Here is a 54,175-nt window from a genome sequence, read left to right on the forward strand (position 1 = left end):
ATATATTGATACATTTACTTTTAACGCTCCATCTACTGTATATATTAGCGACTTTTTGCACACTCGTTGCCACTGTACGAACTCTAATTTTTACTTTTTAAGTAATCTTTTGAAACGTATTTTGTCGCAACGTGACGATCGTTTTTATTTTTTACCACCAGCGAGTTTGAATAGTGATTTGTCGATAAGCTATTGGTATCGTTAAAACACTTATATTAGGGACACCTAGAATACGTATATTAAACAGATTTTTCACAAACAAGGTCGTATATCCTGTACCCAAAGATATATCAAAGGTAACGAAATCAGTCAGTACTTACTATTTACAGATTTATTTATTAGTTTGCTTCCTTTACTAGTATTACAACTGGAAAAATGTTTCGCATAAAATTGCAGCGGTACATACATATAAGCATCAGAATTGTTCCGTGTAGGTCACAGTTATCAGAAAATTCTCGCCGCTTTTGCAAAAACATGCATACATTATAATATCATACATTCAGTACCCAGAAAAGTAGTGTCTAAGATTTCACAAGTGCTGTGTACGCATGCGTTACTGTCGTCATTATATGATTTCTACGATTTACTGCAGTAGTCTCAGTAATCAGTAGGACTTGATGCTTGACTTGATTACTACACCGCTGATACGATCCTATTTTATGCTGAAATAAAGAACGTAAAAACGGCCAAAATGAAAATACGTTCACCATATCCGGATAGACAGACACGTAAATTTTCGGCATTTGTTTCGCGACGCGCGCTAAGATAAGCGAAATCCATTGCTTCAAGGTTTAAAAATCGGAGCGTATGTATTGGTGCTACATACCGATCCATGCGGCTTTATCGGCATCTAAAACACAGCACACACGACACAGGAGAACAAGGTCAAAAACGTCCTAAATCGTCTCCTATGTACTCCGTTTAACTCACGGCCTGGGCTGCAATAACTATGAGCATATGCAAATTTGCTGGAAGACAATAGCTAAAAACAAGCACAACAACGCAGAAGGGAGAAGAATAACGGCTGCAATTGGTTTTGAAAAGTGCTTCAGGACTAAGAAAAAAGCTGCGTCGAGATTATCCTAAGCCCGGTTTTGAATTTGTAAAACTATCTACGTAAAAGCAAGTTATGTTCATAGCGCTGTTCACTTCTTCATTTATCACAGTGTTCGTATTCGTTCAGACGGTTGGCCTTCAGCACGGAGGTAAAACCTGAAATACATTTTTGTAGGCTAAATTATTAGCTATAATTGACCCACGCGATTTTTTTAAGTAAACTTAACGCACTTTTTAATATATTGCACTTCGTTCTTAAAGAACGTCTGTAAAACCATTCCCACCGGATGGCTATATGCTAATCTATGCCCGTGTATGTTCATTCAACGATCTGTCGCAAAGGATATGGTCGATACACTGAAACAAGAACCTCAAGAGTTGCGATCGTACTCTCCGCTTACTGGCTGCTTTCTCTTATCCTTATTTAGCTACACAAGTTACGGAGCTACATTGCAGAAGCTAAACGAAAAACACTTGCAAATTCCCCTCATCTTACAGCATTCGGTGGTTCAGATCCATAAACACACGGCAGGCTTGCGACAAAGCAAAGAACCAAGGATAATAATCATCCGAAGTGCAACTACCTCATCATAGTGAAGGTCAATAGCTTCTTATCACGAGTAAACATACGGAAAGGAACAGCTTCAGGATCCAGTCGTTGTCGGCGTCATCATCCTACTCTATATTAACCTGCAGAAGGTTGGTTTGTTGATCATACAACAGATATCAACAGGGAAGGAGGACTTTGGGCGAGGGGTCTTTCGATTCGGAATTTTCGTGTTACAGCATCGTAATTGAAATGAGCTGACTGAGTGAGCGAATCTTCCGTTGATTAATAATGCCTCGCAAGCGAGAAACGTTTAGCGACAAGGGCTATTTTTAAGTAAGTTAGAGAAATTTCATGCAACCAACTGTACGAAGGACAAAATATCAAACAGGTCTAAGCAGTAAGCACGCGCCTCATTTTTAATGTTTCACTTATTCTAAAAACTAACTAGAGTAAACATTTGTTTATGGAACGTGAATCAACGTTTATAAGTCGCCTCAGGCATTGTAATCTATTTATCAATATATTTATCTTACGATCAACATAAGTGTCTAATCCACTGCGTATGTACGCCTATCTGTCTGGCTGGCTGAAGTAGATGAGTATGCGTAGAGGGGTCCTTTTACACGATTTTTTCTGAAGCCATAGAACTTTATCCTAAAATAAGTCGCGCATTGAAATGTTGATTGAGTATTCATTTTCGGATCGCGTAGTTAGTTTTTTTTTAATTGAGAGCATTAAGTTAATTGAATTCACGCCGGCCAATGAATTTCTTAAACGAATTAAAGATTAAATTCTCTGGATCTCCCTTGGCTATTTTTGTTTTAGAATAGAATCACTTTAAGGCTAAAGAGTCGCTACATTGGCTCTGCAGGGCAGGTGGCCATTTACAAACTGGTCCTGTTGCCATTGATCATCGACAACATCAGCAGTCGCATCGTTGCTATTTAAGGTGGACAAATCAATTATTCGATTAGAAATACCAAAGCAGTGAAATGTTTTTGCACATTTCATTACTGAAATCCAAGAAAATAACTTGAACATTTCGCGTTTTTTTCCACCAATAGATGAGTATGGGCCTTAGGTAAATGCATTCGCGTCCATTCTGAAATCACTGGTAGACACGGACGAACTAGTACAGGAAATATGCAAAATGTTAAGGTGCTTTCATAAATACCTTTAACTAATTAGGTAAGTTAAAATTAACTTACGGAATACACTCTTGTGGAATGCTACAGAAAATGACTATGCGAATTGTGAACATGATTTGTTTTGAGCTAATGTAAATGTTTAATGCACTCGAGTTACGGGTATTGTCCGCGCTCCGACTGTTAAAAGAGTGAAGAAAAAAGTGATTTATGCGACATTGCACTTCCTTTGCTCCCCTTTCAGTTCTGCTAATATATATATATATGAAGAGCAATTCAATTTTTCTAAAAATTTCATCCACCTAGCATTGTCTGTGATTGCCATTTCACTGTCATTATGGTCACATCGAAGGGAGTAGATGTTTAGACACGGTAGACTGCCGTAGGTTCATAATGGAAAACTTCGTGCAAAATTCCCTAAATAATTTCGCTTATTTACTCACTATCAGCGTAATACACATGTAACCTATGTAAATCAACCTGAAATTTAGATCGTCGTTGTTCCATTTAAACGCGAGTTTGGTGCACGCAGTTATTTAGACGGAGGACAGCTAATGTGCTTTATAGCAGCGAAACCGAGCGTTCTGGAGTCAATAATTTATAGAAGAAATTTAGAACTTTTCAATTATGTTTTGCGTGTCACAGTTTCGAGCAGTGCCAGTAGCTTAAATCTCTGAACGTGACATAACAGACAGAATACAGGTTAACCTAGGTAGCTTGAACCCCTGCCTGACAGGAATTCAAGCTTCCTAGGTTAGCACGTTTGAACGCAACTAGTGCGGTGTTTTGTCAGAGGAGGTATAGCAATGTAAATTAGTGAAAGCTTTTATAATGTTAAAATTACTTTAAAAAATGTTTAAAATTAATGCAATTTTTGGTAACCTATGTGTACGATGTACTTCAGTGTAGTAGGTGACTTTACGAAATGACTATACTGCCTAGGCTAACACTACGCAATTTTTTGAATAAGATAGCCGTTTATTTCTAATAAGTAACAGGTTCAATTTAGTTTATTAGAGAGCGTTAGCCTTTCTTAGTTGCACCACATCCACGATCAGGCTTCCGCCTCTAAATTTGAGGAAATGTACGCCCACATTTATTGTGCCATTGCATACGTGCATTAGTTCAATTTTTCTAGAAAAAAAACCCAAACAATCATCTGTTACAGACAAAAAATGTCACACATCCAGCACACTCCACACTATTGAACTATTTACCTAACTAAATGAAGTTTTCTAGCTTCCCGTATACTACCCAATTTCACCCCACCACCAAAATTACCTACTGGTCCAATAATAAATACCCAAACCCAAACCCAAATGCTTACCCTGTAGCGGCAACTTTGATCGTTATTGCTAAAAGCCATACTCGTATTCGAATCTCTTTCTCATCTAACCTCCGCCCCGTCCCCAGTCTTCACAGCGGTTAGTAAGTCAGTTAACTCAGCTAGTTTTTTCTAGTGCGGGGTCAATGGATAGACGAAACGCTTCCATACAACGAGCTGCTCATTCGCTCAAGCAACTGTTACAGAGAGCTCGTCCCGGATACTCGCGCAACTGCTAGCGCCGCTTGTTAGCCGCTCCAGCAATCTTTGTTTCGCGATAGCAAATCGAGCGATGGCCGACAGTTGTCTTATAACCGTGACGGCACGGAAATGAATACCAGTACGGCGCAGTTAATCTCAGCCTGGCTAACAGGTAACAGCAAGTCGCACGACTGAGGATCACTCACTCGTAAGCCAGTCGCAAAAAACAGACAAACAGACCGCCAGAGTTAAGAAAGAGGGTAAGTGAATCAGCGACAAACAAGGAGAAGGAAGCAAGCCAACATCGTCGCTCGTGATGGCTATTGCAGCCGTCTGACGGACGAAGGCAAACGGTACGCTCAAGATCGCTGCAGCAAGCGAGAATAGCGCAATAGTAACGTCTGTGGCTATCAAACGTTGCCACGGTCGTTACCACTATGGCCGTCAATGGCAACAGCGCTGAGACTCCACTACGTTGAACACTGGTGAAATCTTAGCTAATTTGTATTGACCGACTGATTTGTTACTGGAATCAGTGGTCAACGGACCCACAACCAAGCTGCTACTCGGACTGGGAAAACATTTTAGCTTTTGGTGTTGATATAATCTTGAAGCGCTTAAACCCCGCCCCGCTTCCCCCTATCGGGGTATGAGGACTTTTGATGGCTGTTAACATGTTACTGCTTGGTAGTGCAATGATTAGTGGTCAGGTGTAGTGGACGAAATGGGCGGTAAAAAGACAGAAGTAGTGCTTTGTTTAGAACTATGTTCGAGGCGATACAGCAATTGAGTAGTGATCAAAGATACTATCGATTGCTTCAGGAAAATCAAGAGTGTGTTGATTAGGTCATCTAACTTTGTCTCTCACTTTTGTAAACTGAACGATACTGACCATACTACTTTAGTCGAAGAACAATAAATCTTGGTGGGAGTGCCTTTCGTAACTATTCGTGTCTTCAGTAATACTTACTTGAAAAGAGACAATCCACGAAAAAGGAAGGATGTCGGCGAGCTCGTCTGGAAACGTTCGTTTGCCACGACGGCTTCCACTTTTGATAGTAGATACTGTTCTTTTTCCAGGAACATCAATTCGAGTGCCTGTCAGCTCATCGAAAAGGTATAACCGCATATATACATCAGATTATTATTCTGAAGTTTCTATTACAACAGGTTGATCTATAATCCTCTGCTCAAAAATCAGCCTAACAACTAATCTATATGGCTCTTAATTTGACTTGCATAAAAACATGGAAACGATGCCACGTGTTCAAATTTGCATTACTAGAATTTTGCTCGAAAGCGATTGCTGGCGACACTGGTCGAAAAGCTTCTAAAACCTTTCTTAATATATGTATATGGTTTGTATTAGACAAAATAAGGTGGCTGAAACAAGTAACGCATAACATTACATTTATTATTATGGGTATATAACAATCAGTCTGAAGCTGAGAATTAAACCACTTGCAACTTAAATTGCAGATATATGATTATATTCAATATAAACCTGAATGTGATAGCAATACCTAGAGTGTATGCTGTTTATCCTGTTTATTTTATACCTACTTAGACATTCTTATTGGAAATAGGTATTCAGTTGCTGACTTCGAGCTTCAGTCGTCGGTACATTTTGTCATTTTTAGAGGACTATTGGGTTTTGCGTAAACCAATGCTCACAAAATGGTCTCTTTGTATAAATAGTACTTGATGATTCGTCCTGGAAACGTTACGAAAACGTCCACATTGTTTATGGATTGTTGTCTTTTGACTTGATTTTGATTTTCCTGCACACCAGAAGTTTTTGGATTTGTGAACGAGCCAACATTTACAGTGTCAGGGGTCGTGTAATCTTGATACATTTATGAAAGAAACACAATTTTAGAAATAATTTGAGGTTTCACGAAATCTGTTAAAGATTACCCAGTGATATTCAATACTATCTATCAAAGTTCCTCCTCACAAAATTAATTAGAAAAAGAAATAATTGGAAAGATCTGCATGTGTCTTATTGAGAATGGAAAGGTTATATTGACGATTGCGAAGTACTTAAGATCATACAAGCTTTTCATAATATGTGAACGTATGTATGAACCGCTAGGCTGTTAATGATTATGTTATAGGTTATATTTAACGAAAGTATTACACAATCAAGCGGGCCGACATCTAAACAAAACAAATAGAAACGCTGGTTGTTAGTCCAAATATGCTTATTAATATAATATTATAACTTCCAGTATTCGTTACAGTGCATGCTCTCGGTCTTTTTTTTTTATTCAAGAACGATAATTAATTCCCTATTCTAACGAGGAATGAAAAAGCGGTCATTCACTAGAGGCTATATTAAGTTTCTATCATATCTATATACTACTCTATAGTTACATTATTATTTACAAGTTCTTTTGTCATAGTTTTTATTAGAATTCAAACGTTGTCAAAACATTAGCTTATTGAATAAACTAAAAATTAATACAAATACAATACAGTGTCTTTGCTGAGACTATTAGTAGAATGCAAGATGTAAAGAAATGTTTCGATGCTTTGATGCCTATTTGGTGTATAGGTACGTAAACTGGCACAAAAATTGAAATGAACAATGATATTCGTGCTTAAAATTATTATACTGCGTATCTCTGTATACAGGCGTAAATTAAATCTAATGGGACATTGACCATTTTTATGTGATGCTTTTTCGAGAAGACCCACATAACCAACGTGCCCAGTGCTACAAAAAGACACATACACACATACGTAAACTTCAAATGAATATGCTTGTTTACCGCCAAAGCTGGTTTTTGGTCGTCGCTGACGGCCTCCATATGCATACTTCTGTCACTGGCTCTTTAACCGCTGTTCATGAGCGTCTCGTTTTCATCCTTCCACCCATTGGACCCTGCGCCACTTCGTCGATCTTTTTTTTGAACGTGTTGTAGCTCCTTGCTGAAGGATGTCATCGATTCGCCTAGAAGGTTCTTGACAACATTGCTACGTCACGTCACTGCGATGTGCATAGCGTACTAGTAACTCTTTGGGCTAAAAAATTGAAAAATAATAAATAAAAATGTATGTGTGTATGCAGTGAGAAAAAGAGCGTTTGAATTGGCTGTGGTCTTTCTGGCTATTCTAACAAATTTTGTTAAGCATATGTTACAGCGATTTACCTTTTCCACCGATTGATGATCCTTTCGGTTATTCTGACTTTTCTTTGCATCTGTTCTGGCCAATAGTTTTCTTATTATCGATCTGCAATAGACGTGTCGAGTTCGAACAAGTAAATACGCAACATTGCGCTGTGAGTTTTTTTGCACACGTCTATATAAGGGCAACTTCAATGGCGAGTTTATTCTGTTAAGCGTGTTGGGTAAATGTTTGAGGGAAAAATCCATATGTGTAATTGTAATTAATTTCTGGCATCATTTTCGAAGCAACAATTAATGAGGACCCAACTAGGATTTTCTTATGTAAATTAAATTCAATACGAAAAGAACAATATAGAAAATAAAAGAGTTGATAAATATACTTCGGATCTGTGCTTATAATAGCCGGAGTGTGCTCGGTGTCTTAGCCTTTGAGCGGGGGCATCCAGTCAGAGCTCACCGTAACTAATATTATTGCATCTTTACTGTATTTTCCGATCCGCAGTATTTCAATGATAAAAAACCACTTGCTAAATCAACACACTATCGGCGGAGCCTTCGTCGGCGTCGTCCCTAGGGAACACCCTAAACGAGAGGTAGGGTATGAAATTACAGAGATTATTATGTGTTGCGTGTATTTTCTCTTACTAGACTCAACAACAAGTGCTTATTTATGTGAATAAAAAGTCATAATAAATTCCTATTATTAGGGTTCTGCAGAATTTAGCACATGTTTTCTCTAATCGCCTTTCTACCACGCACATTAAACATTTGGTTTTCGTAGAAAAGTAACGCAACGTCTATACTAACAACTGTATAGTCGACAAGATAAATAATAACAAAGAGCTTTAGTTTTTTTTACGAGGACTCTTGAATGTCATCAGAGGACATACCTTTCGTTACCTCGTTTACCGTTAACTAAGCTCTCACCAGTGATACGTTCCGGTTTTTGTCTGATTATAGTCTGGGCAATCAGGAGTTCTTCATCATGTGGGCACTGCCGGAATGGTCATCCAAGTAACTGGCAGCAGTTGGCCGAGGTCGACGTATACGTTACTAATCAACGGAGTTTGCAGGTTTAGGTGAGCTGTATACATACAGCAAAAAGCAATGAACAATTTCCACGCTCGAAAAAACGCAAACAGCCAAGCCACAGACATTAACACGAAGTACAGTATGAGAAGCTGGTATATGAACAATGTGATAAAGAAATACTACTCGCAGCACCTTCCCGATACGAATAGCAATGCCTTGCATTAGGATCCCCGACTTGCCTCAACCATTAGGGGATTTTGTGATTTCGCTTAGAAATTGTGCGGAGATCCTACGGAGAAACCAATTCGCATCAGATCTATTGGCATTAGTTCCGCATGCTTCTCTTTGATATTAACACATTTTCAACTAAAAATTAATTTCCTAAACTAACTTGATTATGAATTCTAAAGTGAGATAACTTGCCTCCGTTGCAATATTTATATACTACTCCCTGTAGTGAATTGGTTGTCCATCAGCCCGCTCGTTGACTGCTTTGTGTTATGATATGCCCGTATAGATTTCGTGTAGATTTCTCATCGGGCCTGAGATATAATAAATAAACAGTCGTTTGTGACTCCCGTAACGTTACATTATGTATTTGATTAGTTTGGACGAGATTGTTCATGAATCGCCCTATTTGATTGGGTCGGTGACTCAACTTGATCGCTTGCCAGGAGACGTGTACTCCGTCACGTCACTAAACCTCGAAGACCCCCAGGATTTCGAGCTCTCCGAACTTCTTAGACAGATTCGATCAATGGCTGGCACACTTGTCGAACGGCTTGACCTCAGCCCAGGATCTGCACAGAGGTATAAGGTAAGTGTTTAAGTATAATGACGAAATTTCCCGGAAACGTAGTACAAACAACATTATGAAGGAACTTTTCTGTTTTTTTTTCCATATAATTAACTTTTAAAGTTACTATGACACTAAAAGCGGAATAAATAGCTGACCCATTTGATTATTTTACATATTTTGACTATATTTGTTGTTCACCTTCGCGTTAATTTTTCAGCGTCTCTTAAATGCCCTACCATCGTACGCCCTGCCAGACATCAGTACTTCAATCGTGGCTGCAAGCCATGAAGAACGTCTTGCAGTGCTTGATGCGGTTGTCCTTTCTGAGCGAATTAAAAAGGCTTTGCCTTTGTTACGCCGACAAATTCACGCCCTTGAGGACAAAGGCGGAGGCAAAACGAATGGTAAATATAAGGATGGACTCCTTGTTGTTGGATTCGGCAAGGACATGGGTCGTGTAAACGGGCTTGAAATGCAAGATGATGACGACATGGACGATGTAGACGACATGGCAACACTTGAGAAGAAACTTCGCGCCGTCGAGCTGCCCGAACATGCGCGAAAGGCCGCGGTAAAGGAACTAGCCCGCCTCAAAAAGATGCCACCACATATGCCCGAGCATGCAATGACTCGCAACTATCTTGAGCTGCTTGCCGATCTTCCATGGAATCTGCGAAGCAGCGAACAAATCGATCTTCAGAAGAGCAAGGCCGATCTTGACAACGATCACTATGGTATGGAGAAGTTGAAGAAGCGCGTTCTCGAGTATCTCGCAGTGAGGAAGCTCAATAGCCGGATCAAAGGACCTATCTTATGTTTTGTTGGACCGCCAGGAGTTGGTAAGACTAGCGTCGGGAGATCTATAGCTAAAAGTCTTGGCCGAGAATTCTACCGTATATCGCTTGGAGGAGTGTCTGATCAAGCTGATATTCGAGGACATCGAAGGACGTACATCGGATCTATGCCCGGACGAATCATGCAGGGTTTGAAAACCGTCGGCGTAAAGAACCCTGTGTTTCTGCTTGATGAAATTGACAAGATGGTGAGTTTTTTGCCTGTATGGTCCTTCACAGTTGTATTATTCTTTTGTAGCCATGTATGCTAGCACGTGTATGTTAGACATAGAGGAAAGTCCATACCAACATTTGTCTCATATGAACTTTAAGTATTATTTATTTCCGTCCTTCCGTTATCAAGAGGAAACCCTTTTTCTCGTACTTAGACTCCAGGTATCCATGGTGATCCAGCTGCCGCCTTGCTCGAGGTGCTTGATCCAGAGCAGAATGGTTCTTTCACGGATCATTACATGAATATCCCGTTTGACCTTAGTGAAGTATTGTTTATTGCCACAGCTAATACGACGTCCACCATACCTCCAGCTTTACTCGATCGTATGGAGCTAATCAACGTGCCTGGGTACACCCATGATGAGAAAGAACACATAGCTAGGGAACATCTTCTACCTAAACAGCTCCAGCAGCACGGTATACTGCCTTCAATGATGCAACTTACAAAAGATGCCATGCGAAAGATTAGTAAGTAACTTCAAAATAAATTAAGGAAGTAGCTTAGAAACAACGTTTTGTTTGATTATGTTAAGCCTTCAAGGAGCTTGCTCTAATGCACCCTTCATTCAAGACAAATTGACAAAATTGCCTTTATATATGCTCTCTATGTTTAACCTTGACTTAAAGAATTGGTTTCCAAACAGATTCTGTATATTCAGTGTTTGAGTTTACTTCTGTCGAAATACTTACCTATTTGTACCCGATCGTTTTCCAATTTAGTCACGAGTTATACGCGTGAAGCGGGGGTGCGTACTCTGGAACGACGTCTAGGCGCCGTTTGCCGTGCTGCGGCCGTTAAAATAGTCGAATCAGACCACGACGAGGTGCAGCAGGTTCATATCGATATTGATGAGGAACAGCTTGAAGATATCCTCGGACCGCCCCTTTTTGATATGGACATCGACTCAAGGTTGAACTATAAAAAAACACTACCAATGTATCTGAATGCAGCAGTAGTCCATTCGCAGCCACATTAATTAAAAACATCCTTAACGTATGCTTTATATAAAAATAGAAAGGCAACCATTTTGTAGCCAATAAGATAGCTGACTCTCATGTGAGCTTAACGCTATTAGTATGTATTATATTATATACGACATTTTCAGGTTGATCCAGCCTGGCGTGGCGATCGGTTTAGCCTGGACTGCCGCCGGAGGAGAAGTAATGTTTGTTGAGGCATCAAAAATGGGTGGCACAGGCCAACTCACATTGACAGGTCAACTTGGCGACGTGATGAAGGAATCAGCCACGCTAGCTCTCAATTGGACGCGTATTCACTCATCACGATTCGGTCTCACTCAGCCTGATATTATGGACGGAACCGATATTCATGTTCATTTTCCTGCAGGAGCAGTAGAAAAAGATGGCCCTTCGGCTGGGGTCACCATCGGTAAGAACAGGATTAATTAAGATCGAGCTATTATGTGTGCGTTATAACGTTAAATTCGCCCCTAAAAAAAGAGAGACTATTAAGTTATTTACTGGTAACAAAATGATAAAATTATTTCGTGGTTTGGCATAAGTTGATCAGAGAACCAAAAATGAAGCTCAGAAAGGTCTTTAATAAACAGGCAAATAGAGAAGAATATGTTGTGGCTCTTTGTCCAAATGAAAAGAAATAGTCTAGTAAATCCTGGTGATTCTCACCGCGATGGTAGAAATAGCAACACTTACTCCATGTATCCGCATTCTTCACAATTTAGCAGTGCTTTGCATTAATACATAAGGTGTGTCGTTTTAGATGATGGAGTTCTATCAGTAGATGATCCTTTATCACATGTTTTTTATTATGATTTGGTTTGTTTTTTGGCTTAGTTTGCGTATTGGTGTCGCTGTTCACACAACGAGTGGTTGCCTCCGATGTAGCAATGACGGGTGAGATTACGCTCCAAGGTTTGGTGCTACCCGTGGGTGGAGTCAAAGAGAAGGTCCTGGCCGCACATCGTTCAGGTCTTGGCAGAGTGATCCTTCCGACGCGAAATCGACGTGACTTGTCTGAAATCCCGCAAAACGTCAGGGAAAAAATGACGTTTCATCTCGCTTCAACAGTTGAAGACGTACTCCAGGAAGCGTTCTTTGGCGGGTTCCCGCAATTACGACCTCCAATTTCACCCGGAACCAACCAGCAACCGGCGTTTCAGAGTAAGTTATAGACACCCCCTAGTTTACGGGGGCCGGAAAGGCCTTTCCATAAGGGCATGCGCATCCGTCATAGAGATGCCCTTCATGGTTGATTAACTCATATTTCGACTGATATACTCAACCATTCAGCGTGAACACATGTGCTAGCGATAACAGGAACATACTCGTAGGTAGTTTCTAAATTCAAGTTTATACAACTTTCAATAACCCCACAACATAAAACACTTCCACTAATTAAATAACAGATGTTATCTACCAGTTGAATTGTGCCTTTCTGTGAGTATATGAACAGATGTAACGATTCAGATTTCTATCAAGCGTCTATTTACTTTGATTTGTAAAAAAGTGGCTTCTTTTGAAACGCTCTTAAAAACTGCTCTGTGGAGTGAAAACCAGCGTTGTGATGTACCTGTTTGGTCATATGTGGAACACATGGGAAAACCTCGTTGAAGCTCCGTCGCGACTTTTGTATGTACGTACATTGATGTGCAGTTGAGTACAGCGCGTTTTGTTTTGTTTTTAATCTTGCTGCAGTTCTCTTGTTGTTTGCATATAACGTTTTTTCATATACGCGTAAACTTTGACGTTTCGTACAACTGCATGTGATCACTAGAACTTCATCTTATTGTTAAGGAAACATTACGTTTTTAAACGTTTTTTTTTCTCCTTAGAGCTAAACCACTGCAGTTACCACTGTTTTTTTTTTCATTCTCATTTTGAAATTTAGGTTCTGTTTTTATCTATAAAAACAAACGATTCTGTTTCAAGTTTGCATAACATTTGCATACTTTTCTAAGAAAGGGAGAGATGGCACACGATACATTAACGGACAAAGATTTACACAGATTATCAAAATGCCATTCTTATTGATAACGAAGCATATTGTGATATGAAAAGGCTCAGTCTTGAATAAAATTATACACTCATCTGTAGCAGTGTATTTCCTTAGACTATAGGAACTCACGTAAAATATTACCAAATAATGATAAGAATAATGTTAATAATACAAGACTGCTTCATTTAACACTACATTATTTACTGCGGGATTTAAATCAGCAATGTTTGTCGTTCCCAGTTTAACTGCCTAGGACCATCCACGAATATAACGATAACAAAGGTCAATATTGCCTTACGTTTTACATTCAAAGTACTAGGGCACTTCTTACAGGAATCACACGCAAAGCTTTGTTAGTTGCCTCGTTTACTTAAACGAAACCTGTTCTTTAGTTAACAAAAAATACTATTAACTACACTCCATACTAGTTGGCATATACTTATTTTCTACAGGCAGATGGGGCAGAGAAACATTCAGAAGAACAGATGAATTTGAAGGGTTTTTATCCATATGTAAACTTAGCATACTAGGTTCAGGTTGACAGCCTTATCCATGTTATCCCCTTTTAGCAAAGTGGCAACACTTAACATATATTCGTAATAACGGATCTTGACAATTCAGTTTAAGTTATTTAATTATCTAAATTTGTCCCACAATTCCATCTGAAAGCCATAACCTTCTACATATGATATCACAGTATTCGCTCCAACAATTTCTTTGAATAAAGCTTTTCGTTAATGCAATAAATTGATTTGGCTAAACGCACTACTCAATAGTTTTACAAATCGAGAAACAACCGTTGGTAGAATTGAAAAATAGCACTCACAATAGTCACCAATTAAAAATATGAAAACAAAATGACGGAATAGCATTTAAGCGTAAATATAATTATTGTGCATAAGCTGACCAGTTAATCGAAACATCAATAAATATGAGTAATTCATTATCCGAGATCAATAATTCCAAATATCCAATCAAGATAGGCAAGCACGTTGACATAGACACCCGGCGAGTTTTTGAGGGCACACGCACGGCCCCAAGAGACTACTCCATATTGTACGAGACGGCCACGAAACTCCTGAAATAAAGGACCACCAGAATCACCCTAAAAGCAAAATGCAACAGAAACATTAGTAATACTTGTTTAGGCAATCAAGCAATACAAAAGAGAAGTTGTTGAAACCTTTTCTATATATCTACTGCTATTTTTGTGGTAAATTACGATAAAATATCATAATGCAACAATACCATGCAAGCGTCTTTGTCCTTGGTGAGGGTGCATAAGGATGTATTTGGGTTTATGTCAAACCCCGGAAGGAGTTCTAAACATTGTGAAGGTGGAATTACGTCCAGTTGAACAATTTTTAGAAAATCCGACGTTGGCCCATCTGAAATTTACGACGGTGACAAGTATATCAGCACATACACAATGTTTGCTAAAAGTAACCAAATAATGCTTTCATGCGCTGAAATTCGGAAATGCCAACACAAAAAACTAACTCGGATAAATATAACCATATCCAGCAACGAATGCCTTTGGTGCTACAGTCGAACTCCTTGATGGAAGACAAATAGTATTAACGAAACCATCGAGAACCACACGTTGTCGAAGACGAATAATGCCTAGAACAGAAAGATAGGGTAAAAATGACTGGAAATCCTTCTTTCATTCAGAGATTAGGTTCATACTTCTTTTTTTTACATACATACTTATTTTAGCATTACTCGGACACTTGATGTACCAATTTAATAGATAAGTAAGTAATCCTGGACTTATCACTTTTATTAAAATGCAATGACTCGTAGATCTCCAAAAAGCTCACCAATGTCATTAGCTAAAGACCTTCTGTCGAACGCTGGGTACACGAAAAACTGGCCGCCCTTTTGCATTCGGCCCCTGCTGATTAGTGCAGGCAGACTTTTTCTATGCACTCCAACCCAAACAGTTACCTCACTAGAATTGAACCTGCAAAAAATCATCGTGAACCAACTACAAAATCTTTTTTATATCCTTACCTAATACAATCCATAATTATAACGATAAGTAAAAGCAATTTCCCCAGAAGAAGTTCAAAGATATCTACTAACGCTATCCTAAAAATCAATAAAGGCTCATATATGAATTTGATATGGCTATAGCAACTAGTTTAATAAATACACAAGCACAACAGAAATATCTTGTAAATGTGCAAAAACTTAATTAATAGGCAGAATGCTTTGCTCGAGGCTTAACGGTACTTTAGGAAAACCAATAGCTATCTTGTGAAGGGTGTGACACCTGCGACCCACCCATCAATGCAGTGCGCACAAGTCAGAACATGTCGATCAGTTAAAAGGGTCCCGCTTGCGTAGTAAGTTGATTTCGACGTTTGACGATAAAGAGCGACTTGGAAAGGAAGTTCCCCGGGTAAAGCGTCACGACCTCCTATGATTCGTGATGGCGCGGATGGGTGCACAAGTCGAGTGCCGCACATGGTATACCCCTAGAAAAATGAAAATTGTGTTTAATGGAGGATTTTAAGATTGGCGGCAGCCGAAGATAAATTAAGCTAGGAAACAAAGTCCATTTTCTTATGTGAAGGAAGACCAGAGCTCATACGGGCCATTGCACATTTTTTAAGAAACCAAATCTTCAGTCCTATATGGAATCGACAAAAAAGAATGTTCGAAAACATTTCGTATGCAATTTAGTTACGAATGCGGGCCATGTGGAAATCGATATTGGACGCATGTGTAAAAAACGAGCTGAATCTTTAACGAATGTTATCTTTTTGCCAATTCTTAACTAGCATTTAGCCGAAGGATTCTGTAAGAATTTCGATAACACAATACAACTTCCACTGCGTTACTAAAACATAAAAAAGAAATATTGGGACACGGCGATTAAAAACAGAGCTGTTCATGATAATATTGCATCCTTACACTTATAAAGCCTGTAAATGTCATTCGTCAATCACTGATATTTGCAGGTTTGTTAAATGAATATTTAAATGTGTCAAATTTTAAAATCAATATCCCTTCTATTTTCCTATGAAGCTATGATTGCCCATATATTTATAGCCTTCCATAATGGATCGAAAATTTCCTCTATGAGATCTATATTAACAAATATTTTTCCTAGGTACCCTGGAAATTCCGTAGAGTAATAATTACAACAAGTGAACCTTATCTTTTCTTATGCCGTTTCATGAACATGTGAAAAACACGACCTTATGATGCTGGGGCCATTGAGCAAATAATTATGTTGAAAATCGGTATTTTCGCAGCGAATCCATTTAGGAGGACACGAGCGGTGACAGACGCACGTTCTACAGGGAATAATAACTCTTGCAACTGCTTTGTGATCTCAGGTATCATCGGTTTTCAGATTGCCTCATTCTACCCACTTGTACTTATTAACAGTCAGCTAGATGGTGCCACTAGAAATAAGAAATGATAAAACTGTATTGAACAAGTCCCGCCGAAACTGCTTGCAGATTGTTGCTATAGATTAAACTAAGACAATTAAAAAAGTGCCTCTAGAAAATACATTTTTTCCGTGAAACTTCCCATTGATATAGAAATCGCACTTGAACTATATATACAGTTATATATATATATATACGTATATATTCGACCACATCATACGTACTCTCCTTATACATAAAGGCTTCATGATGCCGAGTGCGTCTCCAAGAATGACTTGCATACTCAGTACGGCCATCCACATAAACGGCAGCGTACACAGTCTTGTCACTATCATTGCGCAAATTGACAGCACTTTTGATACCACAGCGGAACTCACATTTTTCGGCGCGGGATAAGCGAATACTTTATAAAAAGGTGGCAGAAAATAACCAGTAATGTTACATGGTTTTGCTTGTTTTAACCGAGAAACAGCACAATTCATGACTGGACCATTATTCAAGGCCATGGATTGCCATGGAATTGGCAGAGCCGATTATGCTGTTCTTATTGCATAGATTTCATGGCTCTACAAAAAGACAGCTCGTCTTTCAGAGACTGATCTGTTGTGGCAAGACGTGAACCACCTCGGGCCGCTATGACAGCGCTATGAAACCGCTATCACAGCGCTCAGTGAAATGGATCGCAGTTACAGTGGTGATCGCGGCTGTAGACAGGCCGTAACACCGTGGAACTCTCCCCGCCCTTGCCGTAATGGCATATCGTGGCACCCATCAAACGAAGCAAAAGACCTACTGACGCGTGAGCAACGAGAACCCGAAGCGGGATACTGCGATGTCGATCTTCAATCGGCGATAATTTCGCTGTAGTCATCGTTCAGTGTCGAACAGATAGAAGTAATTTTGCCGAAGAGGCGATCACAAAGATTCAAGCTTCTGTTGTAAACAGAGTGACGGCTATCAGCGAGAATTTTCAACATCCAATAGCTCGATTTATATGGCAGTGTACTTCAAAGCAGAGCCGAGTAGCGGCAGGGACCCAGATTTAAGATATCTACTTCTGATATTCCGTTTCTGGTTGTCTTCGCTTCCTCTTAACAACTAAATTGACGTTATTTCCCTTTAGTATTTCCCTAGTCGATATGTCTCTACGTATCAGCTAATCTCACTTGTGGTTGGACTTCTTCTCTTTGCGACTTCTCCGACTTCAACTGCCTCGTTGAGCGACAAATGCAAAAGGTGAGTTATTCCCGTCAGCAAAAGAGGACATAAAAATCTCCCGATCAAATAATAACTGGCCGTAAAACGTTTCTGTTGGCCGTTTTCTTTTTCAACGAGTGTGCCAGTGCTCAAGAAATATTCCCCGTACCGTCGAGGCCGCTATTTACATGCAGCTTTTTGCTTTCGACAACGTTGTAACACAAAAGAACTAATTGGCGTCTGAACAAAGCAGGCGTCTTGACTAGATTTTCTCGCAGCAAATGCCGCAAAAAGCACCATTTCGCCACGTAATTTTTTGGCAATGCATTCGAAGCACTCTATAACTGCGAATAGAAAATCGTCATCGTGTTGTCTGCCCTCACGTTTTCCTATTAAAAGTATTCTTAGCACCGTGACTCAACGACTCGCCTGCATGGAAAAGATGTAGTGCACAAGGTTAAAACGATGCAAACATTAGGCTTTGATGAGATATTAGGAAGACGAATTTTGATTTTTATGCGAAATTGTACGTTTATAAATATACCCGGTGCAGAGAACAAGGCAAACGCTCATTTATAAGGGAATTGAGTGGCAAAACAAAATAACTACTTTAACAAGGTCATAATTCTTAAGGTAAGGAATTCAAAATAAAAGGGACTGCACCCCATGTAATGTATGATTTGCAAATATGTTATGTTTTCAACTGAAGAAAGAACGTCGTTCAAATTTCAAAAAATATCAGTGTAAATGAACAGACATCTTCATGTTCAGCAAGAAACGTCTACACCATTTGATAAGACACTTCGCCTCAACTTAAGCGTAAATCCTGAAAACAAGAGAGCTTTAGAGTTTTCTACTGCTTCACTTAGTGATCAGATCTAGCCTCACAAGAACAGCAGAGAAAGATCCTTGGATCACAAAACGTTTTCAGATAGACTTTTAGCCTAGTTTAGCAAGTATAGTCAAAAAGCGAGAATGATAAAAAAGAATTATTTCAAAAGCGTTTTCAATGAGCAAAAAAAAAAGAGTAGCATAAGGGCCACTTGGTGATGACTCAACTCAATGCTCTATGCAACTAAAATTTAAATAAAAATGTATTTAGTTCTATACGGCGACAATCCATACGGAGCTAATAAAGCTAGATTTGATTGCTGTGATACTTCAGAGAACGCCCTATACACATTTACCTAATCGACAATGATGGCACACCTAGAATGTTGGGTAATCTTTCATGAGTGGCATGTATTCAGGATGACACTGTTACATCTGTATACTTCCATTCACATTCCCTCTGACCCACCCTACCAAGCAGGAAAACTTAGATCTCATATGTAATTGGTCGTATTATCCTATGGAACTTTGTATTGGGACTGACGTATAGTAATTGGATTACTAAGCTAGTATCCACGTACAGCCATGATCCCTATAGATAAAAATACTACAAATGCAAATTTAATACAGTTCCTAAAGTCTCGTTCTTCATCTCCCTTTAGCAAAACTGGCAACATTTATTATAGCTTCAATTTGCACAACTAACTTAACCAGTTTTGCGAAGAGTGAAGTTTAGTAGGTCTTGAAGTTATATGCCGTCTTCAGGGCTTCCTAACTTCCACATACATTCAAAAAATAATATCTATAGAATCAACTGTTTTTGCCAAAATATTCTGAAGAGGTCGATAAAATTTGACTATGGAACGTTTACAGTATACTATTGAGGATTAGTAAAGACGCATTACCAAATTTTATATATATAAGAGGATTATGTACATATTATTTATAGATAGCATTCTATGACAATCTTGAGCCATGTATGCTTGTACGGGAAGAACGTCAACCAATGAAAGCTTTTTCGTTTACCCTTAAACAGCGCAGGCGTCCCATACGGCGTTCATGTTACTGGAATATAAAAACGTTGAGAATAATTTTGAGAATAGCGCGTGCAGCTGTTCGGCTGCGTACCTTATGCGAATAATGCTGAAATGCAATTCTTTTGTAGATCGAGTACTATGAAGTCAGATCGCTATGTTGATCGTTCATTTCTAAAAGGACAGTTGGAATTATTTGGCAGTAGCCCGCTAGTTCAAATCGTCCGATGATTTCTTTTTTTCGCTCCGCCTTGTTCATTGCAATGCAGAGAGCTTACTTAATTTGTCGGTTGCTTTCATTTGGTTAGTTCTACGAATGATAATAACAGAATCGTACCCACAAGAGGATTTAATAGAGTTTCTTATGGATCAAAAGCTAACTTTGTAGATTTCCGCGGTCAATGTCGACGTTTACACGGTAGCAGCAAGAAGTCACCTTCAGACGTGTTGTTTAAGTCTTTATAGTTCCTGTTTGTTGTTGTGGTTGCTGAGTTTGTTGTTGCGGCTGGACGCTAGAGGTCGCCTGATTGGCTTGCTGGGTCGGTTGACCCGGAGTTCCCGCACTTTGTTGCTGTTGTTGGGCCTGTTGCTGGGGTTGAGCTCCAGTGCTTTGACTGCTTTGCGCGCCACTTTGATTCGTTCTTCGGAGAACGCTAAAATGCTCCATATACTGTTGAATAGTATCGACAGGGGAATAGACTTCATTCATTCTTGGAGCCAAATACTGGTTCGGCTGAGGTAGGGAAATACCTGTTAATGAACATATAATAGCAATAAATCAAGCTATTACTGTGTTCTAGGTAGGTGGAATCAAAGCTCCTTAATAAAACAACCAAAAAAACATCTGCAATCTTTTTTTTTTTTTAGCTTTTACTTTTCTGCTAAAAGGACTCACCGAGGATAGGTTCCATCAGTTCTCTTATGAGGTCCCAACAAGAAGCAGGTATTACGCAAGGTTGATATTCACATTCGACAAGAACTCCGCGGGCGGATGTTCCTACGGTCACGGTGCCAACTTTCACAAGGAAGTCGCCAATCTGCAATCGATCAGAAGAAACGTCTCATTTTAGGCAATATGCTAAGTAATTATTCTGTCGTAATTTTCAAATGCTAACTTTTTCAGTCAAACCACCTTCTTTAGGCGTTTTGCAAGAGTGTACGGCCTGAAACAAACATAACCCACTTTAGTTTACTAAACGCCTGAAAAGTCCCGCTTCATACCTGATAACGTGGCCCTTTACACTCGACTTTTGTTCCCATTTTTGTGGAGTAAAGCTGTGGACTAAGTTTATTCATCAGCGCATCAAAATTAGCATCCGCGACAAGGCACAGTCTTGATTCTAACAAAGAAAACACTGACCTGCAATACAATGGATAATTATTATTAATAAGAAGTATGAAATTTTTAAAATACAGGAGCATAGCAAACGCAATTCCGCAGAAAACTAATAAGCAAAAACGGACGTCTAATATATGGTGATGTTTAAACCATAATAAATATGCATATGGTCACTGCACAATAAGCATAAAAACAACAGCCAATCATTAAAAAATTGCCGAGGGCGATACCCTTCATCTCATTCTATTTTGATGATTATTATATTTTTAGGTTCATTTCTCGTAACCATTTGCTGTAAGAAAAATCTATACATCTTTAACTAACAATCCAACCAGATATCAGACAACAGTACAAGATACTGTGGTACTAAACATCACAATTATATAGCCCAGTGTACACTGCAGAAATGAACGTCGAGCGCTGTTTAGAGGAAGGCTCTTTCTTGTGGCAAAATGATTCAAAAGCTTACGCAGGACGTTCGCTGTCATGCAGAATATGAAGAGGTCTTCCAGAGGGTACATTCTGGAAAGTTTCGCAGTCTACGCAGAAGCCGCCTTCTCGGCGTCCGCCTTGCCGTTCAACGAGTCGACAGACAGCCTCCGCTGTGGAGTGAAGAGCCTCCGGACCCGAACAAGGGACCATGTGGACAGACACGACACCCATTTATTTTGCTGTGCCTGAAACTGACAAAATATAAATCCCGCATATGAGCCATAAGTAATTTTGCGCATTCCCATCTAGCAACAAATTATCAGTAGCATAATAATGGTAGCACCATGAAGAAGTGCCTATCGCGGGTAAGACAAAAGAAAATTGTTTATTTAATAGATACGTGATAGAAGAGCGGAATTACATATAATACATATCCATAAAAAAGTTTACAGACCTATTTAGTATGTTGAGGCATCAAGGAATATGCTAGGTAAGAGTTTTTTCGGGATTCCTGTTGCATCATGTCATTGAAAATAATAACTTTTTAACCAAATGCAGAGTACCATTTCGTGTGCCAAAGAAAAAAGAGCACAAATTGAACTATTAGACAAATGTCAGGTATATATTCTGAGTGACCTCGACTTTGCTAAGGACTACAAACGCTTGCTATAAAAACAACTTTCTGAAAAGACAAATTTAAATTTCCGCAGATCTTTTGTCTGCTTATTCCGTCAGCCTATTTTGATCAACATACGTTTCGGAATTTCACCTGGTACAACTAAACTCTAACTCGGATGTTCTGGGACGAAGCAAAACAATGGATTTCATAGCAAAGTCGTCTTTCTCACCCAACTTTAACATATACCACTAGCACCATTGATAATTCCCACAAGTTAGTAAGCTACTTAGTTTGTTAAGAATCGATCGCATTCTCACATTACTAAAGCGATCCTAGTATTATGGTTATGGATCAGAGGCCGCAAAACATTGACAGATTTACACACGATTAAGGCGCAAAGTATTGAAAAACTTGTCTCATCCTAGGAATCTCTATTCAAACAAACGTTATACCTTTTGTTTCACGTTACCTTATAACATACATAAGCCGCCGGCTTTTGATTCACTCCGCAATGTGATTCGAACTGCATGTTTATGTTCCCGAGTTGTTATTTGTTTGTTTACTGCTTTCCGTTTTTGTATCCTGCCGTCTGCTAACTTCGCAGCCCGTTGGCGTGCTCCGCTTTCGTTAGCCAGTAAGTACAGGGATTAGAAAAATCGTCTGCTGAGTTAGCCCTGAAAGGAATCATCGTCATCATTTATTTTGGTTCCGTCTCTTGTTTGTGATATAGCAGTTAGTAAAGTGATTGGTCTCCTGCGGTCGCTTTACACCCGGCTAGTAGAAAACTCGAATGAGTCTCCATTGTTGATGATTCGACAGCGGCCTGACTGACAACTCGTTGCTCATTTAGCTACTGCCGTCGCCCCCTGTCACCTCGGTGACCCGGTGTTGTGCTGACTTCCCTAGGCGCATTGGTCAACTGCCCAGGTCACGGTGAGCTGAAGTTCGTTCCCGAGGACGAATTTGGCGGCGGTTAGCCACTCCGGACTGCTGTCACCTTCGGCTGTTGGAGCGGGCTGATAGCATCAAAATCAGTGCAGTGGGCCACTCGCGGTAGCTACGCCGGCAAGAGGTTCATTCTGCAATCGCGCCTGAATCTAGCACGTAGTTCAATACGAACAGTGTGCTTACTCTTGTATACAAAAACTGGCAATCGCCGCGGTTCAAGGACCTCTAGAGTGGCAATGAGTTCGTCGAATGAGAAACCCGTCTCTATCGATGGCAGCACTCTCGAAGGGGTTTGTATTTTCTCCTACTTTTAGCAACTATTCTTCTGCGAGTCTTATTACAGACACAGGTTTAATGTGAAGCAGAACTCGTAAAAACAGCTTTGTCATGCATCTGAAGCATACATTTAATATATTTCGGCTATTTCAATAAGATTTTATACCAATATAGCATGTCTCTACAACTTACATAATGAGTTAGCTTTATTATGTCATAAAGTGGATGTGAACGGTAGCTGATGATCAAGCAAAGTACCAACCAAGGTATCGTATACTGTTTTAATGTGTAAGCACGTTTGCTTTTGATTAGTAATATTTAATATTTGGTTTACTTGAACACCTAATTACTTTTCATCAAATATGTTCTCTGGTGTTCGAAAATAAATGTTCAATGTTTACGTTAGGTGTTACCGTTCAGCATCTTACATTATTTGCTTTTTTCTAGCATATATTAATTTCACAATGTTAAGTGTTTTTATCCAAGGCCGTTGATCTCTACCTCGTATTAATGTAGTACTCCTACGTCTAACGACTGCTCGGGCTCTAACTAGAGCATCTTCTAACACTAATACCTATAAATTTGTTGATTACGTACGCCTTGTTCCAGCGTACGGTATTAATTAGCTGTGCAAAACTTTCTGCAAGTACACGTTCAGCACAATAAATCGACGTTCACACTTTTACTTTTCGCATTTAAAACTTCTTTATAACGGTTATTTTAGTCAAATAGTCACTATGTATAAAATACATGCGATAAAAGACTAGTGAACTGTTACTTAAACTTCTTTTCTATATTTTGTGAGTTGTTCTAACCTTCTTTTTATGCTTAAAAGTTTTTTTTATACCTTTTTTATTTAAAATACTTTTATACGTAAAGGTATTTCCTGGGTAACTGTACTAGATATTTTCCCTGTCACGCTGAGCAAAATATGAACTTAAAGGACTAATGAAACATGGACATGTTCATTAAAAACGTAGTGCGATGCTTGAGAGTATTGTATGTCAATACAAAAATCCCTTGGGCTTCAAAAAACACATGTCCTACACAACATGAAACTGTTTCGATTCCCAAATCCTCATATTGAAACAGGAGCGGATAAACATGCTATTCTATTAGTTTGTTAAGTGCTTGAAACCGTAAATGCAGAAGGTGCAGAAATCACAGATTATTAGATGTTGGCTGTAAGTAGACGTTGCATCAACTCTCCAATATAGTACTTTAGTGTAACAATGGTTGAAGTCAGTTCTAAGGTAATTTTGATGACGATTCTACTATCTAACCCGAAGTTTGATAAGAGTTGTATCCAATTTAAATAAATGCATTCAATGCTAATTTTTATTTGCGAAATCTTTGCTATTATTGAAATGGTATGAGTTGTTCATTTAGTTCAAAGCAATCTTGAATTTTCAATCTGTGAAGGAAATGGTACCAAGAAAAACACTCGCAGACTTTAGTAGAAGATTGATTTTTGTTCTGTTTCAGGGTGGCCAACTTGTTCGTGTAGCAGTCGCCCTTGCAGGAATTCTGGGAAAACCGGTCAATATTTTTAACATACGGAAGGGACGAAGTCGGGATGGATTAAAGTGAGTTTCGTTTATTTTCTACTAGCTTTAGTCGATATTTACGAATATTAAACAGAACGAGAATGAATGAGCCCACTTGTTCGACAGCATAAAAGGAAAAACTCGATTATATTATAGAGAAAATGTATTGGGTTGTGTGTTTATATGGGAACAGCTCCTTTGAGAATTTTTGCGCGTTAAATCTGTTTTTGCGGCGTAGTCACCTGTAGATCTTTAATGATGTCGTGTTTTTTAGGCGTCAACACATGAAAGGACTAGACTTGGTGACCAGGGTCACGCAGGGAGTAACCGAAGGCTGCAAAGAAAGCTCCCGAGAAATAACATTCTATCCTGGAAAGATTTTGGGCGGACGCTCAATGATTGCCGACGCAGAAACTGCAGGGTAAGCAGTGACTAGCAAAAGTAGTATCGACAATTATGTCTGCATCGTGTGTTTCAAACGCTTCATTACCTCCTAAATAATACTGGTTTAACTGAGACATATAAGGCAACGGTCTTCGCCTGAACTCTCGGATCCTTTTATAATGTTTTTCTTTTTTTATTTGCATTGTTCAGAAGCGTTGCGTTAATGCTTCAGGTGGCGCTTCCAGTGTTGTTGTTCGCTCCGGAACGAACGCCCACCCGCCTCACCTTGAAAGGAGGCACAAATTGTGACATGGCTCCTCAAATCGACTACATCGAGATGGTGAGAAAATGTTCAAATGATACAATTTCAAATAGAACCTGGTCAACCATGAGATCTTTTTGGAGAAAGGCTGCGAGCAGAGAGACAGATAGAGAGAAAAAGGTGAATTATGAGAGCTTTTTATAGTTTTCATCACTGGTACAGATCTGACAGTTAAAACACAGCAATAACAGCAGAGATATTTCGACATCAGACACCACGGAAAAACTCCCGCGAGAGTGGAAAAAGAAAATCATCAAAAATCAGATGAATACCAAATCAAGGGAAACAGTTGGTGTAAAAATTTTCACTCACAGACCAGTAGTATACCAGAATAGCCTTTGTTCGTCCGTTAGAACAGAGGCATGTCACTGATGCAAATACAAAAGAGAATAGAATTCACCATTGTCCATATGCTATACACACTCGCAAAGTCCAACGTGCTGCAGAAATAGTGACAATTCTGATTGCTTTCTTGTTGTATTACTTGTATCTCTTTCGTTTCGGTTGTATTCAGCTTGTTTCGTTGCATTATCAGTTTTCGTCTCATTATTTGTTTTCCTCTGTAGATAGCATAGTGTGTATGATTTTGAGGCTGTGACACGTGTAAATCTGTGTCGGGCCGATCCTCGAAACGCGTTGGTTGGTTGTATAGTAGCTTTGCTGAGGTCGTATTGTCTATATGGATGCAGGTAATTTTAATCCAAGCGAATCCCGCCGGGGCCCCAATCGCGGCCTCGTTCTCAGAGCCAGCTGATCGCAGAGTGACTACCTCCCGTGAGTATGACACTACAATCTCGACCATCGACCAGCCACAGAAGCCGCCAACTTTCGAAGAATCGAAACAGAAAACAAATGAAATAAAAATACGAAAAAGCGAAAACATTTTTTAATTAGACCACAACAACACCAACACCAAATCGAACTTGCTGTACTTGATCGATACGGTAACTTCGTGTTGTGTACTCCAGACGACCGTAGGCTTTGTTGATAACGAGCTGAGACCTGATAGGGGATAATATTCGACGGCGTGTTGTTGTCCTTAGGTAGCGGGCATCACTCGCTATATCTTGTCCTCACATGACGTTCCTAGCCGTTACCCCCGTTTCATGATGGTATGAGACCATCCCGCCACCGCAGGTGTTCGTCCTATTGATCGGGAGCTGGGTCAGCAGTCAGCGCTAGCCAGTGTTTGCCAACGCTACCAGGTAGTTGGTTCAATGGCAGTTCAATGCGTCGTTGCTTGCGTATATTGTCTAACGGATGTGTGCTTTTTGAATTTGAATGGTCTTCTCCTAATGCGCAGGTTCTTCGGCCGTGGCTGAAAAATTTCGGTGTACATTTCGTTCTCGACATCAAACGACGGTAAGCGCATAGGAGAGTAGTACACTGCTCTAAGAGATACTATCTTTATGCTGCATTTAAGGAAATCGATTTTTCGACTAAGGTCCTGTGACCTGACTATGATACTTTTTTTTTATCCCTTAACTATGTTGTAAAATGTAAAAGGAATTTTTTGTAGGCTTGGCCCTTATAAACTATATTATAGTGCAAAAGTGTAGTGAGGTAAATGTGTGATCACGCTAAGCGATTTGTCAAGACCCTAAAAAAACATTAGTAGCACACAGTTTGCTACATAACGTAAGATCTAATATTGATAATTATTTTGACTGCTTATAGGGGCTATTACCCCAACGGAGGGGGCGAGGTTGAAGTTGTCATATCCCCTTTATCGGAACCAATTCAGGCTGTCGATATGACGAGACCCGGAGATGTTATTCAGATGACTGGGTACTCATTCGCTGCTGGAGGACTTCCGCTAAACGTCAGTACAATGTCACAATGCCTTTTCGAAGTTGTTCCTGTACTATTCATGATCTTTTGACGTTACTCAGTTGCAGGTAGCGACGTATCAGTGAAGTAATCAGTGAAACCCAAAACATTATCATACAATATGTTGCTAAGGGTCGCAGATGATAGAAAAGATTAGTGTGATTCAATAAAATTCATTCATCAATTACGACTGATTACAGGTGGCGCAAGTAATAGCTGCAGGCGCATCGGCCAACGTGAAAGCTGATTACCCCTGCGAGGTGAACATTCGCCGGGTTAAAGAGCCGCCTGAAGTGTGCGTTGGATCAGCTGCGGGAATCGTACTTGCTGTACAATTTACGGAGGGCTGCGTTCTTGGTGCTGATGCGCTACTTCAAAAAAGTAAGTTTAACGGAGTAAATATATGTCTCGAGTTATCACAGGTCTTAGCTTACAATGCCATTATTGCTGAGGTCATCGAACCTTATACTAGGTCTGTTTGGTTTTTGTCAAATCACACAGTGCTGCAAATCTGTTGAACTATTTCTGATTTTTTTTTTTAGTTTTTTTTTCCTCTGCAGTACAGGCTGGCGGTCTGTTGCGAACGTCTGTACTCGGTTATAAAAACTCAACTTGTTGAAGTTTACTAACAGTAGCTCCATCTAAGTAATAATGCCATACGATAATCATCGATACGCTCTGTCCGTTTCTACTGCTATACAGATTCTCGAGCTGAACTGTTGGGAGTCAAATGTGGAAAAAACCTAGTGAAAGTCATGGATCGAAAAGTGACAGTTGACGAGTACATGCAGGACCAACTCGTCATCTTCATGGCTTTGGCCAAGGGCAAATCGCGTATTCGGTGTCACCGTCTGAGCGAGCATGCTGAGACGGCAATCTACATTTGCGAAAAACTAACCAACGCGAAGTTTCGTATAAGCGAAAGGGACTCGGGTACGACGATCATCGAGTGCACCGGTATCGGCTGGGCCCCGCCCCATCTTTCACATAGTTTAGAAGCAGGTGACAACGGCGGGGTTAGTGACAGAGTGAATGCACAAGACGGATAGTTTGCTAACTGGAACAGGAGCTTTTAAGAAGCGAAGACAACATTCAAAGGCTAAATATGATCTAAGGCCAACGTTCAGCCCACTATTAAAAAAAAAAGTGGCTGCACCAAGGGGTAGTTAGCAACTACCGACAGTACGCGACCTGATAAGAGTGCAGGCCCTAATCGAAGAAGTGCACTTTTTTCCTGAACCCTGTTGTTAAGACTTTTTGGCACGAGGGCGTGCACACAAGACACAGTACGAATAGCGTGACGAAGCCAGAAATGAATTGAAATGTGTTAGGTATAATGTAGCTGCGATTAATTCGCTCATCTTTGTTCGTTATAGATCAAAGCTGTTATCTGCTACTTCCCTTTTTTTCTCTTACGACATTTAACGGCCTATTAGTTTGCTTCAAACTTGAAATTCTGAAAGCTTTCATTATTCAACGCTTTTTTTCATTTTTCGCTGAACACTTGTTAAAGTGAAAACTGTTTTGTGAACCATAACAGTTTAGAGAGATAATCGTACCTATACCATTTTTGTTTTACTTAATATTTCGCAATTCGTGTTGATGGTACACTAGAAATGTTTATCAGCACTTGGAAATTGGCTACGGCCCGTGTATCGATGCGACATGTAAGGTGCATAAGCATTTTCAACATTATATATATATATAAGATTGTAAATTAAGCTAAACAATTGTGTTTTGATTGAACGCCGCCGACCGAAACAACCAGGAGTTTGGTGTGTGCACAACGATAATGCTAAAAAACTAAGGTTCTATTAATCGTGGTAAGCAGGTCGACACTTAGGTGGGAACAGATGGATTGATGTATAAACGTGCGCTGTAAACGAACATCTAAAACCATTTATTATATCACAAATATATTACAAGTAAATAAAAAAAACATGCGTAAAATTAAGATTGATATAGAGGTAGGCTGTACCTTATTTTAGGTAGCACCCTATGCGCGCCAGCTTGTTCTGCGTAAACTTGATTACAGTTTGTATGATTTGCAAAGTTGAAGGAAAACGTGGTATCTAAAAAAGAACAACAACTTTTAGATTTATTTTCGCTTTCTAGCCACGTAAGTCCATGTCCGCGATCCTCGTGGTTAACGGCAGCAGAGGATCAGGTAGCATTTTCTTCCTCTTTTTTAACTCTGTTTCTTTCCCTCTATTAAATAGAGTGAGATACACGTTTCGTGTATAGATTCATCTTAGAAATTTGTAGATTCAGTGAGTGTGCAGGAAGGCCAGGAAATGAAAGTTATTCAGTAAACGGCATAAGTAAAGCGAATGAGTCCGACATTAGTGCATGTCCGAGAAGGGTTAGAGGAGTAATAATCTGTGGACTGAATTTTTATAAGGAAAATCACAAGGCTATTGAGGATCGCGTTTTGAAAATTGCGTGACGTCATACGTACCGCTATTATCTATATTTAATAACAATTATGATACATAATTAATATAAGTACCGATACATACATATACAGTATAAGAAAGGCTCTACATGCTTCCATTTTGTTGCAGTTATGATGAAGTCATACGAAAAAATTTTTCTCCTATCTATAATGGTACAACTGCATAAAAATTATTTGTAATTATGTACAACGTATAAGCAGACATGACTGATATGGTCAAATTAACCATACGATCAATCTGCGATATTTTACCTTTCGCTTGCTAATAGTTATATTGGTACGGTACTCTATAAAGATAACCCTTACCGTGTTCTACCGTCGATTCAACTGAACTGACATCATTCGTATCAAATACGCCTCTTCCTAACAATTTTTAAGGCGAAAAATTTATTAGTAGTTTAGTTCATAGCTTCACGAGTTCTAACCCGCTTGTAGCTGCAGGAAATTCTAATAAAATTTCAGAAGTATCTGTCAAAAAAGTAAAAGCAAGATGTGTAGGTGGCGATACATTTGATATAAATCTATTTGAATAAATTTTTTTGCTTTAGTATCTATAGCACTTCACACGACTAAACTTAAGAAGCGCAATGGGGTTTTCAGTGTGTTATCATTTGTACTCCGGTGTGACTTTAACGAATAGGATTGATACAGCAAGAACTGATAGAATAATAGTGCTCTTGTTTTTGTTTGCTTCTTCACTCGTGGATAAAAGCGGATTAACAAGCACCCATTATCAAAATGCGCCAGTGCGTCTAAAGTACCACACATACGGTACACCGAAGAATCCTCCCTGAGACGACCTGCGCCGACCCGTCTCCTGGTCCGTGCAGGCCAGATGTACCTGGCCTGCTCATATTCAGCGTCGGCGAAGGATTACCCAGAGATAACGATGCTGAGCTCAGTCGTTCACCCGTTTCGTTCAAAACCCCCGCAGGCGGAGGCGTAAACGTACCTCCAACCGTTGACGCGGAATCGCTGCAAAACCCAAAGGTGCGAGTTCAGTAACAATTCAGTACAACAAGCTTTAATCAAGCATATGTACTCATGCGTGGTAAGGCTTATAGAATTGATTTCAGCCTGCAGCGGGGAAGGGATGGAAAATGTTTTTCTGTTGTCTAGTGCCTGAAGCTAGGTTTATTTGTAAATATAAATTAACTTGCATTGTATTCGAAATAAACATGGAGGAAATTGGAAGTTAGATATATATGATTGATATAAATTCCTCATAGCCTACCGTCTGGCATCGCTCATGCGTGGTCGAAGCCGCAAGTCCGAAGCACTTCCGTGTGATTTCGGTGAACCGCCGTGCACTGCATGGGCCTGGGCCACTCCCGGAACAGGTCCTCCTGTAGCCTCTGAAGTTAGCTGGTGCCTCCTATTAGGAGCTCCGGGCAAATGTGGACCAGGCGCTAATGGAGCTGAATGGATTAGCATGTTGGCCCTCTCGATAATATCCTGACAGCGAGAATTCCAGTCGGCATCTCGCCCATATCCACCATGGCCACCTTTAAGCGAAGTCAGCAATCACACAAAATGTTGGAAAGTTGTTGTCAACACTCTGTTGCTGTTCCAATCAGAAATTTATTTTCAAATGATAGTTTTTTAGAAGCTATCATAGTAAGCAACAGTACGGACACCTTACTAATGCAAGACAGCATTACAAAACTGGACAAGTTAAGACCGTCCATTTCAGTTAGTGTACAATTGGTCTGCGTTTACTTACCTACTCCGCAAAGATCAATATATACCAGCGACGAGAGAATAACAGCTATAGGACCTGGAGGCGGCCACGGTGTCGGTTCCACCATTACAGGCACAATCGGTTTACGTAAAACATCTGCTAACGAGAGTTCTCTGGCACAGTTAGCGGACGCGGCATATCTGTAAACGGTAATTTTCATCTGCTTAACAAGGGTCATACAGTGTTTTGGCGAAAATTCTTTCGTTCAGAAAACATCAATTAATGACCAATCAATTAATTAAGACCTTAGAGGACGCAATACGGTCATTGATTTTAGCTATTCAGTATAAAATGGCTATACCTAGCTGTTAAGCAACAGAGCACAAGCTTGCAACGCAAGATGCCCTCGTAGATTTTGCCATAAAGAGAATCGCCCGCCCCAAGCTGGCCCACATCCATCCAACATGGGAGCCCAGCCGCTTCTAGTCTTTGCCGTATACTCAGCACAGCTTCCTACAAAATGACAATAAGATACAAGCGCAGCAGATGTATACATTCGTGAACAGTAAGGAAATGTTTGCTCGTAGAAATAATATCACCGCCAAAGTTAATTAATGAAACAGCAATTCTTATAAGGCTGTAGTTCTAGAGAATGAAAAACTAGATATCTTATAGGCCGTTCGATGGAGGCTAAAAATCCATGGGGTCCAAAATTCAATTTATTTTACAATTGTATTACCATTGATATTATAATTATTATGTTTTTTACCTGCGAATGCCATTGGTAGCTAATAAACACGACGGGCAGGGGTGCCTCATCTGATTGGATGAGGCGCGCAATATCCTCTCGTTCCATCTGTTGAAGACACGATACTAGAACGTCAGTCGAATACATTGTAGCTCCGTTTGATTCTCTCCAGTCACGTAGTAAGGCCAGACCTGCTGCCGGTTCCTCTGAGAATCGACTCAACTCTCGATCAGTATACCCTAAAATAGGAGAAATACCATTTTAACTTAAAATTTAAAGTGATAGCATACGGTACAGCATCTATACTGACCCGGTTGGTTTGTAAGTTGTTGCCGCTAGTAAAAAAAGTTTCCCGTTATCTTCTTCAGATATAATTTTTTAAGCTTAGTACAGATGTATTGATTTCCTAGGAAACAAGGCCAGAAACAAAATCTCAAGCTGGCTCAAATCAAAAGACTACTATCTACTCAGATATGTCCAAATTATAGAAAGGACTGAAATTAGCCAGAGTGTTTGCTTATAAACCCAACGTATCGCATTTAGTGTAGTTTAATGAAACAAAAATTAATAAATCTTATTTTAATAACTCTGAGTAGAGAAAAGGTAATTGCGTGGAAATTCGTGCAGCGACTTTTTCGGATTGAAGGTTTTCGGCACGGTACACGCTATACTCTTCCATGGAGCTGTAAACGATTCGCCTTGTTAAAGGTTTTCATTGCGAGCTCATAAACGACACATTTCTGATGAACGCGTTGGTCGCGAACAGCGAAATATCTACAATACAACGTACAGTCTTGGGAAGTAAACTAGTGGTATTACGCATTTCTAAAAAGGACCGGCGTTATGCTTCAAGGTAACCGTCCCAGTTTAACTATAAACACAATCATCGTTTTTTTATTATTATTTATAAAAAAAAAAAAAAGCGAATTCGACTTTGTAGATACCACCAGGTAAATGATGATACGTTTTCTGTACCTATGCCGGCTTTTATAGTGAACTACTAACCGAGTCTTTTAGCAAGTGCAACCCAATCAGATCCTATTAGCCTGGCAGCTTCCTTTGTCCATTCTGGTTCATCCCAAAGTGAATCTGCGTTGAGCGTCAGCTGCGATTGCGGCCAGGCGAATCCAAACGAATTTCGGCGACCACTTGCCGCACCCCCAGCGGCCCCAACAGCCATCCCATGGATAACTGAATGCGGAAAATGATCCCGGATGAACTCCGTTTCAACGCGTCTATTCCGCGTGCGTTGAAATGACACAGATAGATGTGATAAGTGTGAGCAGCATTGAAGTTCGGGATTGGCTAAAAGACTTGTATCAACTCCGAGGATAAAATATAATCGTTTGCAAGCTTCCTATAGTATGGAACATTTATAGCAGTGTATTTCTGGGTGGCAGAGTCGACCGTCCATGTTAGAGCGTACCTGAAATCGCAGTAGACCACTTTCTTCGCCAAACAGTCATCTAGTGGGAGAAGATGTAGGCAGCTTCTGCACGGTCGAAGGCCATGCAAGGCACAAGCAGCGCCGTCGCATGGGCATGCCACGGCCAGCTCGAAAGCTAATCGAGTGTACCAAGACTGGCGTAGAGATTCCAATTCTGCTTGGACTAGATGGCGAACTTTTTCACAGATTGACGGCTGTGGCGGTGACGACGCTAGCCAATTTTCACGACCACGTTGCACACGTTGGACCTAAGTGAATCATGCGCTCACGTTGTAGCTGTACTGACAAGGTGTAGTGTAATTCTTAACTTTCTAACTCCTAGGGTTACGTATGCTCTAAAGTTGATGAAAAAATGTTCGCTTGAAACGTTGAGCAAGTTAGTTTGTCGATTTCCTTATTTTATTTTCCCGCAAAACATTTTCCTTCCTTGTTTTTCCCTAAAATTGCATATTGTGCATGTGTATTATCGCATTACATAGCAAAAATTAGAGCTTGCTGAATCTTTCACCCGGAAATTTGGTCATGTAAATCACAATCGTAACACGCTTAACTGGCTACCTAATAGTAAGATAGTCGCTGGTACAATATTGTGCAAAACGCCATATTACTGACGTGTGCATGGTGTGTGGTTCATATAACATATTTGTGGTACCTAAATGTGTTTTTCATTATTTTGATTCTTTTTTAATTTAGGCGCTGTTCTTCTATCACTACTGAAACTCTGTGACTTCATGCAATAATATTAAGCATACGTAATTTTCTTGTTGCCTTAGCACGATACTTGAGATCTGTCATTGGCCTAGCTTGCCTGCAGCTACCTAGAGTAACCTACTGTGGTTGTTTGTATGCCAAAAACTCTGATAGAATGTGATTTGAACAGACTGGAAAAAATCGCGTGAATCGACCTGCTTCAAAGAAGCATTCCTTCGCAAAGAAAAGGGAGAAGATTAAAAACGTATTTTTTATATTTATTTTTTGCTCTCCGAGCTCTATTCTAGGCAACGGGAAATCTTCCACAATGATGTGATTCCCGATCCTGGTTAGTTAGATTACAGCAGCTGCGTTCAAAATTTAAATGACATTTCTTGTGTTTTTTCTATGCGCTAAAAAACGCACCATAATTTGAATGAAGCGGTTATTCTGTGTAGCCCGAACTAGTAATGTATGGTCAGCGTCGAGTGGGATCACAAGCGAATTCTTATAGATGTCGCATTCGCGCCAGTCGGTCCATCTGAGCAGCCGGCACGCGAACCGATGGTACACGCTTTCTGTCAGTGCGATACCCACGTCAACAAAAAACACCATCGTATCTAGCGAACACTGGTTCTGAAACCTGGTGAACGTCATAATTAGGACACATATGCAGACACATCTCGCCAATTTCTTCGCTAAAGCCAACAGGAACGCATATAATAATACATCGTTTGCATTGCTACATACCTTTACTAATTCTCAGGTGACTAGAGTGCCTAACAGCCATTGGTTCTCGAGTCTCTTGGCAGCTATTATGGAAGCCATGGGAGACGTGCCTTTGGCCTTGTCGCCGTACGACTTTAAGATGCGTGTCTTTCTGGCATTATTAGTATGTTTCTTACTATGGCTCTTTATTGAAAATAAATTCTTTATTAGAAAGTCCAGTAAGCATATTTTTGCCCAGATATACATATCCGAACATGTCACTGATTCAAGATTGGCCTAACGCAGCAGCCTTGCTACCGTCCGACTTACTACCGGAACATTATTACATCATGTATAAGAAAAAAGCATTTTAGAGATACGTTTTATAGTCGAGTTTAGTCAGCGGCCAACATGAAGCAAATCGTGGCAACAACGATTAACTCATAGATATAGTTCAAGCATGTGGATCCAAAGCTTCCGTTGAAAAAGTTCTCAAAAAAATATTATAATATCTCCATTATCCAATATACGTTAAAGTGACACTTTTGGTAAATGTATTGCAAGTTGATCACTATCGTCAGTAAAATCATCAGTAAGTTGTCAATTCTTTAAGTTATAGACTTTTTTAGGGAAAAAGGCTATGGATAAGCTAAATGTTGTCGCCTGCCTATTATGAGACTTTTCTGTGGGAATGTGAAACTGTTCATCAAAATGATAACTGGACTAATTTTACCTGAGCGGCGTTATGGGCCTGAGAGCTACCCAAGGAAAGACCGCCAGGCAGCGTTCGTTCTGCTCGGTATAAGTCCGTCGTAGCTGAGGTTCGTAATAGCTCTCGACTAAAATATCCAATGCATCTAATATTGACACCAGGGTGCCTGCTTGGTCGTCCAGCTTCGGCCAGACCTGCTCGGTTAAATAGGACTTGCTCAGTTTCATCAAAGCGTTTTTATTGGATGTCTGTAATCGAAAAAAAAAACAGAACACGGTCAATCGAAAATACACTTTACTCATATGACGACGTGTAGGAAAATTAGATATAAGTTTCGTGCCACTAAGCTGCTCTGTAGGCATCTTTGTCTAGATATCTCATAGTTCGTATTGGACTTGGCAAAGGTTTAAGCGACGATAAGGCTGAAACTGTTTGTACCTATGAACATAGCAGAAATCATAAAGTTTGATGTGATTTATCCCACACTTTAATTATCATAAAAAAACTTTATCAAAATGTATCATCTCACATTGAATAGCTCAATGCAGCGTAGGATAAACCAATTGGGTCGTAAGATAATGACCCCGTCCCACTGCGAGTCCAGCTGAAAGGAGTGAAGGCAACCAAAGCAGAAAAGCTTCCCCTGCTGGTGAAGAAAGTGCACCAATGATCGAAACTCTTGACCGTGTTCCAGGCCGACCTGGCGAGCCATCTCTTCGAGCTGATAGAATCCGGCAAAAAACGAATCTTGTTCTTGTACTAATCGACCGATAAGTCTTTCGAATTGTAGCCATTTTAACGGTATGTCCACATCAAGAGCTCCGGAGCGAAGAGCTATTCGTTCAAGCTTAGATCGCAGCTCATCAATACTTGAATCTTCTTCGGCACTGCAAGCGTTCAACGGGTCCATAGGAGTTTAGTTTTTTTTTGGCTGCTAACAGTCAGATAAAGCCTGATCATCGGTAGACCTTCTTTGATTTGGTAGCATCTTAGTGTTTCCAGGATATTAACTAGTGTAAAGAGGTTGTACTAATAAACTATTGATATACTAATTAGTTTCCCAAAATCATAAATATTTCTTAATGATCTGAAGAAATATTTGTAACGTTCATACACTTATTTGCACCTCATAATAATGTCGGATAATATTCTAGCTATTAATGGTATCATTGAGATTAGAGTGTTGGTCATTATTGGGTATTTGTCCTTTTGCAGTAAGATGTCTCTAGGCCTTTGTTATGTATGAAACCTTGAAATATGAAATAGATTAATTCGAGCGCATAAAGACTCTCATGGTTTGTTTGACAGTAAACAGACAGGAAACTATGCCTACAGCTGTCCTTATGGGTTTAAATTATAATGGAAATGTACTTGATTCCATGACCTGTATAGTCTCTATAGAGATACAAGTACAAAGCGGCACATTTTGAACCATAATTGATTTATCCCTTTGGGACATTAAACGGACCAAGCTGGTACAGTCCGGTCAGATTATATACCAGAAATTTATAGTACCTGTTCGTTTCTTGTTACTTTTTTTTATTTCTTTAAATTAACTTCTTTTTCAGGTTACCTGCGATTTTGTAAGCCCCAACAAGTGCGGCCGTTGTATTGTGGCAGGGCGGACAGCCATTTGGTACTGTGAGTTTAACCGCCTGGCCGTCGTGGCAAAGAAGAGAATCATCTGGTGCTTGAAAGCCTCAACGAGTTTGACAGTTTCGACATTATGGCAGGAAAGAGACCTATTTTGTACTTAGAAGCCATAACGAGTTCGGCCGTCTGTCCGTTGTGGCAAAGAAGATAGTCATCTGGTACTTGAAAACTGTAAAGGGTTTGGCCGTCTGGATTTTGCGGAAGAGAGGAGAGCTATTTGGTACATAAAAACCCCAGCGAGTTTAGCCGTCTGGCCGTTGTGGCAAAGAAAAGAATCATCTGGTGCTTGAAAGCCTCAATGAGTTTGACCGTCTCGACATTATGGCAAGGAAGAGACCTATTTTGTACTTGAAAGCCCTAAAGAGTTTGGCCGTCTGGCCGTTGTGGCAAAGAAGAGAATCATCTGGTACTTGAAAGCATATATTACATTTTTGAGCCTCTGAACTTCCCTGATAGGTGCCAGATTTCATTTTTGAAAATTATTTAAATACATTTAATATATTAACTGTTTCTTGTAAGCTAGGTACTGGTTTCCAGAAAAACATACTTTACACATACAATTCTACACATATAGTAAAAGATTCCCTCAATATTTAAGCTATAGGGTTTTGTTCGATTGGTGCATGTGAGTGTGTACCTCTGATCGACGAGCTCAAGAGAGAAATACATCTGAACTACGTGAGCTGCGAATTGTTTTCCCTTCAATGAATCCCGAATACGTTGAAACTTTTCTGAGATCATATTAAGGCGCTTGTCTCGTTCCGAATGTAGGGCAGCGATATGAGTCCCAACGAGCACTACTGGTGGTTGTAGTCCGCTGATGTCCGAGTCCTCGCCTAATGATTACAGTAAAGACTGAGCTTTTACCTACAAATGACTCGGAACTACCAATCTCCTACTGACGAATAACTTTAACTGAGTTGATAAATTGACTGATTTATCAATAAATGAATGGTTAATCAATCAATCACAAATCAATTCAATGAGATAAGTAGATTAGTACAAAGGCATTGTTTGTGGAATCGACATTCATGAGCGATCCTTCATGAACGTCAATGCGATTCTAACAGGTTGAACTTATCAGTGGAAGCCACTCATGACGCAAGCCGAAACGGTGCTCTTTATTAGCAAAATTTACCGAGCAACTTGACGTCTTCTGGAATTTCGGTGCCAGTATGCGCAACCCTGAGATGAATCGACATCAGTGTTTCATGAATACACTCAAGATAGGTCTTATCCTGCGGACTAGCCAACGACATTTGATCGCCTATTGAGCTGTCTAGTTCTTTCGAGATGTCGAACACGAGCAGAAAGATTCCGTTCGGCGTGAAGAATGTCTCTGAATTGAGTCCTAAGTGGCGATCTCCACTGATGTCAACGATATTCACCGTTAGCTTGACAGGCGCTACGGGCTTTTGAAAGATGGGGCTCTTTGCTGATGATCTATCGGTTTCTTTACTGTTGCATTCTTGTTTTGGCTCGCTTTTTAGTAAACCTGGCAACAGAAGTGCATTTAGTGAGCAAGCTTGAACAACGCTGCCGCATCATTTATTAGGCACTGCAATAAGGAACTTGTTTAGTTCGCCGTGTTTATTTCCGTTGAACAGGCGCATTTTTTTTAAGGCACTTTGCTTTTGAGAAAAATTTAATCACTTCTGAGTGATATTGCACTGTTCGAGAACGCGCTGTGCTCAGCAAATCATAAGGCTAGCGCTTAAGGCACAAGTCAATTTGATAAATGGTGATTAGTCTTTAATAACAAATACCAAGAGCTATTACACTGATTTGTATTCCCTCAATTAGGCACAAAACGCATAATAAGAGACATTTTGTTGTGAAATCGAAACAAACCATCTATTAGGCGCATGATGTTTTCTGGCAAGTCTTGTACGATTCTAGCGTCCTCGCGAGCCGTTATCCGGCCCGGAGCTTCTTTGTCAGAACTCGCGTCTGCTGTGAAGGACGAAGATGATTGAGGGGCAGGCTCCGCGCGTTTCAACCGAAGGCCCCGTAACGAACTTCGAGATACAGCTCCTAGAAGAATAAAATGGAAAAATCTTGACTAATGATAGTAAAGTTGAGTTGTATTACACACATTTGATTTAAAAGACATACGTATATGTCGACATATACCACATGATTAAATTTAGCAATATTTACATTTATATACTGACCAGAAAAGAAAGAGTGAACACAACCGCTTACGGCCAATATAGATACATATATCTATAATTTTTTTTCCAGTGTCAATGTTTAACGCTTATAAAAATCGAAAATATTTATAAAGGTCAAGATTATTAAATCATTAAAGCCGGTTTTGGAAAATGCGGGCCTACCTTTGTCTGTGTCAAAATACGTATTTGTGGACAGCATAGATCAGCTGCGTTGAGAAATGCTTAGGTATATCAAACTTTATAAGTATCATCTATATGTAACTCATCGTCCTCTCTTCTCCGTTTCGTCTCCGACATGCTAACCTTGTTTAGCTTGCACAGTTTGTTTTTTCCGTTTGGAGAGAGTTAGCTCTCGTACGACGTTTTGAGCAATGGCTTCCTCAAGCCGTTCGTCGGTGATGAAGTTTTCAAGTCTCTTCTCTAGGTCTTCTTTTTGAGATACTCCGGAGGCATCTGGAGGGTACGATGCATCTTTCAGTCGTACCCATGAGGTGCCATCGCCTTCCTCGGCTGTGATACAGTCGACCGAATCGAACATCGATTCCGCCGACTAGAAATAATGGGCAATAACGACGATTTTATTTTTGTGACGAATATGTGTAAAAATTCTCTTTATCGCTGCTATGCCTGTAGCCTATTCTCACCTTTTGCACTATCTTATAAACCTTTAGCCAGCTCCGCAGCTGTTATCAGCTGTAATTAGCAGTTATCATTTATTTTATCAACAGTTCTTTCATGACCTGCAAGACCTTTGCTTGATCGGTGGTGTTCAAGAGGACACGACATCGTGTGCATAAATAAACAGACAAAGATAAAGAAAGGTTATGCATCTTTACTTGCACGTTTTAGTTGCAGCAGCTGAATAGAGGTGTATGGTAGTCAAGTCCTGGGCTATCTATTATTATTTATTTATTAAATTTATATTGATTTTATTATAAATATTGTTTTTACAAAGGCTTGAGCAGGATACGAACAATGGGCATGTGTAGACTGATGGGGATAAAAAAAAAATTGCTTGAAGGAAGGCTATTTTTGCGTGATCGCCAATCCATATTTCACAAATATATTGATTGGAAAGATACAAAGAAGCCGGTGCATTTTGATAACTCTCTTTTTAATAACAGCTTTAGCTACAGCAGCAACAAGTCTACCTGTGTATATCAAAATATCATTTGTAAACTGTTCAAAACGTAATCCATACATTTATTCAGTCTGAAATTTGCACCGTAAGCGGTTAACTTAAAAACAGATGGGCAGCAAATATTATAGGCACGCCTATGGCTGAGTGTTATGCAGGTTTATTATACTATGACGGCTAAAGTAATCCGGATGGACACAGTCATGGACCAAGGCTCGAGACTTCAAAGTAGCTTGATTGTCTAGACCAAGCATGATTCACACTTGCCGACGCTCCAGAATTGACATTTCAGTATTTAGCGGCGAGATCGCGGTTTTTGCAAGAACAGCTATTTCTTATTTCTCCGTTGTTACTGAAGAGCGAAACACGAAAATGTTTAACAAAAAGTTTATTAAAAAGCGGCTACAACTTTCTGATGATTACAAATACAGATCTTACGAACAAAGACATTTTTTTAGTAACAAGATGTTTGCTTATATAGACCTGAAACAATTTCTTCCATCAAACTATTTGATATTTTTTGTTGGGTTGGATTTTGCGTGCACGCAACACGACCAGGCCAAGTTTGATAGATCGACGCATAGAAGAGCAGGTTAATGGTACTATGAAAGCCAGTCAATCTAATATAGATTACCTATCTGTACATGTTCTATCGAATATTGACAATAAGCCCGTGACCTGAAGATTGTAAGATTCTCAGTGATTTCGTCTGAATCAAAAACTCGTTTTGACAACCATACATAGAATTAATGCTTTAAATTTTTGCTACTGACAGAGCCATAAACAAACAATTTTCATACGTCAACACCATTTCAGCACCGATGTTTCCGGCAAAAGTTATTTCACATCAACTGTTTGTCTGTTAAGGAAAGAGCCAAATTGTTCACTAATGAAACACATACGTTCACGGTAACTCAAAATTGATGCGGAGTTTTTTTACTTCGTAAAGATTTTCATTGAGTTCTTAAGCTTGGATATATCTAACTTTACGAACAAAATTTACGATTATACATATAGCTGCTGCACAGTATCCGTGTTCGCATCCTGTTTGCCATACAAGATCGTTTCGATATCTGAATGACAGTACCTGCAAGTAAAAGCTATATATAAATTGCTGAGCTTGATTATAGAAGTTTATAAAGTAATGCTCAGCGTAACTAAGCGTATGGAGTCCAATGGAGTTTCTCCTCTAAATGTTTGATAACAATGGTGTCAATCAGATTGGGGTGATTTCCTAGTCGATTCTGTTTTAGCTCGTAAATCGTAAGCTGATGTGAATCACTGAAGAGAGAACTAAGCGTCTACAATAGATTCTTTGCCACGGTCATATTTTAAAATTGTACTTCTTTACCCGTTTTTGCTGCTCTCCAAGCTGACCTTGAGTTTTGAAGTCTTCCGATTCCATTTCTCCCAGTAAGGCCTTTTTTAAAGTGGATTTTCCGCTGCCCTGTGGACCCACAAGGAATAGTCGAATTCGACGCAAAGGTACGCATCCTGCAGCACAGCTTTGTTTGTATGCGCGAAGAGCATCGGGACCTCGGGCTAGAACCTCTACTAGAGTGCCACCAGCTGTAATAAATAAATAGATGCAAATAACATTTTCGGCGTACTTATCACTTAATAAAACGTACACATCTTAACAGTTGTATGTAAAAAATCTTTTGGATTTGATGACTATCTGCCGGCCCTCTGCGCTTCTGTGTCAACTATTTGTTTTGGCAACATGTGGACTTATTTGCCTAAAATATTTGATGGCAATTTTATCACTACACTAAGTCCGAGAGGCTAAATTCATTTTAAAATTGAAATTTTTTCGGTGTTTGACTCTTTAAAGTTATCACAGGCCAAAATGGTGCCTGATTAAGGAAAATAGTTATTTCTATCCAGTTGCATACCGAATTTATATTCAGTGTTGGTCCTTCGAGGGGAATATCAGAGCTTCAATGAAGAACCAAATGAGGTTTCCACATTCGAGTCCAGCTTTTATGAGTATACATGGTACTTCATGTACCGTGTGTTTAAGCATGTATGTATGGATGCATTCGCGCCTGTATTCGTAGACAGGTAAATGTTATAACATATGTCGTAGATGGAATAATAGATATGATTGAATGAATAGATAATAAAATGCAAGTATTCATGACTGCATTGGCAACATACTCTAGGCTGTGTCATAAAAACACAAACGTGTTGAATGAATAAACCTTTTATAGTAGATAATTTTATAATAGACGTTATACATCGGACGTTTCATTGTTTTTCCCATATTCGCCGTTGACCCCTCTGTTTACAGCTTCATTTTTGATAACACAATCTATCTAGTCTTGATGAGCTAAGCTATATTGATTTTCATTTCGGTCGAAAGATGCTCGATATTCATACAGAAGGATGCTTACAAGAGGACAAAAAGTGGCACGCAAAGGCTCTGCTCTCATCCTATAGAGTAAATAGCGCTAATGTTTGCGCTCGAGCCTAACGCCCTCGTTGCAGAGGCCTTTAAAAAAGTACTCAGTGGACGCTCAGTTATATACGATTCTACATATATACAAAGTTGACGGGTAGTGGAAGCAGGAACGAGCTTGTACCAGGCTGAACATACGCTAATTGTCCATACGAAAGTTCAGATAAGCGTTATTAAATATTAAGTCGTTAAATAGGACCGATGAATGGACTGTGCGAAACTGTGGGAAATAAGGTCAGTCGTTTAATGAAGGATTAATCGTGTCGGGCCCGCCTAATGGAATCGCTGTAGGTATCAAGAAACAGCATATTGGTGTAGCATGATGAACATCACTCACATGTTTCAATTTCGAAAGCGGCTATTTTCGAAAGTTGTATAGCACTTCCAGAAAATATGTGCCTGCTTCTGTAGGTCTTAATTAGACATGATGTAGATGCGGGTAGTAAAAGCGGACTGAATACTTTCGTTAAAATTTGTGTCATGACCATATTAACATTGAAGTTGTCATTACTCATTATTAGTATTCGTAAAAAGGTCACTGCTTGTTAAAATTAGCTAGTCACTTTGGTTGGGGGTGGAAGGAGGTAATAAGTTGTACTGTAAACAGTAGTCGTTTTATCATTCATACTGCTTTACTTACAGATAGTAGAGGCAAAACAAAGCCGTACAATGCCATCGATTTTCAATCGGCCAGATAATGTGTACAGCTGTTAAGTGAAGGCTACTCTTGTGGCTCCTCTAGCCTGAACAGCAAATTAGTCAGTGAAGTGTCGCTAAGCCTTCAGATATAATCAATGTCGAATAACTACTAACCATGTGATATTAATCTGGCAGATGTGTTAATCCCGAAAAGGTCAATGAAACAGTAGAGGCTTTCGGAAGCCGGTAGGCCGGATAGCAACACGCCCTTATACTCGTTATTGGCGAACAGAGCGAGTTCTCCCGTCAGTGAGATGTAGAACGTAAGACGAGACTGGGTCTTGCAGAATTCCTCGGGCAAAGCAGCCAACCAAAAACCTTCTTGACCTGTAACAGGAAGCGCATAAAAATGTCTTATCAGCGAAAACAACAGCCGACGTACAAAATTATGTAAATAACTTATAGGCTGCCGTAAATGAAGGTTTTCCAAGAGAAACACCAGACTTGCCAGTTCGTTTAACTAACATTAACTCGTGGTTTGGTCAAATATTAGATTCGATAGAGATTGTATTCGCGTAGCTATTTATATGTACATCAATAAAACGATATATTGCTTTTATAGAAACCGTCAGATTGACCAGATAATCGGATTATATGAAAGCCGATGCGGCCATTGATATTGTATGTTTCATTCATTTGGATCTTGAGGACGAGCTTTCAGAGGAACAAGTCGGAAGCAACTGGTGAAATATCTACAAGGATGAAAATATTATACTCCGCAAATTGTAGAAGACCAAGTTTAATTCACATAGACAATGGATTGACCAATTAGATGACGTACGCCATTCATCCCACAGGCGTAGTAACACGTTTTCATATCCGACTACTACAAATGAGCTTCCAATCTGTTGTCAAATCCCGAAATAAAGTGTTCGGCGTCTAGCATGATAGTTATATGTTTTTGACCGATCCTCGATCTGGGGCGCCCGCAACTTTCGGCTATTGAGTGATTTGGACATTCCTAAAAAATCGCGAAACGCACGGTTGGTTTCGAAACACAAAACTTAATTGGATAGTGAAACATACGATGGCCTGGAAAGCTACCGAGAATAAAATTGAACAGTGTCAGCGTCTGTTCTTAACTGCTAAACTCAACCTAACTGCATTGGCTGTAATGGCCCTAATACGCCTGTATACGAATATAGAACTAAGTCTTTCTATTGCGCGTCATTTTTCTCTATTGTGCGTTATATGCAATATAAATATATTTCTACAAGGAAGCTCGAATGTTTAAATGCCCACTAAGAACGATAACAGCATGAACACACTAACGCCTTGGGAGACTCGCGTCTTTCTGTTTGGTCACGTAGACAGATAGCTCTACAGGAAATATTTATTCTCGTCCACGAACTGCTATGACGCTAGGTTTACCACGTTAAGCGCTTAGACTAGCTAGGTTTACATAAATTTTATCCTCTTCTGTAGGCCTTCGTTATCAGGTTCGTATTAATAATCCAGCTCTGCAGAGTATATCGTATTAGAATAACTGAAATCTTTGAGTAAAGAACTTTCATGTGTAATGCTTGCCTCACATGTATCTATTAGAGTGGAAATTCTTTCCAATATTTTTTCATCACCTTTTTTAGGTCTTTTTTGTACGACAGTATAGAAATAATAAATTGCGCAAAACCCCTTTGTAGTAAAGAAAATTCAGTGAAACCGCTGTCGTTCTTTCCACCATTAAATTCCCCAAGAAGCGAATTAAATGATCCGTTGACGACACACATGACTCCCTTTCCAGTTTCTCTTACTTATTTTTTACAAATTATTGCACATATTAGTCGACGCCTACAAAAGCCTAACATTAATCGGATCTGTAGTGACGATCTCGAGACATCCATGTTCGTAGAATAAAGGTTGAGGTCTCAGTTTCAAGCTGTATTTTCCCAAGGAACATATTTTTGTAGAGGTAATGTGCTGAACTTCAAATTGAATCAGATTAAAACTTTGCTATATAATATCTGTGTGAAAAGGGGCAGCTGTGAAATAAAATGATTTTTTTTTAAATATATAGTTCTACTGTCAAAGCAATTTCTGTTATTTTATAACTGAATCAGATGCGAGCCGGTTCCCTATTTGACCTACAGATGTTCAGTAAAGGTCAAGAAATCGTGGTATCTCAAAAATTCGTTCTGTAGAAATAGCCTTCGTACTCTATAATGTGCTTAGTTAGAGCATAGAAGTTAAGGAATTAACTTTTAAACATCTACACATTTATGTAGGCGTTACAGAAAGAGAAATGAAAAAAAATTCTGCTTCTGTTAGAGACACTTATACATAGCGTCACTGATCGAAACAAGTTGCAACACCCGTCGAACGAAAACGTGGCGTGCTTCTCTATGGAAAAACAAAGCATATCCACTGATTTTCATGGAAGTCCTTGAAAACTGTCGTTCGGTTATGCAGCTAAACACTCTCACAGCTTAGTACTCGACGTGGTCTTGTAATCAAAAACCAATATAACTACACCTCGAAATTACATAGAAAGAATAAGGTATGAAGTTAGCGAAGGATCAACTATCTGTCATTTAGCGTAATCCTAGCAATACTCTGTGGTGAACTTGGAAGAGATGTGCAAAGGGCAATATTCTGAAACGGCCTGTACTGGAAAAGAGAAATCAACACGTGTAGTTTTTTTACTCCTAAGAAAAACGTTACACAGAAAGCATGTCCAATATGTTCCATTTCCATTGTGAATATATTGAGCTATTTACCTCTGTAGTATCGTTAAAAGTACATTTTTAGCCAGTATTGAAAACTAGTTCACAATCGGGATTGTCCTAACTCCGTAGCAATGTTTTAGCATAAAACAATTCTACTTTTTAATAATGTTCTTTTAAGTGTCAATTTTTGTAACTATATGAAGGTTATCTGGCCCAATGGTCATTGGCACGGAACACTAGTATGAGAGCGACCTTCACGCTGCATGAAAATATTCGTATAAAACGCGAAGGTCGGCTGGCCTTTTTGTTTTAAATAGGCGTTTATAAGTCCGCGAGGCAGAATTGATTCAATCGATTATTTCAATGCAATTACATCGAACGCACGGCCATATTCGGATGAGTCTTACTACTTGAGACAGAGCTAATTTAGCGGGTTTGCATCGTACAGGTCTATGAGGAGACAGCGCCATTTCATTTTCGAAATTATCCCTAACATAGATTTGTTGATGCATGCAATTTGTTATGCGCTATTCTTCATAAGCAACAATTACTACGTATATAACATCTCCTAACGATAATATAATAGTGATGGGAAAGATATGTTTGATTTTTGTGCTGCATCTATTTTATGAGATTAGTGGCATTTTTTCATCTGAGGTAAAAGTTTTAGACAGGTAAGCTGATAAAGACTGTGAAACACAATACCTTCTTGAGTACTTATTTGGACAACGATGTCAAGCTTTATCGAAGGCCCAGTCAGGCCTAAATGGCACGCTTTTCATATATAGCTTTTGCATGGCTCAACCGAGTTGCATTATGACTTGCGTTCGATACGATCGGTCCAGGAGTTTTTGACAGGACAATTTTAAGATTTAGAAAAGATTAACATCGTTTATCTAGAACACGACCCCTGATAGCTGGTACTATATAGGTATTAGCTTACAATGTGGTCGCGAGATTACTACCCCTTCCGTCAGTACCAGTACGAACCCGAGCGTTGGCTCAATCGACTTCCGAATGTAGCCCGTAGCGACCATACAAGTGTGCCTTGCACTTAGCGTGATCTAGTTTTATTTTACTGACTTAGGATTTCCTTTTTTACATCTAGCAGGAATTACTTATAATTTGATCCCCGTGCGAAACAAGCTCAGCGTCACGACCATATTGAATAGAACTAAAGTTTCTGCACCCCCTGGAAGTCTCGGGATTCGGTGGCCGAAATCTCATTTTCTCGAAAGACCTCTCGTATTTACGTTTTGAGTATAGGGGCAGTAACTTGAGCGGCTACGTCTCAGGCGAAAGAGGTCAAGAATCCGTCGGTTGAGGTCCCGTTATGTGGCATAACAGACACGTGTTTTATGTGAAACAAAATTTGTTTGCACTTACGATTGTTCTGTTCATTGATACATTAATCAAGTGCTTTACGATTGACCTTTTTTGTGTAAATTAGTCAATGATTCTTATCAAAGCACCTCCATAGTGATTGACTCCACAGGAATCTCGACATCTAGGAACCTAGCGATGACAATTTTTCTTCTCTGTTTTGTGTTCCTCCTATCAATTGACCATAGAAGCCCAGTGGTATTTTTCTAAAAAAAAGACCCAGTGATTGGGATATGAATACTTTTTCTACAGCACCTTTTTCCTGAATAACAAAAACATACTTTGCGCAGTTAGATTGATTATCGTAGTGAATGGGGCTGGGTATGCTTCCATTGAATAAACCAGTCGTCACCCTTCCGGTAGAAGATCAGCTAAAGAGTTAGACTGCTTAATTTTCTTATACTTACGCCTGAAAAATCTAGCGTTACGCAGATTAAGCCTGTCGGCTTGTTCGACAATATGAGCCTTACTTATTCACAATACAGTTATCCGGGCCGAAGCGCCGCTTGGTGAAGGAAGTCTTTCGAAGAAAAGGTGTATACCAGCGCGGAGTATCGCGCCGATATGTTACACTTCAATGAAGATTACAGGTCGAACGTGTTATCTTGTTTCTAATATTCGGTTTACTTCTAAGGAAACGTTTTTGTGTGGTATATAACGAGCATCGCAATCATTACAACATAACTGTGAAATGTGGGCTAACCTATTTACAGTGCCTAAACTCGACAACCGCCAAGGCTGTTACTAACATACAGCCACGCAAAAATTATAAGTTTTAATTCGCAAATAAAATCTATTGTCAAAAACATACAGCAGAGTAAAACCCACATTTATAATATCACTTACGTATAAACGTCCTCGATATCCCTAATATAGCAGTAATTTATTATGAAAACCGTTTGGATGTCACCCCTTCCAGCAATTAAATATTCAGTTCAATCAAAATCAGTAGCCAAGTAACTTCTGTCTGCTTTAATAAAATCGGGATGTTTACAAAACGGTGCATAAGCTTGTGGTTTTATCTAAGCTGGATCCACGTATACGCTTATATAAATTGAAACACTATTCTGTGTATTTTGTGTAATGACCTTATTTCGCACATGTTTAAGAGGGCAGTTGGATAGTATTTCGTTACTCTATCCTTGTTATGCTATCGTCGTACCCAGGGTTCTTATATATTTCATAATTATATTATATTCGATTTTTTTCGAGCGGGCTGATAGCCACTTATACGTGCAATAGACCGCCGCAATCCTTCAGCTCTAAAGTATAAGAAAAAACAAACTGGCCGACACCCTATATATAATACATTATAGATATGTTCTCCCAATACGTATCCTGTATCTATAATAACCCGTAACTAACCAACGAGCTCCGGAAAGGTAAATTTCGGTACAGGCTGAATCGAGGCCGGATCCTTGGTGGTAAGTCCCAGACGAAGGCCACCGTTCCAAGATTCGTCCGTATTTGCCAGCAGCAGCGAATAGCGAGTCCCCACTGACAGAGGCTTTGCAAAAAACACGACAGCGTCATAAAACGAACTTCGCCGACAGGCAAACTTTCCTCCCTCGTCAATCGTGACATTCTCACCATGGATCGTCGTATGGAATTTCATTGTCACTCGCAAACGTGCACACACTGTAACTTCTTTACGCGCACATCTCGCTACTATGTTAGGAAAATACTTTTGAAAGAAGACTAAGGACCACTTTGATGGGATTCAATGATAGGCTTGTTCCAGCTTTTGCATCGTCTCCTCTAGACGCCTTCATTCACCCAACATGCACACACCATTGTTATGTCGCCTTTACATTTTCACATACACACTAGCTAAGTGCTTATTGTTGTTTGCACTTTATTTTCACATATTTCCGCACCTTCCGGCTGTGGATAACACCTACAGCAATTTCCGACAAACTGTCTAACGCGTTGCATGTACAAATCTCATGCAGCAAAGAACCACATAATGGAACGATTAGTCACTTATTATGAAGTATGATGCGTAACTCACTCATCTTTTATTTTCGTTTCGTCGATTGAGTACTCCTGAGTTTTTTTAGTGGGACGAGAGACCACTATTACCAGACAAACCTGGCCCCTAGCTTCACTCAGCTTCCAAGCTGAAGTCCCTCGCGGCTGTAAAGAGCTGAGTGTCTACAACCTAAGGCAGGCGCTTTTTCTGGACTACGAGCTCCGAATAGTGCCGACCGGAGCACCGCAGCAGTGCCGAGGGCTTGTTACCCTGGCGACCAGCAACACGCGATGATTGAGCTCGCTTTGTGTTGTTGGACTTAAAGTGGAATTCAATGGAACCCATCGATGAGTTCTATCGATGTCGCATTCGGTTAAACATTTTACCAGCAGCTTGGACTTGTACATCTCGACCTATAGATATTTGAATGTAAATTTAATTAAGCCTCATTGTCGTCTGCGATACTGTTTTTGTATAGTATCATGACTACGTGTCTCTGCATTGGTTGAATTGTTATAAGTTTTTGAGATTTTCCATGTCCCGAGTAATACATATGATCTGTGCATTTTTTCAGTTGCACTGATGACCAGTATTAATTCTGTAAAGCACTGATATGAACATTAGCACGAAATAATTGGTTAGAACAATTAGTTTAGGGTTTTTATCTCCATACACATCTGCGGAGTACTAGACAGAAGGCAGAAGTTTAAATATATTTGTGCTTTCGCGCTCATTACGTGTATCTCTTACGTTTTTTTCGAATAAAATTTGCGCACGCGCGAAAAATGCCCACGACAGGGATGCGAGTACATGAGGAACATTACGGCCGACAGCAGAAAACGATGGAATAGTTCTAATGCTATAGCAGCTTTTAGTTGATAGTGGTCGAGAAGTTCTTAAGGTACGAAAGAGATTGACAAATAGATAGACCAGAATTATGTTTAACATAGATACAAGGTCCAAGTTAAGGCTGCACGCAGAAGGTGACCTTCCTTGTCTACCTTACCCATCACTGAAGTAACATAAACATAGTTTCGCATGGAAGTTGTCATGACGTAAATATTTAAAGTAATCTTTGCATATTTTTTTTATTATTACTGCAACTAAACTTACTCCAACTTTTTTTGCTGTTGCCTCTTACTCGGTTTACCTTCATGATAGGCTCACCCAATACTAATATCCAACGATCTGAGGTACTCTCTAGTCTTCCACGCTGTCAAATGAGGCTTTAGTTTAGAGCCGGTAGTGGCGACAAATGTCAGTGCTTTTTTAATATATATATATATACCTGTATATATAAGGCTAACGATAATGGGTTTTAGCTCAGCGTCATTTGTTAAAACTAGTCTAAACAATTTTGACATTTTATTTCAACTTTTTGCGAGGTAAAATGTTTAAATTGCTAAGTCAAGCTTGGTCAAATAGCCAGAGCAAAGCTAAAGCTAGTTCATATCATATTCGATCAAACAAATCGTATTTCATAGTAGAGCTAAGATGTCTCACATATGTACATGTTTACTCTGTTTGCTCTTAAATTGAGAAAAAAAACTGCCTACTTTTCATATTGTATAAAGCATTTAGCCTGATCAGGTCGTACGGCGGACAAAATGTTCTAGTCTATTTAAGGCGCACTGTTCGTCCCATGTTTGTTGCATGGCAATAAGACATTTGTTACGTGAGCCTGATAGAGGCAAATGATCAGTCCCCATCCACGCGTACGCCTGTTTGAAATGGCGACTTCGTAATTCAAAAGAGTGGCCATCGTCAGAAGCCTCTGTGCGAAAAGGCAGATTGTTAGAGGGGATAAAAACGGATATCCTATCTATGTAGATATATGGCGGTGTCCGAAAATTTTTTTGCAAACTTAGCTCTTCCGCCTGTTTTTGTAATCAAATTAGTTTTTTTTTTCAGACAAAATCTAGGTAGAAAAATAAATACAATAGGGCCTCTCACAGGGTCCTTACAGTAGTAGTTTTTAAATAACTCTGTGCTGTCGAAAGGCTCATATAGGTTTTTAGTATTAACGATAAATACAGAACTGTCAGTTTTTTTTCTGGAGTATTACAAATATAACTAGGTTTCTGTTTCAGAAGTGTGATATAACCAAATATTTCGCATTCTAATGTAACGGCTTTACGCTGTTGTCGCCTTTGTTGATTAATGTCATCAATATAGAATAAGGCTGGTGCTTTCCAGGTTTATACCATACGTTATATGGCATAAACGTATACCATAAGACGGTTACACGTCAATATTAATTCTTCTAAGCGATTTGGAAGTACTTCAGACAACAATTAAAGTGAAATTTACTGAACTGATGTTACTGCATCAAAAAAATCGGAAACTTTTTCAAAGAATAATAGATAGAATAGCAAAAAGAAAAACCCAATGGCCACAGTATGTAAAACCCCAGTTTTAAGTTAACGCCAGCTTTAGCAGTTTGTGCGGTTTTGGGGTAATTACCGGTTTTGCAACCTTTCGAAAAAATCATCTGCCATTAATTATATCTAATTAAATTATCTCTATATATAAAATTTCGATAGTTCAGAGCAGTAAGGACTGGTTTATTGCCGATAGACATTTAATTGCCCAATCCTCAGTGTGTTTTCGTTCTTCAAACATTGTTTGCTATAACATTTATTATATGAATGCTAGCAACGTGACTGATGCGATAATCAGATGATATGCAAGCAACTTAATAGGGGCTGACTGCGATAGACAGTTCGGTAGGTGCTTTTCGGATGTTCCATGCTTTGTATATGTCTATGTGAGATGACAAAAAAGCCCGAGATACAAAACGTGTTGCTTCTTCAGCTGTTTCAATACAGTACAAACCCGATTCATCTATAAAGGGGTTTAGTAACAGAAATGTGGACGTTAAAACCGAAAGCCACCGATAGGTCAATACCCAAGTAAAGCTGTTATTAAAAGTCCCAGTGTGGGTCGCTTGTGCGGGAGTCACTGGAAAATCAACTGTGCGATTTTTAAACGTCTTTCCTTTGTTACTTTTAGCTTATATCTAGATTTCCGTTAGCTTCCTTACGTAAATAAGCCTTACGTTTATCTTTTTTTATATCAAAAACGTATTGGATTGTTGATACGTTCTCGCAAGCTTACCGTCAGTTCCTCGGAAGAATCTATTCTTCTGTAGGAAGCGAATAAAATTTTGGATTTTTTTTTGTCTGTATTTGTGTTGAGTGTGCATACATTACTCGATGCTGAACACCTTCTGTAAGATCCAGCGTAAATATACTTTAGTTCAATCGGCCTTTTTGCTATTTAAAATATCGAAATTTGTTTTTTGATAATATTGTATAAAACCTTATGATATGATGTGTATTCTACCTGATACCTATATTTCACTAAAGTTTGTTATCCAAGATCAGAAGCTGTGACTGTGTAAGCAGGATAGGGCTATTATGGGCGTTGTATCTACTCAACTCGACAAACGAAATGCTTGTATGATGCACGGTTTGTCCATGTGGTTGTCTAAGTCATACATTCACTGGCGACATCCCAGCCGTCATATATCTCGAAGTCCCATTAGGTCGGAGCAATGTTTTTTTTTATAGTCGATATGGTGCTCGCTCTGGTAATAAACTATGAGTATATCTGACATTTAGTGTACTTGTAGCGGAACGATCATATGTTGTTTAGGTTGATGCTGCTTGCGTTCTGCCACAACCCTCCAATATTGTTTAGTCTCGTGATAAATCGTTTTATCTACATTATAATTGGAACAACGCACAGCGAGTATCGATGTGGTGGCAGTAAATGCTTCAATAAATCTGTTAACTTACTGTTTAAATTTGTCATAAACGCAGCTAGCTGATAAACACATGTAATGTATCTGAGTGACTTCCATTAGTGAGCCAGCGACATCGGGCGGGGGCATAACGTCAACAACATCACCATTCAAGTCGTCTACTTGATCACATCTATGGTACTTGAATGTCTTGTTCATCATAGCATGTATTTGCCCTTTAGTGCATACGATACGTATGTGATCCTGTGTTCCTACATGGGGCTTACGGTTATGGCGAATTTCTTCAATTTTTTCCCATGAATTTCTCACTGTGCCATGTTGCGTCCTTTCAGAGGAAAAAGGAGACCGTTAGATGAACATCGAACTAAGATGAC

The 54,175-nt window shown here is 39.5% G+C and overlaps 5 protein-coding genes and 2 long non-coding RNA genes across 25 annotated transcripts; 3 read left to right on the forward strand and 4 right to left on the reverse strand.

The window, feature by feature from the left end:
• Positions 1–316: 316 nt before the first annotated feature.
• Positions 317–11,084, reverse strand: LOC111267210 (uncharacterized). Of its 12 annotated transcripts, XR_015313692.1 has the most exons (5): positions 10,999–11,084; positions 7,432–7,513; positions 7,051–7,242; positions 5,247–5,374; positions 317–1,212 (listed from the first exon to the last, which is right to left on the reverse strand). It is a non-coding gene; the product is annotated as an uncharacterized LOC111267210 (long non-coding RNA). The 12 variants fall into 12 exon arrangements; XR_015313691.1 differs by lacking the exon at positions 10,999–11,084 and having other exon boundaries at positions 7,051–7,255; positions 7,432–7,906; XR_015313690.1 differs by lacking the exons at positions 5,247–5,374; positions 7,051–7,242; positions 7,432–7,513; positions 10,999–11,084 and adding an exon at positions 4,079–4,230 and having other exon boundaries at positions 317–662; positions 827–850.
• LOC111267207 (lon protease homolog 2, peroxisomal) lies at positions 4,347–13,378 on the forward strand. Its single transcript, XM_022845295.2, has 9 exons — positions 4,347–5,393; positions 7,913–8,003; positions 8,371–8,489; positions 9,049–9,259; positions 9,459–10,283; positions 10,464–10,776; positions 11,029–11,218; positions 11,415–11,698; positions 12,124–13,378. Exons 1-9 carry the CDS (start codon positions 5,278–5,280, stop codon positions 12,459–12,461), a joined length of 2,487 nt encoding a protein of 828 aa, XP_022701030.1. The 5' UTR covers positions 4,347–5,277; the 3' UTR covers positions 12,462–13,378.
• A 770-nt stretch (positions 13,379–14,148) lies between these two features.
• Positions 14,149–19,034, reverse strand: LOC111267208 (trypsin-4). Of its 2 annotated transcripts, none has more exons than XM_022845298.2 (6): positions 16,917–19,034; positions 15,575–15,768; positions 15,109–15,251; positions 14,786–14,908; positions 14,534–14,673; positions 14,149–14,363 (listed from the first exon to the last, which is right to left on the reverse strand). In XM_022845298.2, exons 1-6 carry the CDS (start codon positions 17,196–17,198, stop codon positions 14,229–14,231), a joined length of 1,017 nt encoding a protein of 338 aa, XP_022701033.1. In that variant the 5' UTR covers positions 17,199–19,034; the 3' UTR covers positions 14,149–14,228. The 2 variants fall into 2 exon arrangements, with proteins under 2 accessions (XP_022701033.1, XP_022701032.1); XM_022845297.2 differs by having other exon boundaries at positions 14,149–14,390.
• A 595-nt stretch (positions 19,035–19,629) lies between these two features.
• Positions 19,630–22,719, reverse strand: MED20 (Mediator complex subunit 20). 6 transcript variants are annotated; one of them, XR_002684466.2, is made up of 6 exons: positions 22,614–22,719; positions 21,563–21,776; positions 20,976–21,114; positions 20,650–20,791; positions 20,136–20,504; positions 19,630–19,785 (listed from the first exon to the last, which is right to left on the reverse strand). XR_002684466.2 is itself a non-coding variant. In XM_022845300.2 (6 exons), the coding sequence occupies exons 2-5, from the start codon at positions 21,754–21,756 to the stop codon at positions 20,206–20,208; spliced, it is 774 nt and encodes a 257-aa protein (XP_022701035.1). In that variant the 5' UTR covers positions 21,757–21,776; positions 22,614–22,719; the 3' UTR covers positions 19,630–19,785; positions 20,191–20,205. The 6 variants fall into 6 exon arrangements, 3 of the variants coding, with proteins under 3 accessions (XP_022701035.1, XP_086827351.1, XP_022701034.1); XR_015313689.1 differs by having other exon boundaries at positions 20,096–20,504; XR_015313688.1 differs by having other exon boundaries at positions 20,092–20,504.
• A 140-nt stretch (positions 22,720–22,859) lies between these two features.
• Positions 22,860–29,417, forward strand: Rtca (RNA 3'-terminal phosphate cyclase). The gene is made up of 8 exons (XM_022845304.2): positions 22,860–23,382; positions 24,854–24,954; positions 25,190–25,336; positions 25,510–25,639; positions 26,925–26,983; positions 27,299–27,443; positions 27,652–27,832; positions 28,154–29,417. Exons 1-8 carry the CDS (start codon positions 23,329–23,331, stop codon positions 28,498–28,500), a joined length of 1,164 nt encoding a protein of 387 aa, XP_022701039.1. The 5' UTR covers positions 22,860–23,328; the 3' UTR covers positions 28,501–29,417.
• A 107-nt stretch (positions 29,418–29,524) lies between these two features.
• LOC111267211 (uncharacterized) lies at positions 29,525–50,298 on the reverse strand. The gene is made up of 17 exons (XM_022845303.2): positions 49,429–50,298; positions 44,132–44,344; positions 42,209–42,426; positions 40,023–40,269; positions 39,397–39,579; positions 38,684–39,040; positions 38,183–38,381; positions 36,422–36,779; positions 35,914–36,140; positions 34,899–35,115; positions 33,762–34,030; positions 33,341–33,570; positions 32,357–32,574; positions 31,949–32,100; positions 31,630–31,787; positions 31,141–31,411; positions 29,525–30,881 (listed from the first exon to the last, which is right to left on the reverse strand). Exons 1-17 carry the CDS (start codon positions 49,676–49,678, stop codon positions 30,659–30,661), a joined length of 3,990 nt encoding a protein of 1,329 aa, XP_022701038.1. The 5' UTR covers positions 49,679–50,298; the 3' UTR covers positions 29,525–30,658.
• Positions 30,811–38,519, forward strand: LOC111267213 (uncharacterized). Of its 2 annotated transcripts, XR_015313702.1 has the most exons (4): positions 30,811–30,896; positions 32,932–33,188; positions 37,461–37,951; positions 38,317–38,519. It is a non-coding gene; the product is annotated as an uncharacterized LOC111267213 (long non-coding RNA). The 2 variants fall into 2 exon arrangements; XR_002684470.2 differs by lacking the exon at positions 38,317–38,519 and having other exon boundaries at positions 37,461–38,054.
• Positions 50,299–54,175: the final 3,877 nt, after the last annotated feature.

The sequence above is a fragment of the Varroa jacobsoni genome, unplaced genomic scaffold (genome assembly GCF_002532875.2).
Source record: "Varroa jacobsoni isolate VJ856 unplaced genomic scaffold, vjacob_1.0 scaffold_1156, whole genome shotgun sequence".
NCBI classification, from domain to species: domain Eukaryota; kingdom Metazoa; phylum Arthropoda; class Arachnida; order Mesostigmata; family Varroidae; genus Varroa; species Varroa jacobsoni.

Bases quoted from the DNA above. Each gene is read 5' to 3' on its own strand.
- LOC111267207 (XM_022845295.2), top strand. From the start codon at position 5,278: ATGTCGGCGAGCTCGTCTGGAAACGTTCGTTTGCCACGACGGCTTCCA. The intron at 9,260-9,458 runs GTAAGTGTTTAA...TTAATTTTTCAG, and splicing joins GATCTGCACAGAGGTATAAG to CGTCTCTTAAATGCCCTACC. The intron at 11,219-11,414 runs GTTGAACTATAA...CGACATTTTCAG, and splicing joins GATATGGACATCGACTCAAG to GTTGATCCAGCCTGGCGTGG.
- LOC111267208 (XM_022845297.2), bottom strand. From the start codon at position 17,198: ATGGCCTTGAATAATGGTCCAGTCATGAATTGTGCTGTTTCTCGGTTA. The intron at 15,769-16,916 runs GTACGTATGATG...TCATTTTTCTAG, and splicing joins AGCCTTTATGTATAAGGAGA to GGGTATACCATGTGCGGCAC. The intron at 15,252-15,574 runs GTGGGTCGCAGG...GATTTTTTGCAG, and splicing joins TGTGCGCACTGCATTGATGG to GTTCAATTCTAGTGAGGTAA.
- MED20 (XM_022845300.2), bottom strand. From the start codon at position 21,756: ATGGGTGTCGTGTCTGTCCACATGGTCCCTTGTTCGGGTCCGGAGGCT. The intron at 21,115-21,562 runs GTAAGCTTTTGA...ATTGTATTGCAG, and splicing joins CATGACAGCGAACGTCCTGC to GTCAGTGTTTTCTTTGTTAG. The intron at 20,792-20,975 runs GTATGAAGCGGG...GATCGATTGCAG, and splicing joins GTAAAGGGCCACGTTATCAG to ATTGGCGACTTCCTTGTGAA.
- Rtca (XM_022845304.2), top strand. From the start codon at position 23,329: ATGAGTTCGTCGAATGAGAAACCCGTCTCTATCGATGGCAGCACTCTC. The intron at 26,984-27,298 runs GTAAGCGCATAG...GACTGCTTATAG, and splicing joins GTTCTCGACATCAAACGACG to GGGCTATTACCCCAACGGAG. The intron at 27,833-28,153 runs GTAAGTTTAACG...ACTGCTATACAG, and splicing joins TGATGCGCTACTTCAAAAAA to ATTCTCGAGCTGAACTGTTG.
- LOC111267211 (XM_022845303.2), bottom strand. From the start codon at position 49,678: ATGAAATTCCATACGACGATCCATGGTGAGAATGTCACGATTGACGAG. The intron at 42,427-44,131 runs GTTAGTAGTTAT...TATTTATTACAG, and splicing joins TGCCAGATTAATATCACATG to CTGGTGGCACTCTAGTAGAG. The intron at 31,788-31,948 runs GTATAGCCATTT...TACCGTTTACAG, and splicing joins CTCTGTTGCTTAACAGCTAG to ATATGCCGCGTCCGCTAACT.